Below are 56067 nucleotides of genomic sequence, written 5' to 3'. Positions count from 1 at the left end.
TCGGAAACATCACTCTCGGGCCGTGGGCCATCCCCATGGGGTGGGACCCAAAAGCTTCATCCTTATCCGTTAACGATGAGTCATCATTGAAGATGTGCTTTCGGTCTGCTCACCGTCGGTGCAGCTAACCACATTGACAGTGATTAACAAACTTCCAAAGGACAGTGGCCACTCCACACTTCCACAGTAGTAGCCCCATCATTAGTCTCTTTCTATGGGTAATAAGAGCAGGTATAATAGCAGGCTATTAGCCAACTATAACCATATTTTGATGAGATAAACGATGAGAGAGAAGAGTAGCGGGCTACAGATTTGTAGCCAGCTGCAGCACGAACTTCAAGACACACTGTGTATATGATAGGTGGGACCATATATTAATAGTATAGCAAGCAACTATTATATGAATTGGCTATAAATGAATTGGAGCTAGTAGTGGACTGTACTACTAGACTTGCTCTAAGCCAACACACTGGTATATACAGCATTCTGAAAGCAGTGTTATCTATTTCCCCCATCTAAATTGGAAATCAATATATACACCTAAATGTATAAAAAAATTACATCATCTATCCTAAAACATAATAATTTTTAACATTTAGAATTTATCTTAAAATATAACAATTTCTCCACCAAATTTTTTTTCCAGCCAATCATAATTATCATCATCCACCATTCAATTTGCCCATCTATCTAGTTACATTCACTTCTAGCTCAACCACAACCATTTTACATTTAACATTTAGTTCTATTTACTTTTTAATAACTATATTCAACCGTAAAATATTTTATATTTATATTTTAGGACGAAGATAATACATAATAGCATCTTTATAGTTATCGTGTGATCATAATTAGTACATGAAGAGAAGATTACAAATATGGTTATACTTGAAACGTGAAAGGTTATTTTTTTTAAAAAAAAGATAAATTTAGCCTCCACATCCAATCCGATGCATACGGCCAAAATCGTGTGGAAGGTACTGGGTGTGATTGTTGCGGTAAGACGACCAGCCGGTGCGGTGACGCCTGGTCATATCCACTCAATGATTTAAGGAGGGGCACACACACTCAGCTCAATTACTTGGGAGGCAGTGAGTTGTTGTAAAGTTGCAAGAGAGAGATCAGTTGTTGAGTGCGTGGAAGCAGAGATCAGGAAGATGCTGGAGAAGCTGTGGGACGACGTGGTGGCCGGGCCTCGACCGGAGACCGGCCTGGAGAAGCTCCGCAAGGCCGCTACAACCCGCCCCCTTGTCATCAACAAAGGTAGCTTACGTCGTTGTACAGATGCTTACTACTCCTAACTAACAAGCTAATATAATTTCGTTCCAAATTATGAGACGTTTTGGTCGTTTCGTCGTTCATTTAGATTGATTAACATCAATATAAATTTGGACTATATATAAGATATTCAAAATAAAGAACGGTCTCATAACATGAAACAGAGAAAATATATTACCTTTATTAAGCAAACAAGCAGGGACGGCAACAAATTTAAAAGAGCGTCGTAACCAGAAATATTGCTTATATATATTAACGAGTGTTAAGATCTGGACTCTGGCCGGCCGGAGTGTTCCATTTGTACCTTCGAAATCATGCTCTTTTTCTTTTAAATTACCATGTATAAATTCGTAGAAATCTTAGACTGTCTCTTAACAATTTCTGACTCCGATCCATCACTAAACCTCTGAATATTTAGATGGCGACGGCGAGGCGAGCGGGGCGGCGTACAAGCGGACGCAGTCGATGCCGACGACCCCGACGACGCCGGTGACGCCGTCGTCTTCGTCTCCGACGACGACGGCGACGACGACGCCGCGGGGCAGCAACGTGTGGAGGAGCGTGTTCCACCCGGGGAGCAACCTCGCCACCAAGAGCCTCGGCGCCAACCTCTTCGACCGCCCGCAGCCCAACTCCCCCACCGTCTACGACTGGTATCCATCGCTTTGCTTATAATTTGCTCATCCACAGCTGCACAGGGTTAAACCTTTCGGTTTAGCCGGTTTGATCGGATCTCACCGAAATTTTTGAACAAATATTATCAAAATTCACGAAAAAAATTAAAAATTTTGAAAAATTTCGACCGAACTAATACTCCATATATTCCACAGCTGCATCGATCTATATCTCCATATATATGATTGGTAAATTGAACTGAATCATCATATTGACCTGTTCATCTTCTCATCATCTAGGCTGTACAGCGACGAGACCAGGAGCAGCCATCGCTGAACTAAATAATCCCATTGATCGGAGGCTGGTCGATCTCTCTGTCACGCCACGTTTGCTGGTCCTTGTGGTTATCTAATACGTAATTAATTATCTAGTATGTTGCTATCTTATCTTGTTACTCTGTTCCTAGTAGCTTGCTGTCTCTGTTAGTACTACCAGAGACCGGTACGTGTCAGCTAGCCTGCTGGCTCCTATCAAGGGCTAGCGACAACCCAAAGAAGTGTGTTTGTGTGTAAACATCTTCCATGTGTAAATACTGCCATGTGTTTCCCTACTTTCAGCGTTTAATTACCTTTGATGTGATAATACCAATACCAGCTTGAGATATTTCTTCTTGGTTGCAATATTTTGCAATTCTTCTAAGATACTTATTCGTCCTCAAATATAAGATAATCCATGTTATATTTTTGGAACGGAGGGAATTCATATTTATGCTGACAATAAGAGAAATGAGAAATTATCTTTAAAAAAATAAGAGAAATGAGAAGTGAAGTGATAAGTCAGAGTGACAGGTGCCATAACCCCCTTGAACATTCAACGTCCGTGATCGTGACCTCTTCCTTTTCTACGCAGTGGTGAGGGACTGAGGGGTGACCGTGACTAGGGAACTACTCCCACGGTCTAAAAACAAATATCACAGCACGATGTTGTTGCTGCTCTGGTGTTGCTCGATGAATTTTCTATTTTTATATTGATTTTTAAAAAGATTTATGAATATAAATTACCGTTTTTTAAAAAAATATACTCCCGCTGTACCCTAGGATTGGGTATATAAATTGTCCTACGGTAGGGTAGGTTATGTGACCTATGATGAGGAATGTAAATCGTCCTACGGTAGGACAGGCCATGTGATATACTAGCAATTTTGCATGCGGTCCTTTCTCATTCTCCTATAGTGCAATTTAGTTGGTGATGTATGGGACGCGCCATGATAATTTTGAAGGTGGCTCCCTTCCGATGATAAATCCTCCTACAAGAAGGTGAGAAGGGGCTACCTGTTCCACGGCACGCTTCCCCCGTGAGGTGCCACGACATATAAATTGTCCTACTGTAGGATGATTTATATTTATGTAAAACTTTGAAATGGGAATTTATTTTTGGAACCTTTTAAAAAATAAATATAAAAACAAAAAAATCGTTTCCTGCTGCTGATTGCTTTGCTGCTGCTGCTGCCGGCGAAATGGGCCAAGGCAAAAGGCCGGTTGCTGCATGCACGCATGATCCACCTGCTAGCTAGCTCTTCCAACCAAAGCAGCCCAAGCCCACTGGCTCAACATGGCCCAACTCTCTTCTTTCCTTTTTCATAAATTGTTTCGCATTATTTCGGGGCTACTGTACACAACTGTTTTTTTTTTTTGTGGGAAAAAACAGGATTATATTACTCAGCTAACATCTCCTCTGTAGCAAGGAGATCAATAAAGTTACAACTATTATCCGGCCAGAACTCCGTGACAGAGTCACATCGGCCCCTGTTAGCTAGAATATGACTAATCCTGTTCTGATTTCATTGAATCTTCTTGACGACAACCTCCCTATTCCCAGACATCAGTTCCTTGATGTCACTGACGATAAAAGCAACTTCCGATCTCTCACTATTGGAGGAGCAAAGCAAGTTCTTTGCTTCTAGGCAATCTGTTTCCAGCATGATTGGTAAGAAGGTCCATTGAAGGGCCATGTTGAGGCCCTCTTTACATGCCAGTAGTTCTGCCTACAGAGGGCCATTGCATCGCCCAAGGTACCCACAGGCAGAGAAGATTACCTCTCCCAGACTATTCCTTAGTATCGCGCCAATGCCCCCTTTCCCAGTGTTAGGAACAAAGGACCCATCCACATTGAGTTTCATCCATCCCTGAGGTGGCTTATCCCAGCGACAGGGAGCTGATATTGGTCCTTTTAGGAGGTTTATTTTCTGCTGCTGTCCATACTGAATTACATGCTTCCCTTTCGATAAATCCGCTCGGGGATGTTGCTTAACCTCCAGTAATGACGAGAGATAGCTTTCAAGGAATCTTTTGGAAGCTTCAATGGGGGGTGGACGTTTACCATGTGTAATCTCATTACGAACATGCCAGGTACGCCAAAGTACCATCAGGAACTTCGGTTGCTCCTCCCCTGGTACTAACTGTAGCTGATCCAAAATCCAGCTTGCACCTGTATAACTTCCGACAATATCCTTCGCTTTCTTCCCTGCAACTTCCATAACATCCCATAGTCTCTTAGCTTGGGGGCAGCGACACAGGGCATGCGCAACATCTTCTTTCTCTACCCCACAGATACAACAGACATCAGACACCGCAAGATTTCTTTTCCTTTTATTCTCCAGGGTTGCTAAGCAATTGGTGGCAGCTCTTCATGCAAAAATTTTAACTTTTTGCGGTATATTGCATTTCCAAATCAGATTCCAGGCCTTACTGGTCTCAATCTCAGACGAGCTAGAACTGCTATCCACATTTGCAAGCGAAAGGCCCAGCTTGTAAGCCGATCTTACCGAGAAGATGCCCAGTCTATCCGGATGCCAAGCTAGGAAATCCTCTGCTTCCCTCGTCGGTAGCTGAATTTTCAGAATCATCTCAGCATCAATAGGCCAGAAAATTTGGTTTACCATTTGTTCGTTCCATCTGCCATCCATACCAATTAGCTCTGAGACCCACTTAACTCTACAGGTACCTTTCGGCGTTATGGGCCTCCGAGAATGGCATCTAGGCATCCAGGGATCACGCCAAATTCTGATCTGTTGACCATTGCCAACCCTCCAAATAACCCCTTTCTTCAGTAGCTCAAGGCCATACTCTATTGCCCTCCATCCGGGTGAAGCATTTAGTATCAACTAGCGAGCCAGATGGGAAATATTTAGCCCGCAGCACTCGAGCACACAGACTCTCCGGTCTATCTATAATTCTCCAAGCTTGTCTAGCCAAAAGTGCTTGGTTAAATAACCTAAAATCTCTGTACACAACTGTTTCAACGGCTTAACACGTCACCATCAGAGTTTATAATCACAAAGTATGACCGTACGGAAGCAAAGCGTGGCGAAGCGGTTTATTTTTTCTTTACCGCTTATCATAATTTTAGTTACTTTTTTTCCTTCTAAACTTTATAGTAGAAAATAGAAAATAAGCTAGTAAGCAGGTTGCTATGCGGGTTGTAGGATTGCGTATTTGCATCCTACGAGTACTTTACCATAGCAAACATTTCTGTCTCGGGGATTAAAAACACGTTATGGTAGACAATTGTTTTAACGAGTTAATGCATCCAAGCTAATTCCCATAGGGTACCACCACTTATACCGGTGAAATAATAAGAAGTCTGAATAAATTAGATCCTCTTATATGACAAAAAGTTCTAGTAAGTGCTTCACGGGACCTATCATGGTCCTATTGTCAACAGTGGAGGCTTGAGTCCCCGTCACCTCATGCTAGATTCGCCCCTGCTAGCCGCTTAGGCTGGCTAACCACACTGCACAGGCTGACGGCCCATCTCTTGTCCAGCCGGCCCTGACCATTTGTTCAAACCGACTATCCAATCCACGTCAAGAGTTAAGCCAAGCCGTCTAAAGTCACAACCGTATTAATGGATGGCAGGATGGCCGGCAGAACAAAGGGGTGGCCAATTAACCTAAGAAGGGGCCAATTGGCCCCATGTGTTAGGCCGGCCAACCTCCAATTGCTGGCCCCACATGTATACTACTTGTGCATATATAGTCATACTTCGCACGTATTGTACGTGTCTTTGCATACACCACAGTCGCAAAACTTATATTCACCGTTCATGACCTTGTCGTCCTCGGCCATGCACATTCACGGCGTCACACCATGCTCACCGGCTTTTCCCTGGCGCGGCATATCCACGATCCCCATGTGCATAGGCTGCGTTGTTCGTAGTGCTACCTCCTCCGATCTCTTCAACCGCCTTCATTATGCTTGGTCCTATATTCTGGTCATGTTCCGCCCTTACCTGTTTGATGTCATCATTATCGATCTCATCGCCACGGCTGACTATCTCTCTCGGAGATGCTCATTAGAACTATTGGCCTTATCGTATCCTAATAAAAAAGGGAAATATGTATAGATATTCCCATAACTGCACATGCAACTCGCGGTAAAGCGACTACACTGAGAGTTCTTTTGCACACACATACGTATCAATACATATCAGCCAGGGTTTGCACTACTGTCCGTCGATCAGATTATTTCTTGCGTGAAACCATGGAGATGGAGACAACAACAAACCCGGCGAAGGCGACGGCGGCGGAGACGACGACATTCACGGTGGTCGTCCACAGCAGCCGGTCCACGCGACACGCCGTGTCTGCGTGGGCAATGGCGGGGTAGAGCGAGAGGTAGAAGTCGATCCTGCTCAGGACGCTGGCGAGCCTCTCGGCGTCCCGCCGGGCGCCGACCACCCGCCGCGCCCAGCAGACGAGGCGCCGCCGCACCGTCTTCTTGCCGCCGCCGCCGCCGCTCTGGCTGAACGCGACGGCGAGCTCGTGCGCCTCCCGGAGCACGCCGTCGAGCCCGTCCGCCGCCTCCCTCGCCCCCGGCGGCAGCCGCGCCGCCATCGTCGTCTCCGTCGTGCTCGGCTGCAGCTCATGGCGGCGGTGGCGGCTCAGCACGGCGGAGACCATCCTGACGCGCTCCTCCAGCTCCCGGCACTGCTTCTTGTTCCGCTTCGCCGTCTGCACGGTGGCCATGATCATCTTGATCAGTCCCCTCGCGCTGGAGGCGTACCCTACTAGTTCAGCCATGGATCCCAGCTTTGTTTGTACATGAAATGGTGTGTCTAGACTCTAGATCGCCATGTAGGTGGTGATCATCTTTGGAACTGTATAATGAAGAAGATGATCCTAGTTAGCTAGTTCTCCTATCACCACTCATTTTGGTTTCCAAAGGTTGTTTGCTTTCTGCTCTGGCTGTTTATTATACTGGTTCACCTCTTCTTATGATCTTTACATGAACCCTCTAGATCTCTCTGTCTCATTCCTTGGTGAACTCTAATTGGATACTCCCTCCGTTTTTTAATAGATGACGCTGTTGACTTTTTCTCACATGTTTAACCATTCGTCTTATTCAAAAATTTTATGTAAATGTATAAGATATAAATCACACTTAAAAGTACTATGAGTGATAAAACGACTCATAACAAAATAAATTATAATTGCGTAAATTTTTTGATTAAGACGAATGGTCAAACATGTGAGAAAAAAATCAACAGCGTCATCTATTAAAAAACGGAGGTAGTATATGGGAGTGGTTGGCCTGCTGCTTTCACTATGATTGCCTGCTTTACAAAAAAGTTGAGGTGTGCCAAATCTCAAATGTGGCTGATGTGTGCCCATTTCTTGTCTCAGAGTGATAGACGGTTGAGCAATTTCCAGATGCCAGAAACCCCGCAGATGTGCCTTTCCGGCCATCCCTGAATATGAGAGGGGAAGCTGTATGTTGGGTCCTCTGGACTACTAGGAATAATATGATCTTTAGATCTAAATTGGTTTACTCACCACTAATGCTCCCTTTTCAAATTGTTTCTCACCTTTTGCAGCGGAAGATATTAGGACACGCTGAGGAGGTAGGACTGTTGGATCATGTTAGCAGAGCAGCTGAAGTCTAGGACAAGAAGCTCGAGGACACATAGAGCTGGGATTAGCTGATAGTTGTCAGCTGGTAGTTTTAAGAGTTTCTGAGAGTTTTTAAGAGTTTAAGAGTTTAGTTTAGTTTTTGAGAGTTTTTTTAATAAGACGAATGGTGTTAAATATATTTTAAAAAATCAACAGCGTCAAATATTTAGAAACGAAGGGAGTGTTAAGATCTGGACTCTGGCCGGCTGGAGTGTTCCATTTGTAAATAATGTTTTTTTAAAAAATTAAATTACTATGTAAATTTCGTACAAATTTAACACCTCATTAGTTAATCTTTACCTTAGACTGTTTTTTTAGCAATTTCTGAATCCCATCACTGAACCTGGATATTTAGATGGTGACGGCGAGGCGAGCGGGACGCAGTCGTTGCCGACGACCCCGACGACTAGTACGTACTCGTTTTGCTCATCCACAGCTGCATCGATCGATCAATCGATCATATACTCCCTCCGTTTCGAAATGTTTGACGCCGTTGACTTTTTAGCACATGTTTGACTATTCGTCTTATTTAAAAATTTTTAGTAATTATTAATTCTTTTCCTATCATTTGATTTATTGTTAAATATATTTTTATGTAGGCATATAATTTTATATATTTCACAAAAGTTTTTGAATAAGACGAATGGTCAAACATGTGCTAAAAAGTCAACGGTGTCAAACATTTCGAAACGAAGGGAGTATATGATTGGTAAATAAGACTCCTCTTAATAGTGAATAATGCAGAACTATGCAGGCCCTCTGGTTGGGTGTATGTCATCGACAGACTTGAAATCGCAAACATGCACTCAGTTACGCTGGCATCCTGGCACAAATTGATGCTGCACTTGAACATTCTTGGGCACACATGCAAATATCAATACACCAAGTAGGTAGAGCAAGTATTTGAAGTTTTTTTTTTTTTGATCTCAAGTATTTGAAGTTTTGATCATTCTCAAAGTTAGTTTCAACTTTCAAGTAATAAGGAAACATGACTGAATCAAGTAAAAGGAAATATGACTGAATCTCATTGCAAATACCATCCAAAGGTCAAAAAATAAACTTGAAAACCTGCACACGAGTCAGAGGTCATAAGACCGTTCTTAAGAATTGCAGGTAACCAGACTTCATGTTTACAAGTGCTAACAAAATGAGATGCCAGGTAACATTGCACAGACATATGTTTGAGGTCCATATGTACAGCGAATCATGCTTTCAAACTTGAAATTGTTCCAAATCCCTCTGAAGTCAATAATAAGAGTTTTTTTTTTAGATAATAAGAGGAGTTCTGAAATACAGGAAGCACGCAAAAGCCTGGCTTAACTTCGTATTAAGACAGAGAAACAGCAAGGGACCTAGCAAAACAGACAACCACAAGAGAACCAAGTTGTGTCTTGTGTCAGCACTCAACAAGAACAAGGAAGGGAGAGACAGGAGACCCGAAAAAAGAATAAACTGAAGGGCGGTCCTAAAACACGGAACTGAAGAACACTTTAAACATAAAGCGTAAACTGATGAACCAGAAAAGAGCATGCCCAACCCCTTCACATCTGCTTGCTGCCAACTACTGATTGCGTAGACTATTTGGAGGTCAGACACCACAGGTTTCTATCAGGAATGAAACTTACAGTTATAGCCTTATAGGAGTGGAAAATCATATACATAAGCGGTTCTAAGACCTGGCATATGTCATATTTTTAGGAGTACAAATCAAAAACATGATCAACTATAATTTATGATATTGTCCATTGGACGTGTGTTATTCCTGGCCTTATTTCTCACTATCACTGAAATAACTGTGACAACTCCGCAGGATTTGCAGCATTGTATAAATCACAAAACAAACAGGGTTAAGAATTCAGCTACTGCCTACCCTACAAAAGTTACAATCATGCAAATTCCAGATTCTGCACAGGGACATAGTCAAATATAACCAATTAACATTATGGTACTAGCATATTCCTTGATATATTATGTGATTTACTCACTATTACTGCAGTATCAAAGGAAAATAAACGCAAAAGAAGCTTCATAATATCTCAACAAGTTGCATAGCACATAAAGCAATGCTGGGAACAAAATTATTTTGCTCCTGTGGTCAAAATCCTAAGGAAAAGTATTCACTATATCGACCAAAACAACAATTGACTGGTCGAATAAGATGCAAGTACTGATCACCGTATGAATATATTGTTTACATAAATGACCTAGTAAGCAAGCTAATGATCAAGCATTACCATTCTTTTTTTCTCTTGTGAGCAACTGAGCAATAGGACTTCAACATTGATCTAGGATGAACCCTTCTCAGGCTTGCATCAGCACAAGCTGGGGAAGATCCAAACTGATGGTCTGATGAGTGAACTGTTTGTTCAGGGGTGGTGAGCCTGGATAGTCAGCATTGCAGACATCACAGATTCCATCAGCCAAGGAATACTCATGCCACTCACCCAAGCGTGGCCCAGCCCCCTCGAACCCCTGGATGATCATCAACGCAAGCTGCAAATCCATCCAAGCCAAGAAATAGCGACCGCCCGCCCAAGTTGGTGATCATCTCCCACTTCCTTTTGTCAGACACCCAACGGAACACGCGGTACACAACCCTCTCCTCATGCTCCACGCTGATGAGCAACACCTCACCTCCACACTCCCGGAGCATGAACCGATGATCCCCCTCCGGCCTGTTCGCGTCATCATGCTCTCCCCCCCAGAAATGACAGCTCCAGTGAACTCTCCGACAGCTCGAGCGTGGCAAGACGGAGGCCAACCAGCGCGTAGAGGGTGCCGTTGACAGAGATCAAATCGTCGAACACTTGGGGTGCAGGGGCGGAGGCCACGCGCCAGAGCGCGTCCCCGGGGTGGCAGTGCTGGACGGTGGCCCGGCCGGCCAAGAAGATGACGACGAGGAGGTCCGCCGTGAGGATGACGCGGGAGAAGGGTGCGAAGACCTTGGGGAGGCGGAGCTGCTCGCAGGTGAAGAGGAGCCTTGGCGGGTAGTTGTTGGCGGCGGTGGTGAGGAAGCCGTGGGCGTAGAGGAGGGTGTAGCGTGAGGGGGGCAGGTGGTGCCCCCATGGGAGGGAGGCGGAAGCGGTGGAGGCGGCGGAGGCGCGGGTGGAAGAGCGCCTCGGAGAAGGAGGGGTAGAGGGAGACGAGGAGGAGCGGGGACTGCGAGGCGAGGAGGCGGCGCAACGCCGGGAGGAGCGCGCGGTAGGAGGCGCGCAGGGAGAAGAAATCCTCCAGGGACGTCAAGCGGCGGGCTATGTCAGGGATGAGATCTAGCGACGGTAACGACGAGTCGGCGGCGGCCGCCGGAGTAGGGGAGGAGGAATCACCGCCGGCGCTTCGCCTCTGTGGTGGCCATTTCCCAAAAATGAATTTCCGCCTCTTTTTTCCCTTTTATTTCTTCTTGCCAATTACTCCTGTCCGGCTGTCAATTGTCATTGGTAGAAGCCTTGAGGGCTGAGGCCCGTGGGCCGAATGAATATGGTTTTTATTAATCATTTTTATTGCGAGCATTTCTCTTGCTCACATTAGCAACTTACGGCGTGGAATACCCATATTTACAAACGAAAAATAATTTATAAATAGAATTTTTATATACGTGGCTGGAAATAAACTTCAATGAAAAAAACCCTCAAAATCAACTCTAAATTTAAAGTTGAAAAATTCAAATTCTAGCTGATGGCATAAACATAAGCGAAAATATGAGGAAAGATGAGGCCATTAGCATTGAAAATTTACAATTACGAGTAGAATTTCGTGAAAGAAGAACTAGTATAGTATAGACCACTAGTACAAATACGTTCAGAATCCTGCCTGATGCACGAATCACAATGTAACATTTTTGCCGGCAGCCCAGCACTGAAAGTGTATTGCTATCTCGTGATTCTTCCAGAGCTGTACAGAAATGAACCAATGGAAAAAAGGATACAGGTGACAACAATGGAGTGGAACAGGTCATGACTTGGCATCGGCACCAATCGAGTCAGAACTGAGAGTGGCGCACGGGAACCAGTATCTGCGCTTGCCATCCCTGTGCCCATCGTCGATCATAGCAAGCCCTTCCTGTTTGTGTAATAGAGATCAGAGTTGCATATAGATGCCAAAGACGTTCATAACAAGTGTCAATAGAGATGCACATAAGAAAAGTACTTTATTTATACATGGCAGCTCAAAAAGAAGGTAATCCTGCAATGGCTTAAGCGTGGATTCAACAGAGAGAATTCTAATCACCAATACATAACTTGCATCAAAGGAAGTCAGTTTTCTTTTCTTTGGGCACGGAAATGAAGCACAAAGGTGGCCTAAAGAGTGGAAATGCAGGAGCAGGATTTACCTTGAGCAAAGTTTCAAGGACATCGATGGCACGGCCAGTTGACCACGAGAACTTTCTCTTGACTTGTTCTACTGTGACAAAACCTTCAGCCTGCATGTGAATGATGTTATAACTGGGCAGGTATGGTCATATTGTGGCAAGGTGACAGATTGAGCAAGGCAGCAATTTGAAAGCTTTGGCTTAACATAGTTTTGTGCTATGTCTCTATGTTGACTGAAATAAGCATGATAAAACAAGTGTTTATGTGGAATATATAGGGCTTTACGACTTCCAACCAAAGGTTATACACCATCCACATACTTGTTCGGTGCAAGCATGATAAGGTTATGACAGCATCCACATACTTGTTAAGTGTACTGTAGTATTATACACTATTAAAAGCTGTGATTACAAACCTGAGCTAGCTCAAGTATCCCATTGTGATCTTTATTCAGTTCTGTAGGAACAGAACGTACAAGCTTTTTCTTCCCAACAGAAATTACTTCAAAACCACTACCAAGGACCTGAGAGTTCACAAGCGAAGGATCAGAAGAATTAACAGATCTGTCCAAGAATTAATCGATTCGAGTGCGATCTTGTAAAACTGGCATGAATGCAATTATAAGATTCCAAAAAAATATGTAGCTGTAGAATTCCTTAAAATACTTGCCTTCAGCTTACTTATTGCACGCAAACAATCATCTGATGTTAAGGATCCAAGATCAGCTTTCCTCTTCTGACACAGGAGTTTACGGAGATCTAGCAAGTCAATCAAGCCACCGTTGGTCGCTCTGGTTGCTATGCATATGTCAACAATCTGAACTCCTGGTGCAATAGACACAGATGCTAAGCAGAACATAAATGGTCCAATAATAAAAGAAAGAAACTTCCAGGATCAAAATAAATAAGATAGCTTAAATTAAGTTACCAACCCAATTCATAGTAGAAGTCACCAATCCCTAGAAGTTCTGCCCAAGCTCCTTTATTCGAAGCCAGAGGGTCTACTCCAACTTTTGCACACATCTCATGGAACTGTTGTCTAAATAGTGGATTTTTACGGATATCATTCTGCACTAGCACACCACATACACAAAGTTACCTAAGAGTTGGAATATGCTGTGCCATTTGAGCTCTATTGTGAACACCTAGAACATCAGTATAATATTGCAAATGTCACCCCTGCTGGAACTAGATGCCATGGGACAAGTGAAATGTATCACAAGAAATAATGATCAATTGGCACCTTGGTAACTCCAAAACCTTTTTCTGTTACATTTTCCATCTTTAACTGTTGAGTGTAGGCGTGTGTATTTCAGCCCAATAGGGCCCATTCCACCAATGTATATGTATAGTAGATGAGAAAGGAAATGAAGTGAAGCTTCTAGAGGAAAAATCACAAAACTACATGGTATCAGAGCTGGGTCACCGGCGACCTCGCCGACGCGAACCCTAGTCGGCGGCGGCGCTGTGACCAGAGGGGTTCTGCGGCGACGTCGACGGCTGAGGCGGAGCGGCGACGTCGGACAGCGGAGGCGGAGCGGCAGTGTTGACGGCGGAGGCGGCGACGGCTGCTGCAGAGGTTCTCGACGCGAGCAGCGTGAAGGAGGAGCAGGGCGCACGCTCGCTGGTTGAGCTGCGCAAGGATTTGGTGCAGCACAAGCTGTAGGGAGCACAGCGGCTGAGAGACGCGCAGCTGTTGGCTGTAGGATCAACAGAGAAGGATTTGGTGCTATTGGCTATTGTTGTCCGTTCCAGTGGTGGTGACTTTGGTGGTGCTGTTGCTGGTGCTGCTGCTACTTGAGAAGGTGAGGATTTGGAGGTGAAGCGGAAGCTTGGTTTGCTGTTGCTGTTGTTCTGATTTGGGGAAGAAACTGAGTACGAGAGCTTGGCTTGCTGCTGCTGTTGTGCTGATTTGGGGGAAACTGAAAAGTAGTGCTGCTGGGAGGAAGTAGTGCTACTGCTGCTGTTCTGTTTTTGGTGAGAAACTGAGGAGTAGTGTTGTTACTCCTATTAATTGATTTGGCTAGTATCCTAGAAGATTTGGTTGATCTGCCATGGGGGAAATTCAAGGAATTGAGCAAATACTTGAGAAATTGGCTGAAGAAGTTGAAGAAATAAGGGGAAGAATTCAGAAAGTGAAGGAGAAAACAACAGTGCTTGGCAACTTTGTTAATCTCGCACATCCTATGCAGGTACCTAACTCAACTTGGATATTAGACTCCGGAGCATCTAGACATGTTACAGGAATGTCGAGTGAGTTTACATCATATACTCCATTTCAGTCATCATTTAAAGAAACAATTCAAACTGCCGACGGAACTTTACGACATGTGAGGGGAGTGGGAACAGTCAAATGTACTCCATCAATTACATTGTCGTCAGTTTTATATGCTCCCTCTTTTCCTGTTAACCTAGTATCCGTAAGCTCGTTGGTTGATCATATGGATTGTCGAATTACTATTGACCGAGAGAATTGTCTAATTGAGGAGAGAAGAACTGGAAGAAAGCTTGGAACCGGCGTTAGGCATAATGGGTTGTGGTATCTAGATAGAAGAGGGACGGACAAAGCACTATGTAGTGCTTTGTTAGCTAGCACAAGTGAAGAGGAGGCTAAATTGATTCTAAAACATTGTCAATTGGGACATATGTCCTTTGATACTATGTCTAAGGTATTTCCTGATGAGATGAGTAAGGTGGACAAAATCAAATTAATGTGTGATGCATGCGAGTATGGAAAACATACACGAACCACATACATAAGCAGAGGACTTCGAAGCATTTTGCCATTTGTGTTGGTTCACTCTGATGTATGGACTTCTCCTATTGCTTCGGTAAGTGGAGCAAAGTACTTTGTCACCTTTATTGATTGCCACTCACGAATGACTTGGATATATCTCATGAGACACAAGAGTGAAGTATTGAAATGTTTCAAGAATTTCTATGCTTGGGTTAGGAATCAATTAAACACTTGTGTTAAAGTTATTAGGAGCGATAATGGGGGAGAATATGTGAATGATGAATTTAGGAGTTTTCTCTCAGCAGAAGGAATAGTACATCAAACTTCTTGTGCTGACACACCTCCACAGAACGGAGTAGCTGAGAGGAAAAATCAACATATTCTGGAGGTAACTCGTTCACTCATGTATACGATGAATGTACCAAAGTTTCTATGGAGTGAGGCAGTCATGACAGCAACATATCTCATCAATCGCATGCCATCACGAATACTTGGGATGAAGACTCCATATGAAATGGTGTTTGGGAAGAATGAATTCATTGTTCCTCCAAAAGTGTTTGGGTGTACTTGTTTTGTCAGAGATCATAGACCATCCGTTGGAAAATTGGATCCTCGAGCCGTCAAGTGTATTTTTATAGGTTACTCTTCTGGGCAAAAGGGATATAAATGTTGGAGTCCATCTGAGCGGCGAACTTTTGTTAGTATGGATGTTACTTTTAGAGAGTCTGTTCCGTTCTATGGAGAAAGAACAGATTTGAGTTCCTTGTTTGTTGATCTTGACAATCCAATTATTGATGAGGATGGACAAGAGGGGGAGAATGGCTCATCAGGTACTGAAGAAGACACACAATCAAGAAGCATGAAATTTGTGGTTGGCTCAATCCCATATCCTGTTAGTGAACCCATTCATGAGCAAAATTGGAGAAGGCCACGTGAAGAAGAAAATCTACAAGTTTATACTAGGAGGAAAACAAGGTCTTTGGAGGCGCAAACAATGGGGCAACATGAGTCTCCTATGGATGGGATGGAGCAGCAACAATCTTCAATTGTTGCTGAAGTAGGTGATAAACCATCTGATCAGTGTGATACTATACAGATTTCATCGGATACGGAAGGAGAGGAGTTTGAAACAGGGGGAGAAGAAACTAATCTTCCTATTGCTATAAGAAAAGGGGTAAGAAGCAATGCAGGTAAACCTCCACAAAGGTATGGTTTTGAAGCTCAAGGTGTGAATGATGATGAGAATAACATAGCCAATTATGTCTCTTATGCTTCTTTGTCATCCACATATAAGGCCTTTGTGACATCACTAAATTCAGTGGAAATTCCAAATGATTGGAGGGAAGCAAAGCAAGACCCAAGGTGGCATCAAGCTATGCTAGAGGAGCTAGAGGCTCTTGAAAAGAACAAAACATGGGACCTTGTACCATTCCCTAAAGGGAAGAAAGTGGTTAACTGTAAATGGGTTTATACAGTAAAGCAAAATCCTGATGGAAATGTGGAAAGATACAAGGCAAGGCTTGTGGCTAAGGGATATAGTCAAACATATGGAATTGATTATGATGAAACTTTTGCACCAGTAGCAAAGATGAGCATGGTAAGAACTCTTATCTCTTGTGCAGCTAATTTTGATTGGCCATTGCATCAGTTAGATGTCAAGAATGCATTCTTACATGGAGATCTTCAAGAGGAGGTGTATATGGAAATTCCACCTGGATTTGCTACCTCACAAACTGAAGGTAAAGTGTTGAGACTAAAAAAATCTTTATATGGCCTTAAACAATCACCAAGAGCATGGTTTGATCGCTTTAGACGTGCAATGTGTGGTATGGGTTATAAACAGTGCAATGGAGACCACACAGTTTTCTATCGCCATAATAGAGGTCTTAAAACTATTCTTGTTGTGTATGTTGATGACATGATTATCACTGGAGATGATTGCTTGGAGATATCTAGGTTGAAACAAAATCTAAGCAAGGAGTTTGAGGTCAAGGATCTGGGCCAATTAAAATATTTTTTGGGTATTGAAATTGCAAGATCTCCTAGAGGAATAGTTCTTTCACAGCGAAAGTATGTATTGGATCTGCTCAGTGATACAGGTATGCTTGGATGTCGGCCAGCTTCTACACCAATTGAACAAAATCATAAGTTATGTGCTGAATCTGGAGATCCAGTTAATAAAGAGAGATATCAAAGACTTGTGGGAAGGTTGATATATTTGTGTCACACAAGACCTGATATAACTTATGCTGTGAGTGTGGTGAGCCGATACATGCATGATCCTAGAAGTGGTCACATGGATGTTGTGTATAGAATTTTGAGATATTTGAAGGCAAGCCCAGGTAAAGGCATATGGTTCAAGAAGAATGGACACCTAGATGTGGAGGGATATTGTGATGCAGATTGGGGCAGTTGTCTTGATGATAGGAGGTCAACATCAGGCTACTGTGTATTTATTGGTGGCAATTTGGTATCTTGGAGGAGCAAGAAACAATCAGTTGTATCTCGCTCGACTGCTGAGGCGGAATACAGGTCAATGTCGATGAGCTTGAGTGAATTGTTATGGTTGAAAAATCTTTTGGCTGAATTGAAGCTGTCGACAAGCACTTCCATGAAGTTGTGGTGTGACAACAAATCAGCCATAAATATTGCTAACAATCCAGTCCAGCATGATCGAACGAAGCATGTGGAAATAGATCGCTTCTTTATTAAAGAGAGAATGGATGAGGGAACCTTAAACTTAGGCTTTGTAAACTCTGGTGAACAAGTAGCTGACAGTTTAACGAAGGCATTAGGTGCTAGAGAGTGCACTTCTTCGTGTAGCAAGATGGGCATGATAGATATTTATCGCCCATCTTGAGGGGGAGTGTTGAGTGTAGGTGTGTGTATTTCAGCCCAATAGGGCCTATTCCACCAATGTATATGTATAGTAGATGAGAAAGGAAATGAAGTGAAGCTTCTAGAGGAAAAATCACAAAACTACATTAACCACCATTCCTCAGTTTTGGTATATCTTGAGCACTTGACCATGGACTCGTATGCTATTTAGGTTCCCTATTTCCCAGTTCGATAGGCAACTTTAATCAAGTGAGTAGCAGTAACTTCGTTGTTTGCATGTTTGTTAGAACATTCATTTCATTTGCGCAGGGCAGTTGAAAAAAAAAGTAAGAATTCAGTCAGTCGAAAAAAGATGCGAGAACAACTGATATATTCTAATCCCCAAGATTAAGAAGATCATGAAAGCATGCTATGTGTTGTAGCAGGGTGCAAACACCTTTTCCTCCAATTCGGTCAAAACACTACGAGGTTTTGCAAGACCTAAGTATCCAGAAGGGAAAACACTCATTTTGAGTGGAAACTACCTTTCCAAGAGGAAGAACACCTTCCCAAAGGGAAAATACCTTCCCAGAGGAAGAACACTCATTCGAATAGAAAATACCTCTTCGGGTGAAGAACACCTTTTTAGGGACATTCCATAATCGCTAATACAACTACACATATTTTGGACAAGTTGCAATTTCACAGGTGTTTTCCAAGGATGAAAGAGAAGGCAAAGGGGAATTCGAATTCCCAGGAGGAAGAAGACGGTCCAGGACGGAAAAGGCATTTTTCCCAAGAGTTCGAGGAAGAGCACTACTCGAACAAGAGAAGATGCCAAGGGAAGATTCCGTGGGGACCACCTTCAACCACTCTCGCCAGCTAGCACCTAAAAGACTAGAAGACCCCTGGAGATGTACTAGAATGCCCCCACAGACGCTGATGTGGCAGGGGCATTAGAGTAAACTTACAAAGACCCACAGGGGTAAAAATGTAATCTCACGTGTACGACCACTGGTTATAAAAGCCAGTCAAAAACCTGTAGCAAGAACAAGACATCTTGAATACAAAAGTAATCCTCAAAAGTTGTGTTCACTGTTCGAGCTCGTTTCTAAGGATAGGCGGGAAAACACTTCTTTCCGGCCTATCCCCGATCTTGTTCGTGACCTAAGGTCACAACAGTGGCGCCGTCCGTGGGGACGGAAAGTCTCCATTGAATTGGGCTCAAACAGTAAATGCGACGTTCTCAACGACAGAAGACTGTGCCAGTACGCTATACAGGAGCTTTTGCAAGCGCGACAGCTGCACTCGAGAGAGAGTGGGAAAAGGCAGTGGAAGAAAGTGACTTGGTAAGAGCAACGGAAACACTTGACAAGCAGTGGGCAGAGATGGCCAAGACATCCACAGCAGCAGGAGGTAATGAAACAACTCAAGAAGAAAGAATTGCTGGTGCGGTGGTGGAAGAAACAGAGAAAACACCCATGAGTGATGTAGAGCTTGCTGAATTGGTCCAAGCGCAAGGGGCTGTCATGGTGAGTAAAGGACAATATGAGGAATTGCAAAAAGAGTTACAAAGATTGCAAACCCTACACAATCAGACAGTAGGAGCAGGAGGATCAAGTGATCAGTGTGCAATACCAGGGGCTAGGGAAAAGCAATCAGATCAGGCAAAAGGAGATGCCCAGGGGGAGAACAAAGAAGGAGAAAGTATCAAAGCCACCCAAGCTCAAGATCTACCACGAACCCAAGCTCCCAATCAAGTACAAAACCTATCTCAGGCTCAAATTCCCATTCTTACCCAGAATACACCTCAAGCTCAAATTACCATTCCTACTCAGAACCTAGCTCAAACCTTGATCCCTAGCCAAAACCAAATTCCCATTCAAACGCACATTTCTTTCCAGCCGCATATTCCAATTCAAACTCAAATTCCTAACCAAGTACAATATCCTCAAACACAATTACATCAAACCCACCCAGTTCTTCCCAATCAAATCCAAATCCCCCAACCTCATATCCTACAAAGCAATATCCCACGAACACAACTCCCACAAAATGATACACCACAAATACAAGTTCCACAAACCCAAATACCACAGATTCAAACATCTTTGCCCAACTTCACACATACGCAATCAACAAACACTCAAGCAGCTCAAAACCATCACCAAGTCCCCCAAGGTTTTTCCCCTTTCCATATGCAACAACCAGAGATGATGTTTGAACAAGGGTACATCCCACAAATGGCCAACCATATACAATATGCAGGTCAGATACCGAACCAAGCCTTTCAATTCCAGCCCACACAACCCTATTTTCAACCAACCAGAGCAATAGATACAAAGAATCCCTTAAGTCAAAACCTGCAAATGGCACCTTGGCCAATAAACTTCAAGTTGTCCAACATCACAAAGTACAAAGGAGACACAGATCCCAATGAATACCTCAGAGTATATGAGACAGCAGTTGAAGCAGCAGGGGGAGATGATACCACGAAAGCTAAGATACTCCCAACAATGCTAGAAGGAGTAGCATTATCATGGTACACTACCATTCCACCAATGACAATCTATTCATGGGAACATATGAGAGACACCTTTCGAGCAGGATTCATTGGGGCGTATGAAGAACCAAAAGAGGCAGATGACTTGTATGCCATGAAGCAGCTTCCAGGGGAAACATTGAGAAGTTTCATCGTGAAGTTTTCAAGGGTAAGATGTCAGATCAGGCATGTAGATGATGAAATGCTCATAGCGGCAGCAAAAAGGGCATTGCTACCCGGTCCTCTTCGTTTTGATCTTGCTAGAAATAGACCAAAGACAGCAAAAGACTTGTTTGAAAAAATGGAAAGTTTTGCAAGAGGAGAAGAAGATGAGTTGAGAGTGCAAGAGGAAGAAGCCGTCTTGTTGGGAAAAAAGCAGTCAAAGAACAAACAAATTTCCCAAGGGGAAGAACAAAAGGGAGAGAATACCGGAAAGCCCTGGAAAAAGTTCAAGTCTGACTATAAACAAGATCAGAAAAAACAAGTAAATTTTATCGGAGATGGATCCAACAATGAAAGAGAAAAAGGAAAACATCAATGGGACAACACTCGCAGAGGGAGAAACAATTGGGGGCAATTTGGAAAAGGTCGAGGACAATGGTGGAATTCAGGCAGAGGTAGAGGACGATGGTGGAACAATGAAAGAGGAAAAGGAAGAGAAAATAAACCTGACCAAACCAAATTTTGTCAAACACATGGACCAGGAGGTCATTCCACAGAAGAATGTTACAGTAAGTTCTGTCATATACATGGTCCGGGAGGTCATTCCACAGAAGAATGCAGGCAAATGACTCACTTGTTGGAAAAACACGTAAATCGATATGAGAACAAGTATGAAGGAGCTCGTGATCAACGAGGACAAAACGCCATAAAAGCACCGCAAGTTATGAAGATAGAGGCAATTGAAGAAGTGCCAAAGAGAGTGATAAATGCCATAACTGGGGGCTCTTCATTGGGAGTTGAGTCAAAAAGGCAAAGAAAAGCATATGTCAGACAGGTAAATCATGTCGGGACAATCTATCAGTCAAAACCACCAGTATACTCAAAAACGGTAATTTCCTTTGGGCCTGAAGATGCAGAAGGAATACTTTTCCCTCATCAAGATCCTTTAGTGGTCTCAGTGGAAATAGCACAATGCGAAGTGCAAAGAGTGTTAATCGATGGAGGAAGTTCAGCGGATGTGCTGTTTTACGATGCTTTCAAGAAAATGCAAATACCAGAAGATAGGTTAACAAATGCAGGAGTACCTTTACAAGGTTTTGGTGGGCAACAAGTACATGCAATTGGAAAAATATCTTTACAAGTGGTCTTTGGAAAAGGCACTAATGTGAGAAAAGAAGAGATAGTATTTGATGTGGTCGATATGCCATATCAGTACAATGCAATTCTTGGAAGGTCAACGATCAATATTTTTGAGGCCATAATACACCACAACTATATATGTATGAAGCTCCCAGGACCAAGGGGAGTAATAACGGTCCGAGGAGAACAGCTTGTAGCAAGAAAGTATGAGCTTCAAGGAACACCAAGTGTGAAAGGAGTACATGTGGTTGACCAAAAACAGGGAGAATACATAAAAATACAAAAGCCAATTCCTGAAGGGAAAACAAAGAAAGTACAGTTGGATGAACATGACCCTGGAAAGTTCATTCTGATAGGAGAAAACTTGGAAAAACATATTGAGGAAGAAATCTTAAAGGTAGTAAAAGAAAACATGGCTGTATTTGCATGGTCACCAGATGAGTTGCAGGGAGTTGATAGAAGTCTAATTGAGCACAACCTAGCGATTAAGTCAGGATACAAGCCCAAAAAACAAAAATTGAGAAGAATGTCTACAGACAGACAACAAGCTGCAAAAATTGAACTTGAAAAGTTGTTGAAGGCGAAAGTCATAAGAGAAGTGATGCACCCAGAATGGCTGGCAAATCCAGTGTTAGTAAAGAAGGCAAATGGCAAGTGGAGAATGTGCATTGACTTTACAGACCTCAACAAGGCATGCCCAAAAGATGATTTTCCTTTGCCACGGATAGACCAGTTGGTAGATGCCACAGCTGGATGCGAACTAATGAGTTTCTTAGACGCATACTCTGGCTATCACCAAGTTTTTATGGTGAAGGAGGATGAGGAAAAGACATCATTTATAACACCATTTGGAACTTATTGTTTCATCAGAATGCCATTTGGTTTGAAGAATGCAGGAGCGACTTTTGCCAGGCTCATAGGAAAAGTCTTGGCTAAGCAGTTAGGACGGAATGTCGAGGCATACGTAGATGACATTGTGGTAAAGAGTAAACAAGCATTTACCCATGGCAAAGATTTGCAAGAAACATTTGAAAACCTGAGAAAATGCTCAGTTAAGCTTAATCCAGAAAAGTGTGTTTTTGGCGTTAGAGCAGGAAAGTTACTTGGTTTCTTGGTGTCCAAAAGAGGAATAGAGGCGAATCCTGACAAAATCGCAGCAATCCATCAAATGGAGCCGCCAAAAAACACAAGAGAAGTGCAGAGGTTGACAGGCCGAATGGCATCTTTGAGTAGATTTCTATCTAAATCAGCAGAAAAGGGATTACCCTTCTTCAAGACTTTGAGGGGAGCAAACACGTTCGAGTGGACCGCTGAATGCCAACAAGCTTTCGATGACTTGAAGAAATACTTGCATGAAATGCCAACATTAGCAAGTCCGCCAAAAGGTCAACCTCTGTTAATGTATGTGGCAGCAACTCCAGCGACAGTTAGCGCAGTTTTGGTACAAGAGGAAGAAAATAGGCAAGTGCCGGTATACTTTGTCTCAGAAGCATTACAAGGACCAAAAACACGATACTCAGAAGTAGAAAAGTTGATTTATGCAATTGTGATGGCTTCAAGAAAGTTGAGACATTATTTTCTGTCGCATGACATAACAATACCATCGGCATACCCGATAGGAGAAGTGTTAACAAACAAGGAAGTCGCGGGGAGAATAGCAAAATGGGCAATGGAACTCTTACCTTTTGACCTGAAATACACATCAAGAACAGCCATAAAGTCACAAGTACTAGCAGATTTTGTGGCAGAATGGACTCCCAATGAGGTAGAACAACAGGAAGAAGTCGAAAAACCATGGATAGTATTCTCCGATGGGGCATGCAATGCCGCCGGAGCAGGAGCCGCTGCAGTTGTGAAAACACCAATGAAGCAAACGTTGAAGTATTCTGTTCAATTAGCTTTTCCTTCAACAAACAACACAGCAGAGTATGAAGGCGTTTTGTTGGCTATGAGAAAGGCAAGAGCGCTAGGGGCTCGGCGGTTAATAGTCAAAACTGACTCAAAGTTGGTAGCAGGTCACTTTTCCAAATCCTTTGAAGCAAAGGAGAAAACTATGGCTAAATATCTAGAAGAAGCAAGGCTGAATGAGAAACATTTCTTGGGAATAACGGTAAAAGCCATAACAAGGGAAGAAAATGGAGAAGCTGATGAGCTAGCTAAAGCAGCCGCAACAGGTCAACCATTGGAAAATTCATTTTTCGATATAATCACCCAGCCAAGTTACGAAAAGAAAGAAGTAGCATGCATACAGAGAGAAGGAGATTGGAGAGAACCGATCTTGAAATACCTTGTCAGTGCACAACTTCCAGAAAAGGAAGAAGAAGCAAAGAGAATACAACTAACGTCCAAGAAATACAAAGTGGTAGAGGGACAGTTGTATAAAAGTGGAGTTACTGCTCCCTTGTTAAAGTGTGTAACAAGGGAAGAAGGCATGAAGATGGTGGTAGAAATACATGAAGGCTTGTGTGGAGCTCATCAAGCACCACGGTCAGTGGCTTCAAAAGTCATAAGACAAGGAATCTATTGGCCAACAATTATGAAAGATACAGAGAAATACATCAAGACGTGCAAAGCATGTCAGAAGTTCGGCCCAATGACAAAAGCACCACCCAAAGAACTGCAACCAATTCCGCCAGTCTGGCCTTTTTACAGATGGGGAATAGATATAGTAAGTCCTCTTCCAAGAGCGAAGGGAGATCTGCGCTTTGTCATTGTTGCAATTGAATACTTTTCAAGATGGATTGAGGCAGAAGCAGTGGCAAGAATAACTTCTGCAGCAGTACAAAAGTTTGTTTGGAAGAACATAATATGTCGATTTGGAATCCCAAAGGAAATAGTATGTGACAATGGAAAGCAATTCGAATCTGGAAAATTTCAAGACATGTGTAAAGGCCTTAATTTGCAAATCAACTTTGCCTCTGTAGGCCATCCTCAGACAAATGGAGCTGTGGAAAGGGCAAATGGTAAAATCATGGAAGCTATCAAGAAGAGGTTAGAAGGATCAGCAAAAGGAAAATGGCCAGAGGACTTGCTATCAGTGCTTTGGGCACTAAGAACTACGGTAGTAAGGTCGACTGGCATGACCCCTTTCAGGTTGGTTTATGGCGATGAAGCAATGACTCCAAGCGAAGTAGGGGCACATTCTCCAAGAATGATATTTGACCAAAAAGATGAAGAAGGAAGAGAGATAACTCTTGAAATGCTAGATGAAATAAGGGTTGAAGCTTTGGAGAAGATGGCATCATACACAGAAGGAACAAAGAGCTATTACAACCAAAAAGTAAAGACAAGGCCGATTGAAGAAGGAGATTTGGTCTTGAAGAAAGTGCTCAATGAGGTAGCTGTTGGAAAACTCGAGTCAAAGTGGGAAGGACCATTCATAGTCAAAAAGAAGACAGAAACGGGAGCATTCAAGTTAGCATATCTTGATGGTGAGGAGTTAAAGCATACTTGGAATGCTATTTCTTTAAAGAAATTTTATGCCTGAAAAAAAAAAAGGAGAGAGAAAGAGAAAAAGGAGAACACGGGAGCTCGAGTTTGTAGTATACTCACTCAGATGTAAATACGAATGATATCCAAGTTAATGTATATAAACAGGACGTAGGGTTTTTATCCATAATGGAGGCCCGAACCTGTATAAAAAACATGCCTCTGTGTATGATTGCAATAGAACTCCGCACGCTCGGAGTCAAATACTCTCGACTAGCAAAGTCGACAAAATAGAACTCCGCACGCTCGGAGTCAAATACATTCGACTAACAAAGTCGACAAAATAGAACTCCGCACGCTCGGAGTCAAATACTCTCGACTAAACAGAGTCGACAAAATAGAACTCCGCACGCTCGGAGTCAAATACATTCGACTAACAAAGTCAACGAAATAGAACTCCGCACGCTCGGAGTTAAATACTCTCGACTAGCAAAGTCGACAAAATAGAACTCCGCACGCTCGGAGTCAAATACATTCGACTAACAAAGTCGACAAAATAGAACTCCGCACGCTCGGAGTCAAATACTCTCGACTAAACAAAGTCGACAAAATAGAACTCCGCACGCTCGGAGTCAAATACATTCGACTAACAAAGTCGACAAAATAGAACTCCGCACGCTCGGAGTCAAATACATTCGACTAACAAAGTCGACAAAATAGAACTCCGCACGCTCGGAGTCAAATACTCTCGACTAGCAAAGTTCGACAAAATAGAACTCCGCACGCTCGGAGTTAAATACTCTCGACTAGCAAAGTCGACAAAATAGAACTCCGCACGCTCGGAGTCAAATACATTCGACTGACAAAGTCGACAAAATAGAACTCCGCACGCTCGGAGTCAAATACATTCGACTAGCAAAGTCGACAAAATATAACTCCTCACGCTAGGAGTCAGATACTTTCGACTAGCAAATTTCGACCTCGTCACTTCTTCGAAAGGTGAGGAGGACGGCGGTTTTCGAACTACTTTGCCTTAGCCCTAAAACGAGCTCAGGAATGCTCGAACTCTATTCTTGTTCGAGCTCAAAAAGCGGAGAATCCGCGTGACGAGGTAAAATACGTTTCGACCTCGTCACTCCTTCGAAAGGTGAGGAGGACGGCGGTTTTCGAACTATTTTGCCTTAGTCCAAAAAACCAACTAAAGAATGCTCGAACTCTATTCTCGTTCGAGCTCAAAAAGCGGAGAATCCGCGTGACGAGGTAAAATACGTTTCGACCTCGTCACTCCTTCGAAAGGTGAGGAGGACGGCGGTTTTTGAACTATTTTGCCTTAGTCCAAAAAACCAACTAAAGAATGCTCGAACTCTATTCTCGTTCGAGCTCAAAAAGCGGAGAATCCGCGTGACGAGGTAAAATACGTTTCGACCTCGTCACTCCTTCGAAAGGTGAGGAGGACGGCGGTTTTCGAACTATTTTGCCTTAGTCCAAAAAACCAACTAAAGAATGCTCGAACTCTATTCTCGTTCGAGCTCAAAAAGCGGAGAATCCGCGTGACGAGGTAAAATACGTTTCGACCTCGTCACTCCTTCGAAAGGTGAGGAGGACGGTGGTTTTCGAACTATTTTGCCTTAGTCCAAAAAAACCAACTAAAGAATGCTCGAACTCTATTTTCCCTTCGCTCGAGCTCAAAAGGCGGAAAATGCACGTGACGAGATAAAGTACGTTTCGATTTCGTAACTTCTTCCAAAGATAAGGAGGACGTAGTTTACCTAAGGGTGCTTGAACAATTGAAATAAAGAGCGTTTATAAAGAAAAGAAGAAAGGAAGGGTTTATTTGATGTTAAGAAGGTATAACAAGTTACACACAAACTCTACAAAGAAGAAAGAAAAGAGTTGGGATAAACAATGTTGAGAGGAGAAGGCATTACTGTATATGGAACTATTGAATAACGCCTTTTCCATATTCTACGTTGGCGTTCGGACGGTTGGAAGTTTCGCCAAAAGGCTTTACTAGCAAGAGTATTGTTCGAACGCCGTTCCCTAAACTCAAGTACAAAGTCACGTAAACTGTCATGTCGATGGCTTCGTTGCCATCGGAAAAACCTAAAAGCAAATATACAAGTATTATCATAACAGGCTTCGAGTTCGTCATCGGAGATGGCGGTCCTGGTAGAAGAAAGCTTTGCAGGGTCTCGAAATGCTAAGTGCTTCACATTTCGAGTGGGCAAAGTGTTGTTGCGTCGAATCACAAGTTTTCGATTCGAGTTAACCTGCAGCCCCCCCAAAGAAAGGGAATTTCCGTGAAAAGCATGCAATAAGAGAAAAGCATTATAGTCAGCTACACTATGAATGCCCCCACAGACGCTGATGTGGCAGGGGCATTAGAGTAAACTTACAAAGACCCACAGGGGTAAAAATGTAATCTCACGTGTACGACCACTGGTTATAAAAGCCAGTCAAAAACCTGTAGCAAGAACAAGACATCTTGAATACAAAAGTAATCCTCAAAAGTTGTGTTCACTGTTCGAGCTCGTTTCTAAGGATAGGCGGGAAAACACTTCTTTCCGGCCTATCCCTGATCTTGTTCGTGACCTAAGGTCACAACACTATGTGTAATTCAATTTGGGACATACGAATAGCGACGATAAGATTTTCTGTCAAACTCAACTAGAATACAGGAGTAAGAATCACCTTATGCTTGAGTGCAAATTCTTCGAGTTGTGTCCGAAATGTGGCAAGCTGCTCCTTCATTACATCGGTCCTGACCTTGGCCACATTTTCCCCAACCAGCCGGAATTGGTCCTTAAATTTTCCAAGAGCACACTCATCTCAGGATCCACAGGAAAAGAAAAAACATTATAAGCTATCCAAGCAAGATGATGTCCACATACGCGAGTAGCCGCCGCGTTCTGTAAACCCGCGATTCCCGGTCGCCTCCTCATGCTTCCTAGTCTAAATTGGCTGCAGTCCCATAAAAATCCGATGGAATTAATTAGCACATCTCGTGAACAGCGATCGATTCGATGTGGCCTGAGTTCTGCGTGTGTTCTAAACTTCTAATCGATCGAACATAGCGCAAGCAGCAGAGGTTAGGGCGGGGATGTTACCTGGGTTCGTGACAGCCTCCGGCGAGAAGCGGAGCGGACCGTCTCCAGATCGGTCGCCTGCGGGCTCAATCGGAGCACCGGAGCCGAGTCAATCCCCCTCGCCTCCACCTCCACCAGGCAGCTAGGTCGACTGCGACGGGTGGGATGCGTACTGGGCGACCGGGGCTTGTGGAGAGGAAGAAGGCGGTGGAGGCAGAGCAGCGGTGACGCTGGTAAGAGGCGGTGGCGCCGGTGAGAGGCGGCGGAGGCGGTGGCCGGTGGGATGGCGAGTGGACGACGGCCTTGGATCAGCGACTAGTTCAGCCGCAGAGGAAAAGACGAGACGACGGCAAGAGGCGATGATGTTTGGGCCCCAGTCAATCCACTGCGGGGCCCATCATTTGCTGGGCTGGAATCCGAATAAGGCCCACCAAATGTCTGATCCACAACGAAATTTAAATGGAATAAGTTCACATTAGTGTGGTGGACAGTGTCAGGCAGTGACGTGGCGTTGTTTGCCACGGGGCTTATTGGGCCTCGCCCGCTGACGCTGGTGTGACTCTGGCCCGTCTACTTTGTAAGGCCCAGAAAGTGTATACAACTTTTTAAATTGGAACAAGTTCAGTTTAGATCATCGCCGAGTTCGAATCTCATCCTCGAACTGCAATACCAAATATGATGAGTCCCTCAACTTGCAAAACGGTGTACCTGAGATTCTAATAAGAGTATAATGTCTGGGTTTGGTATTTATTCTTCCTCCAATCCCCTCTCTTTCCCTTGGCAAAAATCTCTTCTCCTTGCGGTAGATTGGTTTTTCTCCTTCGTAATTTTCCCTTTTTCTTCTTTCTATTGTAGCATCTTTCTCATCAGATAGCAATCCCAAGTCTAGCTCATCCAAATCAGTATTTCTTGGTCCAATCGGCAATTCGGATCCCACTGAGTTTATTAATGCCGAAACCAACAGGGTTCCCTTCAGATTAGCCAACCCTAGCTTAAACCATTGGACAAACACCTTCGAATCTTGGCCAACGACCAACAAAAACTGGCCAGAGTGGTACAATAGGGTATCGGCTAGTAAGCAAACACACTGGGAAGAACTTGGGATAGCCAAGAGCTTAGCCTTGACTGTAGCCGATATGGCTAAGGACGAGCCCATGATGTCGGCAGCCTCCTACTTTTGGTCCAACACCTTGAATGCCTTTCTGTTTAACCAAGGACCAATGACACCAACCCTTCTGGATGTAACCATGCTAACTGGTTTAGATATCACCTCATCGGCTAATCCAGTTAACATGAATGTCAAGAACAAGTTCTCCTTCAAGACTAGAAGTATTGGTGGCTGGATATGTTTTATCTCCATGAATATGGGTATAGGTCCTGTAACTTCTAGGGAGCACACAGCCTTCTTGCTAATGTGGTCAGAAAAATTTCTGTTTTGTGGCCCAAGCTATGGTCCCACCACAAACTGGCAACATGTAGTCGAAGCCCTTGAAGAGAAGAAACAATTTCCTTTGGGTAAATTCTTGCTAGGATATCTGTACCAGACCCTAAATTTGGCATCAGCAAGAATTGCTTCAGGCTCTGCTATCAATACTGGTGGCCCATGGTGGTTGTTACAGACTTGGTTGAATTTGCATACCACGAGGGTGGTTGATAGACCAGCACTGACTAAGGCTGAATTCCCAAGATCCCAGCCGATCATAGATGAGGATGGCCAAGAGATCACAACTCGCCGATGTATGTCTTTTGGAGAGGCAGCATCTACATACGCCGGATCCAAGTTATTGGCTGAACTCTTTAAGGATTGGTTCGGCAACTTCTATGATGGATTTCCAAAGGACTCTAGAATATGGTTTGCTTATGAAAATTTTGCAAATTTTGAGCTCCCAGCCGATTTTCGGTTTGATGAAATCAATTCTGACAAATTTGAGAAATCCAGAGAAGTCTTCTCAACAGCAATCTCTCCCTGCATACTTCCTGTCGGCATCCATCAGGGTAGAAATATTCAAATATCATATGAGTGATAGACGGTTGAGCAATTTCCAGAGGCCAGAGCCCTATGCAGATGGGCTTTTTCATCCCTGAATAAGAGAGGGGAAATTAATTAGTTGTTGCACAATGCATTCATGGGCCATGAGTTCTTTCTTTCATTTTTTTCTTGCAAAACTTTACATGTGATTCCAATGTTGTCTTCAAGCATATGTATCTTATATCTCGTCCCTGGAGCACCTAATGGTCAATTTGTGCATCAAAAGCGCACGTTGACAACTGCCTAAACGGCTTAACACATGAGCATCAGAGTTAAACATCAAGCTTAACAGTAGCTACATATGTCTGTCATCTCTGGGATTAACGGTACACACATTGACACATGACAGTAGACAACTGTTTTAACAGCCTAAACAACCATGCATCCAAGTCCGTTCCCAACCAGTAGATAAGTAGGTCTGCAAAGAAATAGAGCGTCCTAATTAACAAACAGAAAGAGAGCAAATGCCATTCAGTATGTTCATGTGCAATCCAAGCATAACTTGGACAGAAACAGTGCTTGTACCTTTCTGTCTTTCGGTGTCTTGATGCTAGGAAGCATAGTAACAACTTCAGACATGGTAGGCCGATGTTCAGCGCGATCCCGAACGCACAACATCGCCACCCTAAGACATTGCATAATCTGAGCTCGCTCATGTTTCTTAGCACCTAATGATGGATCAATAAGCTTGTGCAACTTTTTTCTGTTCTTCAGTGCCTGAAAAGATTATCAGAATATTAAAGAGCAACATATGAAAATTTAAAATATCTTAATCTTACAGAAACATAAAAAAAGGGCAGTTCAGGCAGGAACTGAGGAAAGTTTGCATGAACAGGTTGGAATTTTTTTTTTTGACTAACTCACCGGGGGGGAGAGGTTCCCCACCTGAATTGTCATTGCATTAATTGAGGAAGAAATGTCTTATTACATCGGATGAAGAGTCTGTAGACTAGAAGAGAAAACACCTTTCCAAACATCTATTACAAATCTATCATCAGGTGTAAAAGTTTCAGCCCATAGGGAGGATTCCGAAATTCCGCGTTGCAAGCATGAAGCAATTGAAGGTGGTCTTCCTCGGAATACAACATCATGCCTGTGGTTCCACAGGACCCAAAAGCAGAGCATGAAGAAACTCTGAAAATGTCTTGTTGGGATAGTTGCTGGTGCCTTTAGTTGGGACAGGTACTTAGTCTCATTGATGATCGGTTGGATATGAAGTGCTTGCCAGAAACTGATAGCAAAAGGGCAGTTGAAGCTGAGGTGATCTGCTGTTTCATCAGTGGTGCTGCATATGTCACAGGTTGCTGTCTGTACTATTTTCTTTTTCAAGAGATTCAATTTTGTGGACAGTCGATCTCTGACTAGAAGCCAAGCAAAGAGCTTGATCTTTAATGGCATTCTGCAGTCCCAAATGAATTTCCAATTTGGTGAAGGAAAGCCAGGCGGAGACCTTAAATCATAGATTGTCTTGGTTGTTAAATTGCCAAGGCGATTGTTGAGCCGAGTATCCGATTCATTTGTCAAGGAAAAATTCTGAAGAATGGTTTGCAGTTCTTGTAGGTCGTTTTGCGCTGCAGATGAAAGCCTAGGGGTGAGAATATCGTAAATTCCGAAGGATAAAATTTGCTCAACAGTGGCTAAGTCGTCAGTTGAATGCGAGAAGAGAGATTCAAACTGTGCTGCAAGAGTCATATTGCCAGTCCAGCGATCATGCCAAAAGGATGTTCTCGAGCCGTCCCCAATGTGCACCGTAGTTATCTTGAAAAGCTCTGGCAGCAGTTTCTGAAAGACACTCCAGTGTTGACCTAACGGTAGAGATTTTAATAGTGATCTTCCATCAAATTCTTTCCAAATCCAATTAGTCCAGGAGGAATTATCTGAGAAAAGGTTGAAAAGTCTTTTGAGAAGAAGAGCTTCATTTTGAGTCTTTAAACTTTTGATTCCTAGTCCTCCCTTTTCTTTTGCGGTACAAACCTCATCCCAGGCCACTAAACACTTTGCTCCGGAGCAGGTGTCATCACCGGTCCAAAAAAAGGCTCGTCGCCGTTTATCAATTGCTTCTATTACCTTTGGTGGGAGTTTGAACGCGGACATTGCATAAACTGGAACACTGCTTAGCACTGCATTAACTAGGATTAGGCGTTCGGCCTGTGAAAGTAGAGATGCCTCCCAGCCTGTAAGAAAACTATCCACTTTGACCACAATTGGTTGTAGATCATTGTTGGTGAGTTTATGCAAGGATAGAGGTAGGCCCAAGTAAGACATTGGAAGCGATTCCAGCTTGCACTGTAGCAATTCCGACAATGACGATTCCTTTGAACGGTCGATATGAAGGGAGATCATTGTACTTTTGGCAAAGTTGATTTGTAATCCTGTGGCTTTGGAGAATTGCAGCAAGGTCGATCTAAGAGCAAGAACATCATCCTCCTCTGCTCGGCATATCACCAGCGTGTCATCGGCGTACTGAATGGTCGCACATGGTCTGTCCTGATAGATAGGGTGCCGAATCTGAAAGTTTTTCTCCAGCAGTCGTTGCAGCACATCTGCCACTAGAATAAATAAATAAGGAGATAAGGGGTCTCCCTGGCGAAGCCCTTTTTTGCAGTTAATCCATTTTCCTGGAATTCCATTAAGAAGCACTGCCGACTTTGATGTTTGAAGTAGGCTTTTGATCCAAGAAATCCAATTGTTTGGAAACCCCCGGACAGCCAAGATTTGGAACAGGCTCGTCCAGAGAACTGAATCGAAAGCTTTAGCAAAATCTAACTTGATAATGAGGGTCTTGCATTTCCTTGCATGGCACGCTTGTATCAGTTCAGTGGCATAAATTAAATTTTCAGAGATGCATCTACCTTTAAGGAAGCCTGTCTGGTCCAGATGAATCATTCTTGTCAGAACTTTTTGAAGCCTATTTGCCAAAACCTTTGAAAGAATTTTTACTGAGCAGTTTTGGAGGGAGATTGGTCGATAGCCATCTACTGTATTCTCCTTGCCAGGTTTTGGAATTAGAACAATGTGAGCTCTGTTAATTCTTTCCAGTTGGACTGAATTTGAGCAGAAACTCGCAGCCAGCTTGATAATATCCTCCTTTATAGAATTCCAAGCTGAATTGTAGAAGCTTGGTCCGAAACCATCCGGTCCCGGTGCACTGTTGGAGTTCATGCCTTTAATTGATGTTATTATCTCTTCCGTAGAAAATTGCAATCCTTGCGAAGCCAAAAGATTATAGTCTCGTTCATCTTCTGAGTATAGTGTTGACAGATCGAAGTCCCACAACGGCTGACAGTCGGACCCTAGAAAATGTTGGAAGAAGGAGTGCAGAAGCAGAGCTTTTCCATTGTGATCTGCAATTTCTGCCCCATTGTGCTTGATTGATCTGATCCTTGAATTCCTGTAATTTTTTGATGCATGAGCCTTGAAGAATGCCGAATTGTCAATTCCAATCTTTAGCCGCTTGACCTTTCCCCTTTGTTTCCAGTATGCAACCTTGCTTTGGATGGCCTGAAACAATTTCTCCTGTACAAGATTTCTTAGGCAGCGTTCCCCATCATTCAAAGGTCTGAGTTCTTCAATATAGTCGAGGAGATCAATTGTGAACTTACAGTCTTCATTGAGAGAACTACGTTTCCTGTGTTCTTTCATCCAAACTTTGATGATAGATCTTGTCTGTTTTAGCTTGGCAGCAAGGCAAGCAGCCGGATCATTCATATTGAGCTGTTGTGGCCACCTGTGCATGACTGAAGGAAGAAAATCTCGGTCCAGCAAAAGATGATTCTCAAAGCGGAAAGTTTTCGATTTTGGAATGGAAGTAGAAGCAGTGAGAAGAAGTGGAACATGGTCAGAGGTGGTTCTAGTGCAAGAAGAGAGGGAGGTGTTTGGGAGGGTGTTGTTCCAAGCATTGTTGAAGAAAGCTCGGTCTAGCCTTGCCAGGACTGGAACTTCTCTTTTGTTCGACCAGGTGTATAGTCTGTCTGGAAGTGGTAATTCAAACAGGCTTAGGGAGTTTATTGTTTGGTTGAAAGCAGCTGCAAGACCAGTTGAAAAGTTTTGGGAGTTCTTGTCGGAAGGGGATCTAGTAAGGTTGAAGTCTCCTATGAGAAGTCTAGGGCCCTGGATTAGGGGATCTATTTCTAAAAGCTCATGAAGGAAGTCTTGTTTTTGATCAAGCTCGGCTGGCCCATAGATGTTGGTTAAAGAAAAGGACAGGTCTGTGAAGGTTGAGGTGAAGGAGATTGTCAGCGAGAAGTGTCTGGAGATGAAAGAAGTTTTTGTAAAGTCAGCATTCCAGGCAGTAAGCATGCCCCCTCTAGAGCCATAAGAACCCACAAAATCATAATTAGCGAGGTTAGGAGGTAGAATAGTTTTTGCTTTTTCAGGTGGGATGTTTTGAAGTTTAGTTTCCTGAAGGAGAACAAAAGACGGGTTGCAATCTGAAATCGAATTTTTCACAATGTCACACTTGTTTTTGTCGCCCAAACCACGAACATTCCAGCAAAGAACAGAGAAAGAACGATTCATGAAATAATAATAGGTTCACCGAAATAGCACATGGCAGACCCAAGAGCAAAAGGCCACAGCATCACATAATCCAGCTTACATGGAGTAAATAGACTGAAAGAGAACATAACGAAGGGAGAGAAGACACTAGAGAACTGAAGAAGAGCTGAAAGAACATAACAAAGGGAGAGAAGCAGACGCATGCTGGGCTTGTCCATCCCATTGAGGGTATTGATCACCATCAGTCCACTGACGAGAACACCTTTCGAAGCTGGGCAATATCGTGATCATTCAAACTGCAAGCAATAGCCAGATCTTCCAACGCTTTCGGAGTAGTCTTGAAGTTAAGGTCGAGCAGATTGTGCTTGTGTACCGCGTCATTGAGTTTGGATGAGCATTTGGCAAGTTGTTCCTTTAGTTTTTTCGCTCTGGCTGCTTTGGATTCCATCGAAATGTACAAATGTCCTTCTTTGGCCGCCAGTCTTTCGCTATATCGCCTCTTGACATCTGAATCAATTGTCCGTTTCTTCTGCCTTCTGCGTTTCCGGGCTGAAAGCTCATGTTCATTTTCAGTATCTGAGGGCACGAGGTCCTGGAGGCAGTCATGGATACTGGAGGGAGCAGAATGGATTGACGGAGGGACAAAAATTTCAGGTGTATCAGAGATTTCCTCAATGAAGACAGTGCTAGCTGCAGGCAGAATCGCAAGCAATCTTCCCCTGTTCTGAAGTCCTTGGTTGTTAGAGATTTGATTTGAAGGAGCCTGATTCAAGTTGTCCAACTCTGCCTCTGGTCCAACAGTTGGTCCTGAACGGGGAGGATCCAACTGATGAGGGAATAGAAACTGTTCATAATGCTTAATGTAATTTCCATCTTCATCCACGTTCATGGCCAGCTCCCATGTTCTTAGAACCCTGACATAGACAGTGCAGACAATCCCCAAATTGTAGCGCAGCCGAAATCTAGGGCTCATCCTCTTGCCAGGATAGTGCAGAACAACAAGACGCAGAGAGGATTGTTCGTCCCCATAGAGGCATTGATCATCTACTTCCATCAGCTCGCCGTAATTTTCAAAAGCATTTCTTATCTTGTTAGGGAACAACATCTCTGGCGGGAAGTCAATACAGTCTAGTTCGGACAGCATAGTGTTGTGTTGAATGAAGCGAGCCGCACTGTCCTCAGGCCGTTCAAGCCTAACCAAGTGGCCTTCAGCTGTAAGATTCTCCTGGTGATCAACTGCAAAGTCTCTGTCCTGACTGTGAATAAATCTTAGAGTCATTGCACCTCTACAAGCTGAGATGAGAGTGAACTGAAAACGAGGGTGAGCATCCTGCATTGCTTTTCGAATTACTCTGCCAGGGCATTCACATGGAGGGGTAACATAAGCAGTGGCGTAATGAGCAGTTACTCTCATGTCAACAAAGGGGATAAAGATATCAAGAATATCATCGTCACTGTCTCCTGATATGTTAACTGGATCTGGTTCCCCAAAAGCAAAGTCCTGCGCAGCAGTAGTGTCATTGGAAGTAATGACTGGCACCCGACCTGGAGAGAGTGAAGCAGAGTGAATAGATCCTTCTGGACTTAGACCTGCTAGAGCTCTTCTGATTTGCTCAGCAGCTGAGGGGCCACTCAATGTCGGAGGTGGCGATCTCGTGCTATCAGGATCCTGAGGTGGAGACAGAATTGGGTTGGCAGACAACTGTTCCGAACAGACGAAGATATCCCTAGGTTCCTGTGGGGGGACCGAGCTTGGCTGCCTCGAAGATGGACAGGCGCCGTACCAAGCGAGGAAACCTTTATTCTTGCATCTGAGACGAGGTGGCATACTGCTAAGGTTGACCGCTGGCGAGAGATCTTCGCTGACAGAGGACGGAACAACAACGGACTCAACAGTAGCATGAGCAACTTCAGCAACCGCAGCAGCTCTTGTAGGCATAACAGACACCAAGGAAACAGTCGCAGGTACCACTTCAGTTGAGACAGTCTCTAGATCATTAACAGCACATGCAAGAACTGGAACTAAGGCAGCCACTGAGATTGAACTATCTTGCACACAGACTAGGGCATTTCTTACGTCCGGTAAAGGAGAAGCAACAGAAGAAGTGACCGCATTCTCACTAACCTCCATGGGGACCAGAGGTCCAGCAGTAACAGATCTGACCGGAGAGGAACAAAGACTGCTCTCCAACATGGCAATCACATCTTCCAGCTGCGCATCCACATGAGTCAGAGGAGGAACATAAGGAACAATGGCTAGGTTATCTGGAGGGGGGGAGCTGTGGTTGGATCGAGGGTATGGGGCAGTAGGTAAGCGAGGCGGAGGTGGGGCTGGAGTGTTTAGAGCACGCCTGACCCAGCGGGTAGTGAAGCGGGAGGTGGAGTTTGCTGTGGATGGGTGGAAGGAGGAAGATGAGCGGCGAGGGGAGATGTTGGAAGCCATAGATGACCGGCAAGAATCTTGCCTGTGACCTGCTCGACGGCAGGATGCGCAAATCAAGGGATCCCGGCAATCTTTGACCTGATGATCAGAACCAAGGCAGCGAAAGCATCGGTTGAGCATGGTGAGGTTTTTTCTGCCCCTGCTAGGAAGGCGAGAAGTGGCTGAGCGAGCGGGGGGTTTAGGTTTTGGCTGTGAGAGGAGAGCGTCTCTGAAGGAGTTTGTTACAGGGCAGTAAACAGACTTCAATGCAGGGCCTGTCGGCACAGAGGGGGTAGAGGTCTTGCTGGATTGTTGGGAGCATCCAATATGACGTGACGTTGCAGTAAAGGCTGGCTTAACTGTTTGAAGCGCGGGAACAACTTTTTCACCCACCAGAGAGGGAACGGACGAACTGCCTTCAAACTGAACCAAGAACCGGGTAACATTTTCTTGAATATCCTTTGCAGCTGAATCTTTGGTCAAATGGATGGACAAACCAGCAGACTTAAGAACAGACGAACCCGCAAGAAACAACGAGGTAGCCACATCTTTGTTCGCAACATGAGAAAGAAACAAACCAAAACCCAAAGAAGAAACAGAGAAAGACGAAAACGAAGAACTGAACCAGAAATTAAGAGCATTTTTGACATAGAGCGAGTTGAGCGGCTTAGAGGGAGCAGCGCAAAGCCAAATAGGAGTTGGGATGATTTTTGACGGGCCAAGGGTAGTGGCGATAGGGGTAACAGGGCAGTGGAAGAGATGAAGGATGAGGTTTTGGAAAGCTTCACCTGGTCGAACTTGAGAGAGGTTAAGAGCCCGGGCTGGAGAAGGGAGGCGCAGCTTGGAGATACCTGCCGGAGAAGGGAGGAGAGGCGGCAAGTCAATGGTGAGGGCACTGGAGCGGCCGCCGGAGGTGACAGCCGCGGTGGTCGGCCCGTCGCCAGCCAGGTCGCCCCTCTCGCCTCGCCCTCTCATCCCACCGCGCCACGTTTCCCTATTCACAGTTGGCGCTCTCAGGTTGGAATTTATCAACCACACTACCAGAGAGTAGTACCATTTTCACATTTTCTAATAAGAAGATACCACCATTCACCCTTAGAACATTGATAAAAATAGAGGTGCAGTTATGGAATACTTACAAATTCAGGAAATATTGTTCGTCGAGATCTGCTCTTCACATTATATCCAGATACACACAACTTTCCACTTATTATCTCAAGCAGTACAATGCCAAAGCTATAAACGTCGGTTTTCTCCGAGATTACTCCAGTAGCAACATATTCAGGATCGGCATAACCCCTGAAAGATGACAGTAGATCGTCACAGCAGTGCACCTGTAGCTACACTTATCAAGGGAAAGATGAGAGTTGCATCTCTAACTAGTTTACAGTATAGGGAGACTGGGAGAGTATCTACCATGTGCCACGAACAAGCACCTCTGTAGTTGCTTTCGGAGCTAATTTTATGGCCAGACCAAAATCAGAAATCTTAGCATTCATTTCATAATCTAAGAGGATATTACTTGCTTTTATGTCCCTATGGACAATGCACTTGGGAGAATGGTTGTGTAGGTAAAGAAGACCATCTGAGATTCCTTCAATTATTTTAAGGCGCTTAGACCAATTTAGCAATATCCTTTTTGTTTCATCTACAAAAATACCAGATATCATTTAGAGAAAAAAAAATGGAGGCATTGGTCTTAGTCAAAATAGAAAACTTGCCGCTAATGGTAGAAGCCAAACTTCCATTTGGAATGTATTCATAGACAAGAATACATTCTTTGCCTTGAACACAAAACCCAATCAGCTCAATTATATTTTTTCGTCGAAGTTTTGGTATGACGTCAATCTCAGCCATGAACTCTTCTTCACCTTGATGTGAAGAAGTATCATGCCTTTTGACAGCAATCTCAAGTCCATTGGGAAGTTTTCCCTGAGAAAGTTTAAATTCAGATTAATAAAGCACATCTAAGCATTGTAAATCAAAATATTCAGATATGCGCATATTCAAAGCATTCATAGATTTTCTAGATAATGCCATAAAAAGCATTCCTGGATGTTATACATGTTACAAGAAGCTGACATGACAACATGTTCTAAAGCAAGATCATGGGAGGAGCTGAAATTTTTCAAAATATCCTATCCGCATTATTTATGTACTGCTGTTATGGAAAAAAATATTATAGAAAGATTAGTTATGTGGGTGAGATTAAAATTATTGGCTGAAAAATTTTTCATTTGATCCAGCGAGTGTAAGAACTGCAAATTTAGAATTCTAATATTACTATTTCTTCAAAAGTTCAGGATTTTCTTCATCCTAACTCCTAAGGTTTACTTTTGAAGAGAACTACGGAGTACCTTGTAAACAGGCCCAAATCCACCTTGTCCAATTAAGGATCTCCCTGAAAAATTGTTTGTAGCAGCCAATATCTGTGAAAAAGTCAACACTGCTCCTTTTCCAATATCATTAACAACTAGTTGATCCAGGTTCAGGCTTCTGACTGATTGATTAAAAAACTATATCTTGTCAATACTAATAGACAAAAATAAAACAAAATTGTTTTGCGAATTGACATACTTGATGCTTGTTCACTTCGTTTTTCCTCAAAAACTTCTGGACATTGAGTTACACTCTGATCACCAAATTCAGTCGCGTTGAGAATTTCTGTGTTGAATCTGATCATATAGTACCAAATTAATATGTCAAAATGATACACCTATAAATGGATATAAAGATGCTGCCATTCATTTGTAACACCCTAGAGTAACTAGTGCATCCACCATGACATCTATGTTGGTACCTGAATATAAATTGCCAATGTAACTCAATCAGCTTAATGTATTTGTGTGCATAGTCCTGTACATGGTTCCTTGTAAACATTAGCAAGAACACCTTATTACTATATGATAATTCACAAGTAGGTTTGGATCAACCGCAGTAGTACTATGGCAAGTTCTGCAAAGGAACATAAGCCATAAGGATGATATAATTAAAGTAATCATCACAAAATCCCTGATCGGCGATAATTCGAGGAGAGCATGTTGCCCAATAGTTCTTTTTTCACGCTGTGAGTATTTTGTTCATCATTCATCTACATCTTGAATGAAATAGTGAGGGAAAAAAAGTTGGTGTATGATGTCTTAAAAGCACAGGAAAATCGAATGCAACATGAGCTTGGCATAAAATGGGTGCAGTATTGATATAACGTACCTAATTCTATGATCTGAATGATGTACTTTTTGTAACTCATCTGCAGTATCCTGTGAGAGTAACCAAAAATTAATAAAGATAAGAACAAGATCCCCGCGACAAAGTTTCTCTTGAATAGATAATTAAGAAGATAATCAAAACAAATTAGAGCAAGGAACTGTCATGATAAGAAACATTTTCCAGCAAGGAGCTGGTATGAACTTTGACATTAAGAGGAACTATCACATTTCACTGCATCTCTAGAACCAGAGTTCTTTCCATGCTTCTCATTCTCAGTAGTGGCATCATAACTAATCTGAGGATGTCTCCTATTAAATGGAATCTTTGATTAACATGCATCATCGAACTTATACATTTTAATCCCCTTTCCACTGACTTGCTTGAAGGAGAGAAAAGAAAGACAAACCATGTACCTCAGTGCAAGAAGGTTGAGCTCTTCTCAGAAGCCGCTCCCAGGTACGGGTCGTGTCAACGAAGCTGACAAGAGGGAAGAGCTGGAGGTAGAAGGTGATATCACTCTGCACCTCGCGCAGCTGGTGAGCCTGCTTCCCTCCCATGAAGCAGCTGTGCAGGTAGCTGCTGTCCTGACAGGACAAGATGAGCATGTAGGTGTGTCGGAGCGTCTCCTCCAGCTGCTCCACCGGGTTCCTCGTTTCTTGATGCTGCATAAGCTCTGTGCTTTGGAGTCGCTGCAGCAGGTCGCCGATCATCTTCACATGCCGTGCTAGCTTCTGGCAGGTCTCCCGGTTCCTTTTAGCTGTCTGCGCAGCCTCCACGATCATCTTGATGAGCCCATATGCATCTACCCCGGCAAGCTGCGCAATGTTGGCCACCTGACCCAAGCCATTCCATAGCGCCATACTTCTCTCTGTTTGTTCCTTGCTTGAACACAAACAGCCACTATCTACATAGCTAGAATTCTTCAGTATTCTCTTCTGCATAGAAGATACTCCCTCGGTTTCATAATGTAAATGTAAGTCATTCTAGCATTTCCCGTATTCATATTGGTATTAATGAATCTAGATATATATATCTATATATCTAGATTCATTAATACCAATATGAATGTGGGAAATGCTAGAATGACTTACATTGTGAAACGGAGGAAGTAACATTTTCTTTCCTTGAAGACAAGACTATATCAGCGTCAAAAAAAGACAAGACTATATAACTTTGACCATTGAAGTTGAAGAGGAACTAACAAGAGGAACTACACCATTGAAGTTGAAGACAAGCCTAAAGCTGTGTTTGTTGATTTGGGTTGGGAACTCATCTTCTATGCACGGAAAATAGAGCGGCCCATTAGTGCTGTTGAAATTTCAAAGGATCTTCCAGTAGCTCTAGGACCCTACATGAGCAAGATATATTGTTTTCTTCTGGATAGGAAACATCCAAGAAAGTTCCAGCGATGTGACAGCAGATGGGCCATATCTGAAGGATCATGTTCGGCAACAGAGAATGTGAAACCACCGTATCCTGTTTTCCTTGGTAATAAACACGGTAAAACGCAGCACAGTAGAGTAATTCTACGGTCCTTGAGGATGTACTAAAAATTTAGTGTAAAATTTGGTACCTCATGATACCTCATAATACCTAGGTATCAAGAGATACCAAATTTACAGTATAAAAAATAGTACCTCATGGTACCTCCTCAAGAACCGTAAAATTGCTCTATCCAAAAGAGTAATTCTACGGTCCTTGAGGAGGTACCAAACATTTAGTGTAAAATTTGGTACCTCCTTTCCCTATAGGGATTGAGGCTCCTGTTCTATCACTCTGAATTTATGGGCAAAACCTCAACAATATGACGAACAGATCTGCATTCCATCCTTACCACCTTTGTACGTATTATGTAGGAGTATGTGTGTCAAGAGGTGAACGGTGTACCATAATGTTTTACCAGCATTCCATCCTTACCACCTTTGTATTATGTAGGAGTATGTGTCAAGAGGTGAACAATCTACCGTAATGTTTTACCAGAATGGTAAAAGCATAAGCATGAATGAATGCTCACGCTTCTCGTATGGAACAAAATTCAGCTGACTGCTTTGTTATTTTCAATCATACCACGAGTCTCTTACTGCCTGCCAGGTGAACCACTCGCTGGTCTTTCTAACCAACTAACTGGGCTCTGTAATAATCTTTGCTCAGTGGTGTGTCGGTGCCTGTTTGGATATATATTGATTATACTGTTAATTTGGTATCTTTTGGTAACTAGGTAGAACAAAACCATTTTTAATGGATTCTACACATTTTTCTTGATTTACTGAGACTTGAGTGGGATTAAACGGAGCTCGGATGAATTAGTTATGAATTTTAGAAGATTCACTGTGTTTATTACTATAACAAAAATCCTTAAATAATTTATGGCGCAATATTAACCAGGGCTGACGTCAGCACGGGGGGGAGTGCGGCGCCGACATGCGGGGCCCACTGGTCAGCGACTCAAGGGTGAGCGGTTCACCGTGGACCGGGACCACGCGGGTGGTCCATCGCCGGTCCACGGGACCGACGGCCCAGATCGCCCTCGGGCCGATCGGACGGCGGCGGTGGAGGCAGCCGCCGGGCTCGGCTCGGCATCAAAGCCGACCGGCCGACCCGGGGCTGACGGCGGCGGCACGCGCACATCGCGTTGCCGGCGACGGCATCCGGCGGCGGAGGCGACGGCGCAAAAGCGACGCGAAAGCGGCGGCAGTGGACGGCGGCAACGACCAAAGGCGACGGCAAGCGCGGCGGCGGCGACGCACGGAGAATCGAGGAAGTAAAGGAAAGGGGAAGGAGTCCTCACCGAAGGGGACGACGGCGTCCGGCGACGAGGAGCGACGGAGGGAAGTCGACACGCGGCGGACGGTGACCGGGACGACCTAAAGAACGAAACGAAAGGGATTAGAGAGGAAGAGAGGGGCCATAGGAGGCGGGGATGCTGGCCGAAGGCGGCGGACATGGCGACCCTCACCGTCGCACGACGGGAACGGCTCTCCGGCGACGGACCTCGACGAAAGAGGGGTGGACGGGATGGATCTCGGCCACGCGAACCCGACGGCGGCGACGGCGCGGTGCGGCGGCGAGCCTAGCGGCGGCTAGCGGCGACCGGAGTAGCGGAAGCGGCGGCGGCGGGTGGTTGCACGGCGCGGGAGCAATGGGGAGCTCGGGAGGGGTCGGCGAAATGGGGAAAAAGTGAGAGAGGACGACGGCGATGCTTAAATAGGGGGAGAGGGAACCGGACGTGGCCGGGAGAGGCGGGAATCGCCGGCCGACGCGGGGGAGTGGGGAGGAGAGAGAGGCGGGATTCGATTTTCGAATCCCGGCCATCTCGGGCGCGGGCGCGAGCGGGAGAGAGAGGGGAATGGGCGCGGGAGATTCGGCGCACGCGCGGGCGTGGTCGACGTGGCCCGGGGGAGGCGGAGACGTGGGCGCGGCGACGGTTGCGGGCGCGGCGGCGCGCCGGGATCGGCGGGAGGAGGGAGACGGGCCCGACAGGTGGGCCCCACCTGTCGGCGACCCCGAGAGAGGAGGCAGCGGGGCGGCCTGGCTGCCGGGCTGGGCCTCGGCCTGCGGCCGGCCCAGCGGAGAGGGGGGGGGGAGGAAAGGAGAAATGGGCCGACGGCCCATTTGACAAAAAGGAGGAAAAAGAGAGGAAAAAGAAAAAGAAAAAGGAAAAAGGATTTTCCCTGGAATAAAATATTGCTTGCTCAATTTTAATTGGTTAAAATTATTTCTAGAGCTCTGAAAATTCCACTAAAAATCCTGTTAATGAATTTTGACATGTAGAACTCAAGAAAAATTCCACATGTCAAGTCCGATTATTATTTGCATTACTTTCTTAGGGTTTTCTCCTGATTTCACCTGCATTTTCTTGGGGTCATTTGTAAATTACAATTTTGGCCTAGGAGGAAAACTTCGGGGTGTGACAAACCTACCCCCCTTAAACGGAATCTCGGCCCCGAGATTCGGAGGAGCTGGTGAAGAGGTGCGGATGGGCGGCTTTCAACTCATCTTCCCTTTCCCAGGTTGCTTCCTCTTCCGAATGATGACTCCACTGAACTCGGCAAAACCGGGTAACCTTGTTTCTGGTTCTCCTTTCGCTGGTATCAAGTATGCGAACCGGCTTCTCCACATAGGTTAGGTCCTCCTGGATATCAATGTGTTCCGAATCAGCCTGTTCTTCAGGTACCCTTAAACACTTCTTTAATTGGGACACGTGGAACACGTCATGGATGCCGATCATATTGGATGGAAGTTCTAGCTGATAAGCAACTTCTCCCCTTCGTTCCAAGATTTTGTATGGTCCCACGAAGCGTGGTGCCAACTTGCCTTTCGTCTGAAAACGGTGTACTCCCCGGAGCGGAGTGACACGAAGATACACGTAATCTCCTGCCTCAAAAGTGAGCTCCCTTCGACGGTTATCCGCGTAGCTCTTCTGTCGAGACTGAGCAATCCTCAACCTTTCCCTGATGATTCTGACTTTCTCTTCTGCTTCCGCTAATACTTCTGTTCCGAACAGTTGACGTTCGCCTGTCTGATCCCAGAAGAGAGGTGTGCGGCACTTCCGGCCGTATAAAGCTTCAAACGGTGTGTCACGACCGGAAATCACCCAACAGGCGTTCCTGACGTGCGTGCATTATTCCTTGTCCCAGGAGGCAAGGTACACCAAAAGTTGATACAATTCAGAGTTTAACAAGCGGAAGCGTATATAAAATTATTACACGGGCAGCGAAGGCCCAACACACAAAGACAAACGAGAAACAGCGGAAGACTAGGGCGACGACCACAGGCGCTTGACGGCAGGCACGAGCTAGACACCAAAGCCTTCATCTTCAAGGAACTCCTCATCTGGGCTTGGGAAAATTAAGCAAGACTGAGTACAACCACCGTACTCAACAAGACACACCCACAAATGCAAAATAAATGCAAGGGAGTACAAGGGAATTATAACATAAAGGGTTAGGGTTGCAGTAAACAGCATTTAAAGACATTTAGTTGCTCAAGGCCATTTTGTAAACACGATCCTAGAACTATCCAATATTATTAATCAAGGCCGTGAACCCACACGAACCTGCCTTAACCCAAGGCCTATGATGATTCAGACCGAACTGGCAACCCGACCCTGGGTCCCAGCTCGTCCTAAGCCAACCCAGGCCAACCATTCCATATTTTAGTTGTTAAGCAGGTTTTAAGAATTAAAACACTAACTTGGGTACATTGCTCGGCTTGCCCATAACCGAGGGCTCGGCTATTCGAATAGATTATACTCTGATCAGAGGTGTACATCTTTACCCACAAGACACATCTTCCTCACGTGTAACCACGTGCCACATACCACCACGGTATACGGACGGAAGACGTGACATAGTTTCCAACCCATCCTAGCCTTAGACAAGAGTACCGACCCAATCCCGCCTACGGCCGGAACCCCCGGGACAGGCAGACGGAACTGAGCCCCTCGCAGCAGGGCACCAACCCTGTGCTTTTTGACATCTCGACTACCGGGCCGCAGCTCGTGTAGCCTTCATTTGCCCTGGAGAATGTCCATCGACCCCCGACTTCATCCATCTCCAATCCGTGTACTTTTGTTTATGACTAGACTGAGCCACAAACTAAGCCTTACCCACTAGACATGTGGAAGTACGGTAGTGCTTTGCAACAGAGGCCCGAAGACCGGTCCTTATACGGCCGAGGTGCTACCATCAAAACCACGCACCCCGAGCCCAGCCTAAAACCATTTTAGGGGATTTTGAATAGAGGGGGCGGTGTGAAGCCAATTCCACAATAAACCAACAATTCCAGAGTATCCAAGTGATATGAATATTTCCCAAAGTCTAAAGTTGTAAAACCACCTAAGGTTACCTAATTAGATTGCGAAGCATCTACCTAAAATTTATACTAGGGATACCATGAGTAGAGTGTCCACTAGTTGAGGTTTTGTTTGTCTAGGGTGAACAAGGTAATAATAATAACAATAACAATAATAATATGGTCATAACAAAGGTAAATAGGCATGGCTAAGTAAAACAGTGATAACGCGGGAATTTAAATAAAGCGATAATGCAATAATTTAAATCAACATAATTTTATAAACTGGGATTCAATATGATCAAGATGATGTGTCTTGCCTTGCTCGTTTTCCCAATCGACGGCTTCGACTTCCACGAAGAGCGGATCTTCCGAAGCTGCAGCGTCTACACGACCAACGGAAAAGAAAAAGGCTTTAACACTAAATAACTCCACATAACAGCAGAAACAAAGCACAAAAATGGGTTCTTTATATCTTAAGGAAAAATTAGAGACTTGAACGGTCCAATTCCGAGTTCAAATGGCCAAGATATGGCCATTTGAAGTTTATATGCTCTTTAAATGGATATTTGCGAATTTCTTCATTTAATTTTCAATTAAAAATCCTATTTATTGCGTCAGCCGAGGGAGCGGGCGCGCGGACCGGGTCCACGGGAAGTGGGGCCCACGCGTCAGCCCCACGGTCCACGGTGGACCGGGCGCACGCGGCTGGCGGCGGTCGGCGCCGTGGGTCCCGCGCGTCAGCCGCACCCGCGGGCGCGGGCGGCTGACGGCCGGGCCCACTTGGCAGCCGCGAGGGCGCGCCCGAGGGCGGCCTCGCCGGCGCGGCCGACGGGAGCGGCGCGCCCGCGCCCCGATGGTCACCGCCGGCGACCACCGGCGCGGCGGAGCGGCGCCCGAGAGAGAGGAGGGAAGGGGGAAGGCGAACGGCGGTCTTCGGCTCACCCCGGAACAACGACGACGACGAGAACGGCGGCCGGAGCGGAGGAAGACGGCGGCGCGGGTCGGGATGACGATGACGACGGTGCTCCGGCGGTCGGCGGGCGAAGCGGAGCGGCGGACGGGGTCGGCAACCACTCGGCGAAGCGGACGGAGGTGTCGCCGAGTAAGGAGGAAGTCCGGAGCGGCGGCGGCGGCGGAACGGAGCTCGGCGGCGATGGCGGAGAGAGCGGAGCACGGCGCGAGCACGAATCCGACGGCGAGAGCGAGCGGCGAGCGGCGGAAACGGAAGAGCGGAGCTCGAGGGACGATTTTATAGCGTCGGAAGGGAGAGAAGGCGGCCGGGGAGGAAGGAAACCGGCCGCGGAGTTTTCGGCCGCCATAGATGCGCCGGCGACGATTACGGGATTAAATCCGAGCGAATCCGAGGGAGAGAGAGAGGGGAAAACGGGGGAAACGGGAGAGGGAATCACGGGGAGTGATTCCCCTCTCTTTAATGCGTGCGGGGACGGCGGGATGCGGCGCAATCCGCGGCGGCGGCGGCGCTAGGGCACGGGCGCGGCGGCGGGCGCGGCGCGAGGAGGGAGATGACAGGTGGGCCCCACCCGTCAGCGAGAGTGGCGGGCGGGCCCGCCTGTCAGCGGCGCGCGCGCGCGGGGAGGCCGATGGGCCGCGGGAGAGGAGAGAGAGAGGGAGAGGGAAGTGGGCCGAGCCGGCCCAAGAGGGAAGGAGGGGGAAAAAAAGAACTTCTTTTAGGGTTTTCTTTTTATAAAACCTTTTTAACTTTGTTTATTTCTTTTCAATTATTATTTGTGCTCTGAAAATTCCACTAAAATTTGTTTAAGCATTTTAGGCTTTTAGGAAATATACAAAAATCCTCCAAGCCTCATTTGACTTTTATCTTTGCACATTTTAATTGTTGGAGGCTTTCACATGAATTTTAATTATTCTTTGCACAATTTCGAGGATAGATTTTAGAGTCGATTTGGGACGCGACAAACCTACCCCCCTTAAACGGAATCTCGACCCCGAGATTCGGAAGAACTGGCGAAGAGACCGGGATGGGCTGCCTTCAGCTCGTCTTCGCGCTCCCAAGTAGCTTCTTCTTCGGCGTGGTTGCTCCACTGGACCTTGCAAAAACGGATTACTCGGTTCCTGGTCCTGCGCTCCATGGTGTCCAGGATTTTCACTGGCCTCTCCACATAGGTCAAGTCTTCGCGAACTTCAATTTGCTCTGAGTCGGCCTGCTCGGATGGCACTCGAAGACATTTCTTGAGTTGCGACACATGGAACACATCATGCACGTTGCCCAAGGAGGCGGGCAACTCCAGCTGGTAAGCAACTTCTCCACGTCGAGCGATGATACGGAAGGGACCCACATACCGAGGTGCGAGCTTCCCTTTTGTCTGAATCCTGTGCACACCTCGCAATGGCGTGACCCGAAGATACACAAAATCATCCACTGCGAATTCCAGATCACGGCGTCGGTTATCTGCATAACTTTTCTGCCGAGACTGTGCCACCTTTAGATTATCCCGAATGATTCTGACTTTAGCTTCAGCTTCTCTCAGGATATCAGTCCCGAACACTTGGCTTTCTCCAACTTGGTCCCACAATAGCGGTGTCCGGCATTTGCGCCCGTACAACGCTTCATAGGGTGCCATTTGTATGCTGGATTGATAGCTGTTATTGTAGGAGAACTCGGCATAGGGGAGACTCTTATCCCAAGTCTTCCCGAAATCTAGGACACATGCGCGGAGCATATCTTCTAGGATCTGATTTAGACGCTCGGTCTGTCCATCTGTCTGCGGGTGATAGGCGGTGCTGAAATTCAATCGAGTACCCAGCTCTTCTTGGAGCTTCTTCCAAAAGTGAGAGGTGAATTGGCTTCCCCTATCAGATACGATTTTCTTGGGAATACCATGGAGACTCACGATCCTAGCGAAGTAGAGCTCCGCTAGTTTGTTCCCTCCATAGGTGGTCTTCACAGGAATGAATCGAGCTACCTTGGTTAATCGATCCACTATTACCCATATAGAGTCATATCCACCTTGGGTTTTTGGAAGGCCGGTGATGAAATCCATCCCAATTTCATCCCATTTCCATTCCGGCACTTGGAGAGGTTGGAGAAGTCCAGCCGGTCGCTGGTGCTCTACCTTGACACGCTGGCACACATCACATAGAGCCACAAACTCTGCAATTTCCCGCTTCATGCTGACCCACCAGTATTTCTCCTTCAAGTCTAAGTACATCTTGGTACTGCCCGGGTGAATGGAATAAGGACTTTCGTGAGCTTCCTGAAGTATCAGCTGTTTAAGTTCTCTGCTATCTGGTACGCATACCCGCTTTCCGTTCCATAAGGTTCCGTGTTCATCCTCTGTGAAACCAGCGGCTTTACCCTGTTTCATATTCTTGAGGAGTCCATGCATGTCCGGATCATTCTTCTGAGCCTCGCGGATTTGATCGAGCAAGGTGGGCTTGGCTTCCAACGCGGCCAAAAATCCACGACCAACTATGCTTAGGTTCAGGGCTTCCATCTGTTGACTAAGCTCGGGCGGAATGCTACGGACGTTGAGAGTATTGCAATGGCTCTTCCGACTTAGAGCGTCGGCAACCACGTTAGCCTTACCAGGGTGATAGTGTATTCCCACATCATAATCCTTGATGAGTTCTAACCATCTCCTTTGCCGAAGATTCAGATCCGACTGGGTGAAGATGTATTTCAAACTCTTATGATCAGTATATATTTCACAGCGGTTCCCAATGAGATAGTGCCGCCAGATTTTTAGAGCATGAACCACCGCTGCTAACTCCAAGTCATGCGTAGGGTAGTTGCCTTCATGAGGTCGTAGTTGGCGTGAGGCATAGGCTACCACATGACCGTCCTGCATGAGCACGCACCCCAATCCTTGGCGCGAAGCATCACAGTACACCATGAAATCCTTACGAGTATCCGGCAAGATTAACACTGGCGAGGAAACCAGCTTTTCTTTGAGAGTTTGGAACGCCTTCTCGCATTGCGGGCTCCACACAAACTTCTCTTCTTTTTTCAACAACTGTGTCATGGGTCGAGCGATTTTGGAGAAGTTCTCGATGAATCTCCGGTAGTATCCTGCCAAACCCAAGAAACTGCGAATCTGAGTGACTGTCTTGGGTTGCTTCCAATCGGTGACGGCGGTCACTGTTTCGGGGTCCACAGCAACTCCTTTAGCAGATATCACGTGTCCCAAGAATTTGACTTCGGACAACCAGAACTCACACTTGCTAAGCTTGGCATACAATTGATGTTCCCGCAACTTTCCCAACACCAGACGGAGATGGTGCTGATGGTCTTCCTCTGATTGTGAGTATATCAGAATGTCATCGATGAAAACCACAACGAACTTATCCAAGTATTCCATGAACACTTTGTTCATCAAGTTCATGAAGAAGGCAGGAGCATTGGTCAAGCCGAACGACATCACCGTGAATTCATACAGCCCGTATCGCGTGGTGAATGCGGTCTTCGGAATATCTTCTTCCCGAATACGTAATTGGTGATATCCGGAACGAAGATCAATCTTGGAGAATACAGTGGCACCTTTAAGCTGATCGAACAGATCATCGATCCGGGGAAGAGGGTACTTGTTTTTGATGGTGACTTCATTGAGAGCTCTGTAGTCGACGCACATCCTCTTCGTCTTGTCTTTCTTCTCTACAAAAATCACAGGAGCACCCCATGGGGAAGTACTCGGACGTATGTACCCCTTTTCTTTCAACTCTTCCAACTGTTTCTTTACTTCGGCCAGTTCATTTGCTGCCATACGGTAGGGTCGCTTGTGCAGAGGAGTGGTTCCTGGAGCAAGATCTATCCGGAACTCAATCTCTCGCTTGGGCGGCATACCAGGTAGTTCTTCCGGAAACACGTCTCCGAACTCTCTGACGATGGGGATTTCTGACAGACCTATCTGATGCAGTTCTGAACTTCTGACAGAGGTTGGAGGTGCAAAGAAAACAACCGGTTGTTCTGGTCCTCGGTACATAGTAACAGTGCGTCTCGCGCAATCCACTACTCCTTGGAATTGTGCCAGCCAATTCATCCCAAGGATCACATCCAAGTTCTTTGTGTCTAGAAGAATCAGGTCCGAGGGAAAAGGAATCCCCTGAATTTCTATAGGGACGGCAGGGCTATAGTACTTTGCTGTCATAACCCCTCCAGGGGTGGTGATAAGCAGAGGGTTTCTAAGCCTTTCTACCCCCAACTGATTTCTCCCCACGAATGGCACAGATATAAACGAGTGGGAAGCTCCAGAGTCGAACAAAATTGTAGCAGGGATGGAATGAACGAGGAACGTACCAACGATGACGTCTGGAGTTGTCAGCACGTCCTCGGCCGTCACGTGATTCACACGACCCCGAATGACATCCTTCCCGCCGTTGTTGGAGCGGGGAGGCGCTTGGCCTTGCTGACGCCTTGGCTTCGGGCATTTATCCGCAAAGTGCCCGGGCTCGAAGCAGTTGAAGCACAGCCGCTGCGGACCTGAAGCGTCCCTGCGGCCTTGAACGGGCTGCCCAGCTGGCGTAGGAGGACGGGGCGCACGAGTCCCTTGCTGATTCTGCTGCTGTTGCTGCTGTGGGACGCGCACCACGGATTGAGGTCGAGGCGCGGAGCGAGGTTGCTGCTGCTGCTGTTGCTGCTGCGAGGAGGATCCCCCTGGGTAGGGATTGGTGTAGCGGACCCTCTGGTTAGCACCCTGCTGATTGCGGAAGTTCGCCAAGCGGCGCTTGTGCGATTCCAGCTCCTTGTGCTTGGCTTCCAAGCGGATGCTCTTGTCCACCAGACGTTGGAAGTCCGGGTAGTCTCCAGAGACTAGACGAACAGACAGCTCAGGGTCCATTCCTGCCAAGAACTTCTCTTGCTTCTCCTCATCTTCCCGCACATCCTCCGGGGCATAACGTGCTAGATTGTTGAACTCATGCAAATACTCCATCACGGAGCGGTTGCCTTGCTTCAACTCCCGGAATTCCCTCTTCTTGAGAGCCACGACTCCGGCGGGCACATGGGTTCTCCGGAAAGCGGCGGTGAAGCGAGCCCAAGTAATCGGCTGCCCCTCGGGCTGCGTAGCCTGGAAGTGGTCCCACCATAGAGATGCGGGCCCCTGCAGCTGGTGGGCGGCGAAGATGACTTTCTCTTCGTCACTGCACTGCACCGTGTCTAGCTTCTTCCCCACGGCATGCAACCAATCCAAAGCATCCACGGGGTTGTTGGAGCTGGAGAAGGTAGGTGGGCGGATGCGGAGGAACTCGGCGAGTTTAGAGTGTTGGGGAGGTGGTGGTGGAGCATTCTGTTGTGGCAGGTTTTGGAGGTGGTGGAGGAAAGCGGTCATCATGTTGGCTTGCTGGGCGAGGATTTGGGTGAGAATGGCGTTGGTGTCTGGTGGTGGTGGTGGAGGTGGATTGCCTTGGTGGTTGGGGTTGCTGCCCTCGGGTTGGTTGCCTTCACCGGTGTTAACATTTCTCCTGGTCGTCACCATCTGAAAACCCCACACAGAACCAGCAAGCAGAGAAAGAGAGCTGACGATTAAAACTAACCACCCACGACTACTATTATTCTTAAATTTATCACTGCTATTAAATTGGTTCATTAAAGTTCAAGTTGCTTAGGCAAATTAAAAATAAGACAGGCTCCGACATAGTTACACCACACACCGGCGTAACCATGCCCCACACGACTCAACAAGAAGATAAACGAGAAAGAACACACGCGCAGGCCTACTAACTGCTCGTCTAACGCTGCGACGGGCCAGGACGGAAGGTGAGCAACAGCGCACCCTCCGAGCTACCAACGCCGGAGGCTTCCCCCTCCTGGGGAACCACGGGCGCAGGCTCGGCACGAGGGGTCTCGACGAAGCAGGTCCACGCCAGGGACTGACGGACAAGCTCGGGCCTGGAGGTGCTCTTGCGGGCGGTGATCTTCTGGCTGCGGCAGACGCGGCGACGCTTGGGACGGCTGTCCTCTCCCTGGGCGATCTTGAGCTGGTGCAGCTGCGCCTCCACTGCGTCGAGGTCCTTCTTGAGCTGCAGGTTCTCCTGACGCAGCTCCAGGATCTTCAGGTTGTTCTCCACCATGCCACGACGCACCATCTGATGGAAGTCGATACGAGCCGCGTCGTACGCCTCCACCATGCGTGCCAGGTGCACGACGGTAGCGTCATCCTCCGAGCTGGCGTCTCGGAAGGTGGCGTAGTCGCGGGCTCCTCCGCGACGAGGGTGGTAGCGGTAGGGCGAGTGCTGCAACTCGTCCGGGTAGCGCTGGTGAAGGGTGCCGATGGCGAGGAGAGCGGCGTTCTGGCAAGCGGCGGGGAAGGAGTCCCCACCCGCTGTGACTGCCAGCGAAATCCGCTCGGGAGAGCCGGAGAGGATCACTGCAGTGACCTCCCAACCAGCGTGAGGCTCTGCATCCTCACCCTCCTGCTCCGGGAGCGGCCTGGCCTGGTAATCCACTCCATGTGGATACCCCAAGACCACGCACATGCCCCGCAGCTCCAAGACGAAGCCAGTCATGTCCAAACCACGACGGGTAACGCTGCCGGCCATCTACAAACAAAAACAAAAGAAAAGCAACATTTAAAAGATCAGATTTTGACGATAAATGAAGCAGCAAGACAAAGAGAGAATAGCGGGTTTTCACAAATAATAAAGGATTTTTATTTTTTTGGAAAATATAGCCAAGGCTTGGGATCTACGGCTCGTCCTAGGGTCAAGGGAGGCTCTGATACCAACTTGTCACGACCGGAAATCACCCAACAGGCGTTCCTGACGTGCGTGCATTATTCCTTGTCCCAGGAGGCAAGGTACACCAAAAGTTGATACAATTCAGAGTTTAACAAGCGGAAGCGTATATAAAATTATTACACGGGCAGCGAAGGCCCAACACACAAAGACAAACGAGAAACAGCGGAAGACTAGGGCGACGACCACAGGCGCTTGACGGCAGGCACGAGCTAGACACCAAAGCCTTCATCTTCAAGGAACTCCTCATCTGGGCTTGGGAAAATTAAGCAAGACTGAGTACAACCACCGTACTCAACAAGACACACCCACAAATGCAAAATAAATGCAAGGGAGTACAAGGGAATTATAACATAAAGGGTTAGGGTTGCAGTAAACAGCATTTAAAGACATTTAGTTGCTCAAGGCCATTTTGTAAACACGATCCTAGAACTATCCAATATTATTAATCAAGGCCGTGAACCCACACGAACCTGCCTTAACCCAAGGCCTATGATGATTCAGACCGAACTGGCAACCCGACCCTGGGTCCCAGCTCGTCCTAAGCCAACCCAGGCCAACCATTCCATATTTTAGTTGTTAAGCAGGTTTTAAGAATTAAAACACTAACTTGGGTACATTGCTCGGCTTGCCCATAACCGAGGGCTCGGCTATTCGAATAGATTATACTCTGATCAGAGGTGTACATCTTTACCCACAAGACACATCTTCCTCACGTGTAACCACGTGCCACATACCACCACGGTATACGGACGGAAGACGTGACATAGTTTCCAACCCATCCTAGCCTTAGACAAGAGTACCGACCCAATCCCGCCTACGGCCGGAACCCCCGGGACAGGCAGACGGAACTGAGCCCCTCGCAGCAGGGCACCAACCCTGTGCTTTTTGACATCTCGACTACCGGGCCGCAGCTCGTGTAGCCTTCATTTGCCCTGGAGAATGTCCATCGACCCCCGACTTCATCCATCTCCAATCCGTGTACTTTTGTTTATGACTAGACTGAGCCACAAACTAAGCCTTACCCACTAGACATGTGGAAGTACGGTAGTGCTTTGCAACAGAGGCCCGAAGACCGGTCCTTATACGGCCGAGGTGCTACCATCAAAACCACGCACCCCGAGCCCAGCCTAAAACCATTTTAGGGGATTTTGAATAGAGGGGGCGGTGTGAAGCCAATTCCACAATAAACCAACAATTCCAGAGTATCCAAGTGATATGAATATTTCCCAAAGTCTAAAGTTGTAAAACCACCTAAGGTTACCTAATTAGATTGCGAAGCATCTACCTAAAATTTATACTAGGGATACCATGAGTAGAGTGTCCACTAGTTGAGGTTTTGTTTGTCTAGGGTGAACAAGGTAATAATAATAACAATAACAATAATAATATGGTCATAACAAAGGTAAATAGGCATGGCTAAGTAAAACAGTGATAACGCGGGAATTTAAATAAAGCGATAATGCAATAATTTAAATCAACATAATTTTATAAACTGGGATTCAATATGATCAAGATGATGTGTCTTGCCTTGCTCGTTTTCCCAATCGACGGCTTCGACTTCCACGAAGAGCGGATCTTCCGAAGCTGCAGCGTCTACACGACCAACGGAAAAGAAAAAGGCTTTAACACTAAATAACTCCACATAACAGCAGAAACAAAGCACAAAAATGGGTTCTTTATATCTTAAGGAAAAATTAGAGACTTGAACGGTCCAATTCCGAGTTCAAATGGCCAAGATATGGCCATTTGAAGTTTATATGCTCTTTAAATGGATATTTGCGAATTTCTTCATTTAATTTTCAATTAAAAATCCTATTTATTGCGTCAGCCGAGGGAGCGGGCGCGCGGACCGGGTCCACGGGAAGTGGGGCCCACGCGTCAGCCCCACGGTCCACGGTGGACCGGGCGCACGCGGCTGGCGGCGGTCGGCGCCGTGGGTCCCGCGCGTCAGCCGCACCCGCGGGCGCGGGCGGCTGACGGCCGGGTCCACTTGGCAGCCGCGAGGGCGCGCCCGAGGGCGGCCTCGCCGGCGCGGCGACGGGAGCGGCGCGCCCGCGCCCCGATGGTCACCGCCGGCGACCACCGGCGCGGCGGAGCGGCGCCCGAGAGAGAGGAGGGAAGGGGGAAGGCGAACGGCGGTCTTCGGCTCACCCCGGAACAACGACGATGACGAGAACGGCGGCCGGAGCGGAGGAAGACGGCGGCGCGGGTCGGGATGACGATGACGACGGTGCTCCGGCGGTCGGCGGGCGAAGCGGAGCGGCGGACGGGGTCGGCAACCACTCGGCGAAGCGGACGGAGGTGTCGCCGAGTAAGGAGGAAGTTCGGAGCGGCGGCG

At 45.9% G+C, this 56067-nt stretch overlaps 4 protein-coding genes, 1 long non-coding RNA gene and 1 pseudogene across 6 annotated transcripts; 1 reads left to right on the top strand and 5 right to left on the bottom strand.

Annotated features, from left to right (window-relative positions):
- The first annotated feature begins 1079 nt into the window (after positions 1-1079).
- Positions 1080-2556, top strand: LOC4351088 (dormancy-associated protein 1). The gene is made up of 3 exons (XM_015761675.2): positions 1080-1263; positions 1697-1931; positions 2193-2556. Exons 1-3 carry the CDS (start codon positions 1158-1160, stop codon positions 2227-2229), a joined length of 378 nt encoding a protein of 125 aa, XP_015617161.1. The 5' UTR covers positions 1080-1157; the 3' UTR covers positions 2230-2556.
- A 3711-nt stretch (positions 2557-6267) lies between these two features.
- LOC4351087 (uncharacterized) lies at positions 6268-7136 on the bottom strand. The gene has a single exon (XM_015760090.3). The coding sequence runs from the start codon at positions 6971-6973 to the stop codon at positions 6416-6418; it is 558 nt and encodes a 185-aa protein (XP_015615576.1). The 5' UTR covers positions 6974-7136; the 3' UTR covers positions 6268-6415.
- Positions 7137-9852: 2716 nt separating this feature from the next.
- LOC107278755 (uncharacterized) lies at positions 9853-11353 on the bottom strand (annotated as a pseudogene).
- A 189-nt stretch (positions 11354-11542) lies between these two features.
- LOC107276137 (vacuolar protein sorting-associated protein 22 homolog 1) lies at positions 11543-28391 on the bottom strand. The gene is made up of 8 exons (XM_015759626.3): positions 28087-28391; positions 27871-27940; positions 27671-27781; positions 13085-13220; positions 12823-12977; positions 12569-12676; positions 12174-12263; positions 11543-11902 (listed from the first exon to the last, which is right to left on the bottom strand). Exons 2-8 carry the CDS (start codon positions 27919-27921, stop codon positions 11795-11797), a joined length of 759 nt encoding a protein of 252 aa, XP_015615112.1. The 5' UTR covers positions 27922-27940; positions 28087-28391; the 3' UTR covers positions 11543-11794.
- Positions 28392-30194: 1803 nt separating this feature from the next.
- LOC4351086 (cysteine-rich receptor-like protein kinase 44) lies at positions 30195-41276 on the bottom strand. 2 transcript variants are annotated; one of them, XM_026021579.2, is made up of 9 exons: positions 40637-41276; positions 40224-40273; positions 39591-39688; positions 39371-39513; positions 38735-38945; positions 38430-38661; positions 38153-38312; positions 30620-30811; positions 30195-30512 (listed from the first exon to the last, which is right to left on the bottom strand). In XM_026021579.2, exons 1-9 carry the CDS (start codon positions 41162-41164, stop codon positions 30456-30458), a joined length of 1671 nt encoding a protein of 556 aa, XP_025877364.1. In that variant the 5' UTR covers positions 41165-41276; the 3' UTR covers positions 30195-30455. The 2 variants fall into 2 exon arrangements, with proteins under 2 accessions (XP_025877364.1, XP_066161870.1); XM_066305773.1 differs by lacking the exons at positions 30195-30512; positions 30620-30811; positions 38430-38661; ... (3 more) ...; positions 40224-40273; positions 40637-41276 and adding an exon at positions 34608-38007 and having other exon boundaries at positions 38153-38293.
- A 12524-nt stretch (positions 41277-53800) lies between these two features.
- Positions 53801-55328, bottom strand: LOC136353909 (uncharacterized). The gene is made up of 2 exons (XR_010737422.1): positions 55257-55328; positions 53801-53976 (listed from the first exon to the last, which is right to left on the bottom strand). It is a non-coding gene; the product is annotated as an uncharacterized lncRNA (long non-coding RNA).
- Positions 55329-56067: the final 739 nt, after the last annotated feature.

Source organism: Oryza sativa, chromosome 11 (genome assembly GCF_034140825.1).
Source record: "Oryza sativa Japonica Group chromosome 11, ASM3414082v1".
NCBI classification, from domain to species: domain Eukaryota; kingdom Viridiplantae; phylum Streptophyta; class Magnoliopsida; order Poales; family Poaceae; genus Oryza; species Oryza sativa.
Note: the sequence above shows the minus strand (reverse complement) of the source record. Positions and strands in the feature narration are given on the sequence as shown.

Bases quoted from the DNA above. Each gene is read 5' to 3' on its own strand.
- LOC4351087 (XM_015760090.3), bottom strand. From the start codon at position 6,973: ATGGCTGAACTAGTAGGGTACGCCTCCAGCGCGAGGGGACTGATCAAG.
- LOC107276137 (XM_015759626.3), bottom strand. From the start codon at position 27,921: ATGAGGAGGCGACCGGGAATCGCGGGTTTACAGAACGCGGCGGCTACT. The intron at 12,677-12,822 runs GCAAGTATTTTA...GTGAACTCTCAG, and splicing joins GTGCAATAAGTAAGCTGAAG to GTCCTTGGTAGTGGTTTTGA. The intron at 12,264-12,568 runs GTTTGTAATCAC...ATTCACATGCAG, and splicing joins GGATACTTGAGCTAGCTCAG to GCTGAAGGTTTTGTCACAGT.
- LOC4351086 (XM_066305773.1), bottom strand. From the start codon at position 37,988: ATGAGAGGGCGAGGCGAGAGGGGCGACCTGGCTGGCGACGGGCCGACC.
- LOC4351088 (XM_015761675.2), top strand. From the start codon at position 1,158: ATGCTGGAGAAGCTGTGGGACGACGTGGTGGCCGGGCCTCGACCGGAG. The intron at 1,264-1,696 runs GTAGCTTACGTC...CTGAATATTTAG, and splicing joins CCCCCTTGTCATCAACAAAG to ATGGCGACGGCGAGGCGAGC. The intron at 1,932-2,192 runs GTATCCATCGCT...CTCATCATCTAG, and splicing joins TCCCCCACCGTCTACGACTG to GCTGTACAGCGACGAGACCA.